We start from the raw sequence: 68,383 nt of genomic DNA, 5'->3' as shown, positions 1-68,383 counted from the left end.
AATGTGAATGCTGTACATTGTACTGGGTACAAGAGGGAATGGTTATCTCAATGCATATTTTGTTCTGTTTAAAGGAAGCATCCTGTTCAGCATCAGGAACAGACGGCAGACCATGAGAAACACCCGAAAGGTCAGTTTGTTTAACTCGTTTCATAGACTAGATAAAGGCAGATTGATATCCTGCTCTCTGTGTTACTGAATTTTCACATTGTGTCTGTGCATGTGTTTGCATGTGTTTGTGTGTGTGTGTGTGTGTGTGTGTGTGCGCGCACATCTATACAGTATATGTATGCACGCGTGTGCATGTTTTCTGTGTATGTGTGTGTGAAAGTGTGTGTGTGAGTGCACACATGTAAATCTGTCCGCATGTTTTCTGTGTGTGTGTGCGTTTACGTGTGCATATACGCATGTATGCACGACGCACGTGTGTGTATGTTTTCTGTGTGTGTGCGTGTACGTGCGCATATACGCATGTATGCACGTGTGTGTATGTTTTCTGTGTGTGTGTTTGCGTGTGTGTTAACGTGTGCGTTTTAACGTCTGCCCTCCCTCCCAGACGTCCATCTCGGCGAGCTGCACGCGGCCGACGTCACCTCCCACAGCCTGAGCCTGCGCTGGGCCGCCTCCGGCCAGCCCGGCCACGCCCACTACGAGGTCATCGCGGTGCGTCTGCACGACCACACGCCCGTGCTGCGCAAGAACGTCACCCAGGCCCACGTCACCCTCCAGCACCTGGAGCCCACGCAGTCCTACCACGTGGCCGTCACCGCCCGCTCCGCCAAGGGAGAGGTCTTAGGAATGCACAAGGGCATCTTCACCACCAGTGAGTGCAGATTATTAGACGATCACGGTATTTTGTCTGTGTGTTCGCCGCGTTGTGTATAAGCGGTGGGACAGTGTTTTATGCAAGTTAAAAGAAGCCAAACCATATTGATACCATATTGACTGCCCCCCGTTATATATAAACCTGGTAGCTGAAGAAATGTTGCAACCTCAATGTATAAGCTGTGGCTAATAGTTTGGAAATTACGGTACAGTAGATGAACTTTATTGTCCCAGATGGGACATTTGTCTTGGGCATACAGTGTTACATACAGCTGCATACAACAGCAGTCAGTAGACATAGTAACCAGTGCCTCAATCTCTGAGCAGAGAAACACACAGACCACACTGTATATTGCACATTTCCCCAGACAAGGAGTTGTCAATGAGGAGGCACAGCTGTATCTGCACATACACTCTCACTCACTCACTATACTAATGAGAATTAAATGGCCATGCATTCTTATCTAATGCATCAATTTGCTTGTGATCGCTTGTTTCCAGCTGGCTAATGACTGATGGATCTGTCTCTTTTTTTTCTTTCTTTTTTTTTTTACCGCAGAAGGGGTAGAGCCAAAAATTACAACAGGGGTTCATCTAACGGCCCCTTTAAGTAAGCCAGAAGTTGGTAAGTTGTATGACTTTTAACAATCTACTGCGGGTTCACTTTCAAGTTGAAGTTGAAGTGAGATTTAATAGGGCTGATGATGTCAGGGAGCACAGTCACCTTTTCAGAGTTGGAAACTGTATATGTTGCTACTGAAGGGAAAACAAACATTCTTGAGCCTACTTTTCCTGCCCTGGTGAAAAGCTTGATTATTGGTGGCTTGTCTTCAAACTTAGCTTAGCCATTACTGACGTGATAACCATGGAGGTATTATTGGTGAACAAGCACACATACACACACACACACACACACACACACACCTAGGCCTACCTATTCTCTCTCTCTCTCTCCTCCCTCACTTTCTCTTGCACACACACACATACATGAACATTTTAACGGAGGCTTACTCAGTAGCCAGCTACACAGACTAATTGAGGTTTTGCACTGTGACTCAATTAAAGGTGGCTTGTTCCCAAGCTTTCCTTGGCCATTGCTAAAGAAATATCCATGCAGGTGTTATTGGCGATTGCCCTGTTACACACTGTGTTTTCTTTGGGTTGCGTCGCTTTTGATTTCAGAAAAACCTCATTTGGTCATGTTTTTCTGATCAGGGAAACTGCAGATGAGTGTAGTAGACACTGTTGTATTTCAGCCCACGATTCCTCCGAATACCAGGTCCTTATATGTGCCCTCTGAGTATAAACGTGCTGTTCTGAAGAGCTGTTTGCGCAGTTGAGTTACTGAGAAATATAAAAGTCTCTCCCATGACCCAGTTCATTGCTGCAGAAACAGTGGGAGTTAGTAGTCAACTTAAATGTCAAGCAAATGAAGAAAAGGTCCTATGATGAAACATCTGACCCACTCCATTCCCAAGGATATAACTACTTGATAAAACATAAACGCTGAGGGGGCTTTTGAAGGAGCAGCACAGCGTACTTTACACAGAAACGCCCCCCAAACCCCCCCCCCCCTCCAACGCACACACACACACACACCTCCCAGTGGGCATGTTAGTCAGTGCAGAGTGACTGAAAGCAGCTGGGATGAGCAGCTACATTACACACTAGTGAGAATCATGAACTGAACAAGCTATCTCACGCACACACACGCACACACACACACACACACACACACACATACACACACACACACACACACCATCACACTCGCTCCAAATCTGTTAAAACCACCACACCACACACTGTTTAAACGGTCACACCACACACTGTTTACACCGTCACATCGTACGCTGTTGCTGTAGTCTCTCATGCGGGCCAGTGTGTATTTGAGTTTGACCCCAGGGGGACGCGGAGGAGCGAGGGCTGTGTGGTCGGGTTTGACAGAAGAAATGGGAAATGTCACGCAGAGTGCGAATGTGCTCGCTGAGGTTGAAATCAAATTATTGGATTTAGCAGTCATCTGTAAGGAAGCTGATTGAGATGAGCGCACAGTGAATCATTTTCAAACTGTTTTGCTTGGAAGCATGTTAGATAGTCAGTAGTTCAGAAAAGGTTTTAAAATGAAGCAGAAAGTAAAGATTCAGAGTTTGCTTATTTTTGCAACATGAGATTGAAGTGTGAGTAACATCTCCAAGAGCAGTCAGTGGACTGACTGACAGCGTTGACGATGACAGAATTTCAACAAGATGCCTCTTTCTGTTTGATCTTGCAGAGCCTGAGAAAGACACAGTCTCATCAAAATCCAAGATAAGCCCTGTTCCTGGTAAATCCTTATAGTCTACTTTTGTGTTTCAAGTCATGCATTGCAGGCCTTAGATCTGCTGATAATTCATTTTCTTGCTACAGGAATAAGAAAGGCCACAAAGGGGGGAAATAAGCAGATATTCACAGTAATTAGCCAAGTTTCCCCATGCTTATGTAATGTGTCAGACTGCTTTAGTTGCTTGAAAACAGCCTCTATGGGCACAGTGATGTTACTGTAATTTGACATAAACTCCCCAAAACCCGAGCCGTCCCGTTATGCACGAGAAATTCAAAATGAAAAGATTTGCGTTCCATGGAAAACACAGCGTTAAGGTTACATTCAATTTTAACTGTATTTGATTTGTGAACAAAGACCTCTTTTATGGTCCCCTGAAAACTATTAAGGTCTGGACAGAATGAAAACCCTCTGGCACCCGTTACCCTCTGAAACTGGCAGAAGTTTGCATATACTGTATGTTTATAATAGATTGATGAAAGGGGCTATTCTTTTAGAAATTGGCAGTGATTGAGAGAGAAAAAGGGGGCATATGCGTTCTTCATGTGGTTAAACATAGATCAGCGTTATGATGCTGATAGTGGATTTATGCTGTTGTGCATCATCTAGAAATGCGTTCCAGTCTGCATGCAAAACTTGACCATGGGTGAAATTCAGTCAAATTAAATGTTGCATGCTGGCGCGAGCGTGCGTGCGTGCGTGCGTGCATACGTGTGTGTGTGTGGTCTTATGTACAGTATACTGTATATGTTGGTGTTCTGATGTCTCCCTCGTATTTTCCCACCCCCACCCTAGTGGACATCTGCAAGCTGCCCAAAGAGGAGGGCACCTGTGTGAAGTTTGTGCTGAAGTGGTACTACGACACCCTCAGCAAGAGCTGCAGCCGCTTCTGGTACGGAGGCTGCGCTGGTAACGCCAACCGCTTCGAGACCAAAGACGAGTGTGAGAGGACGTGTGGGAAAGCAGGTATGGTACACACGCTCCTACTCGACAGGGAACTCTGCACGTAATGATCTGGGGTGCTAGGAACTTCTCAGGAGCGTTCTTAGAATGTTCTTAGAACGCTCCTAAGAAGTTCTTAGCACTTGCGAGCTTCTTAACAACTCTGGGAAACCCAGCCCTGGTCTTGCTGTGTGTGTGCGTGTAGCCGTGCACTGTGAAAGTATCAATGGGCTGGGGTTTGTGTGACTGGTGGATAGTCAACTGACAGATCACCATGCATGTTCAACCAGCCAACTAACTAGTGAACATGCTCCATGCATTGCTGTGACCCAAGTCAGACTTCCTTACAAAAATGTAAAAAACTTGCACTGCAGTTTGCCAACAACATTGCCAAAACACATGAGTTTGCATGCTAGCAAGCCTTTTTTTGTCAGTGCCAGCTTTGCTGTTGTTGGTACTTGTAATGATTTCACGTGCCTTTTAGTAGTTAGACTATTCGTTTTCAACCAAAAGTGCTCTCTGCTGTAAGTAATTTAACTGAGTTGTTGCAGACTAAAAAGGCAGCTGTTTCCGCTTGTACTTCTTGGAATAGATGTTAAGTGTCACGCACTAGGTAATGGAAGTTGAGTTACAAGTATCATATTCTTGGCTATCCCAATATTACTGAATTGTTAGTATCTATGAAGTTGAACGTCTCCCGCTGTTACTGATGTCAATCATCACAACATGATGTACAGTACAAACTGAAAATCTTGTGGATTGATTGATTGCAATGCCTGAAATACTTGTATCTTTGTCAGTGTGAGAACCTTAAGAGCTTTTCTGTCACCTTCACAGCACCAGCTAGTCAGAGAGTGGCAGTCGCGGCCGTAAGAACTTAGGGGACCACTCAGCTCTTAACCTCAAACCGACAGCAGGAGGAGAAAGACACGACACCAAGACGCTGTGCCAACGTGAAGGTGCCTGCACTGGATTCTGCCAAAGGATAAAATCCAAAGAAATCTTGAAGTATTTTTTTTTTTTAAGTTTTATTATGGTGTTTAGTTTTTATTGTTTTTCAATGCCATCTTGTAATGTTCCAGGACAAGAACAACAAAGCTTTTTTTTTATTTTTTAAAAATGATTGTTTCATTTGTAAGGTCGTTAATTTTGAAGAATAAAAAAAGATATTCACCTTATATGAATGTCTTGGTCTAAGAGTAACAGGAAATTTTGCACAGTTCTTAAGATGTCACAGCTCTGTATTCACTCTGCAAGCCATCTTGCCCACATCAGTGTCTGTTGTGAGTGAGATGTCAAACACAAATGATCCCCTTAAGGACAGTATTCTCCTAGCTAGCAAAATAGTCACGACCACTTTCATCATCACAGCTGTATCTCTTATCTGTTGTTGTTTTTGCATATCAAAGCTACAGTATCACCTCTTGTTGACAAACAGAGTTGTTTTTGTATAACCAAAAAAAAAGCACCTCTCGAGCCAGTGGCTCGAACATAAAAGTCAGGTCTCAAATTATGAAATGTATGAAATGCCCCTTCCGCTGTTTTTGTTTTTGGTGCTAGTTTCCATGTCACTGTGCATTTTCTTGGGGAAAAGGGGAATAAAGAAATAAATTAGACTTTATACAAAACCAAAAGAGGCCTCCAGTATCATTATTGTTTTGTTGAGTTTCATCTTGCGGTCTATCTCTCTCTCTCTCTCTCTCTCTGAGAAAAAGACAAGAAGGGAAGTCGTTGTGTGTGTATTTTTAGTTATTTTTTGCAGTGGTCTTAAAAAACACCAAAAAAAGCGAGAAAAAAAAAATAACGGAAAATGAAAATCCTGCAAAGGAGTCGCTGCAGCTGTGTGAGAGCTATGACTCACTCCGCGAGGAATGTCCAAGAAAGACATCGTCTGCCCACTCGGCCTGGAGTTTATTACCCAGAGCAACGAGAGGAAAGGGGAGTGAAAGTGAGGGGAGAGGAGTGAGCAACGGCAAGAAGTAGACGAGTGGATAGAATGAATTAGGACTAACGGACAGAACGCATTTAAGGGAGGACGAATGTGATCAAGGAGGACATCAGTTAAAAATCCAGTCTGCTTGGACGAGTGTTGCTAGCTGTATATTTTTGGCTCCAGTGATCCAGTTGTGGCAGCAAGACAATATGTCAAGAGTTAAGACACGAGGCTGACAAGTGAATTGTTTATACAAGAGAGCAACAGTCATAGAGGAGGTCCCAAACAATTTCCTAATGTGTTACGTGGCCAGTATTCACACATGCATTTCAATTTCAACACTTAAGAAAAACTTAATTTAACAGTCAGTAAGGTCAGTAATAACTACGGAGACTGCCAAAACTTTTTTTCCCCCCATTATGTTTACTTCTCTTCACTCAGCTCTGTGCTGATTCTAATTTCAAAAGCATTCCCTACTGTTGATGCAGAAAAAGGGAAAACAACAGCCTGTGCCAAATAGGAGGCCCTCTCTTGGCTGTGAATGCCTTACTAAAGGCCCATTAGGTTTTACTGGTGATATGATTGTTGGTAGCATAAATAAGGATTTGCTGGTGACTACAATCCTGATTCCTGACTATAAGGAATACGAGCAATAAACTGTAGACTAAAAGAAGCTGCAAGAACAGCGGAACAAATCACCCAAACTTTCCTGAGGTTTGCTCACCTATACCTAATGTACAGTACATACCATGGGCAGGTTTCATGTAAAGAAGCATTGTAGGAAGTTAAGTAGCCATTTCTATCTTCAACATGTGCATATAGCAAACCTTGAATCTGGGACAAGGCACAAGATATGCACAATAATATTATTTGATTTGATCAGTGTTGATTGGCAGTGTGGATAACATGTCCTTCAGTGAGGTTGTGTGAGGCTACATCAGGTAAATATCCCCATACCAACACAGCCAAGTTGCCAACTCGTTAAAATTGCAACAAAGCAGTTTGCTCTCCTTCTCTCAGAGTGCAGGTAATGCTTCCAGATGCCTCAACAGGGATGAAGACAGCGAGCCAGGCCCTGATTCACTCTACGCTCTACCTCTACAACGAAAGCCAGGTGTGACATATAGTAGCCTCAGAATGACAAAAAAAAAATCAGTTTGTTGAAAACTCAATTACATTCCACAATACGACCAAGTTGATATTTTATCAGACTGGACTTATTTATTTAAACTAATGTAATTTATTTACTATGACTTCCCTGCTGAGCTAGATAAATATTTGTTTGAAGTAGAGGGTTTTCGGTCGCCATCTTGGCCGTGGCCTTGGAGTTGGCTGTTTTATGTTACACGGGTGTTCTCTGAGCTCTTGTTATCAACACGGGGTCAAATAACATAATTTATGTGGGAATGTCAAAGCCAGGTCAAACTTCAGAGAGGACGAGTGTCTAGCTATGGAATCTGAGTCTTTAAGATGGAGAGGGATGCTAATAAGAAACATTGGGGAAACTCTGAAAAATGACACCAGCATGTTTGAAAGCACTTGAACAGTGTGTTTTGTTGTGTAACTTTCTTTAGATGTGGGAATATTCTAACACAGAACTATCGATGACAGTATGGTATTTCGTATGATATTATCATGTTATTACAATGACTGTGATTTACTGTCATTGTCTTCATTGACATCCACCCTCATATGCCTGGAGGGTGATCATATGCCTATGATGTGGTCGTAACTTAGTGCCTCCTCCCTCAGTAGGCTGCTGTGTGTGCTTCAGAGAGAAGCATGTGTACACTGCAACTTAATTGGATCGGATCTGTTGTGTTGACTCAGATTTTGATTACAGTTTACTTTTGCCAGGGTCAACCTCCAGGGTTAAGCGATACTGGAGCGTGTGAGTAACTATTTACCTCTCCCTCTTAAAATTAAGCACAGCCTTATTTTTCAATTAGTTGTGGAAAAAAAGTGTGACGTGTTTAAAAAGAGAATTAATTAGGCAGTGGAAAGTTTTGCTTCTTCTTTTTCACCTTTTTCCCACCATTTATGGTGCATTTAACACATTTGGTCACACTGGTGTGAGAGGCAACTTCACCATGATCAGAGATTGTTAACAACACATTCAGTTATTTACAAATCCTGTGGCAATGTGACATTACCCGACTGCAATGACTGCAGTTAGCCTCTCCGAAGAGAGTGTGTGTCAGAGTCAGACTGTTTTCTTTCTGAATAGGCAGACGCTCACATGTGCCACCGCAGTAGAAACCTATAGAATATACAAACCCCACATTGTTTTACACATTTCCCCCTGTGAGGGATTGGTGTTTAAAAGACCTTCCTCCCCTCCGCCTTCATAACACACACAGCAGATGTGCAACATCACCAGATCTACTGTGTCCCCTGAGACAGAAATGTAGGAGACTGAAGGGCTGTTCCAAGGGCTGGTGAATCTCTACTCCCTGCTGGACTTTCTGAAGCCAACTACAAGCCTAACAATAAGCAAAAGGCAGTTGTGTGCACACAATGAACACTAAGCAAAAAAAGAAAAGAAATAAATCAATCTCATGTGCTAAATGTCATGAGGAGTAAGAGATAAACAGTTTCCAATTCCAGTTTCCAGCAATGTCAAGGTATTGGAGTGATTTAAGCTAACAAGAGCTGAACTACTGTATGACTGAAAGAAAAGATATGTCTGGTTTAAAAATGAAATCTTCACATGAATCATGATGAGTTCAGGCCACTCTAGACTTTTTTTTCTTTTAAACCATCTCTGCTTCAAACAGTTCTGCAGCCTCCTGCTCATGACCTCTGGGAGGTCAAAGGTCATGCTAGTTAACCCTGGGAGAGAAATGAGGATCCGTCTGTTATCTTCATGCTGTTGCACTGGTACCACATTCCCACAATTAGAGCATCTGCTTCAGAAAGACCTGCAACCTTTTGGCCGTAACCTCAGAGAGATGGCAAGTCAAATAAATGAGGATCCATCTGCTATCGTCATGCTCTTGTACCGGTACCAAAATGTAACAAAAAGAGCTTCAAACTTGTACAAATTGTGCAATGTTGTCACTAGAGAACCGTATAAACAATTGTTTTTTTTTTGTTTTTTTTAAAGTGTCAGTATTTGTAAGTGTTGAAGTTAGGAGGCAGAAGCAAGTTTCCATTACTTGAACACACATGTAGTAACTTCACTATCATAAACAAAACCATGCAATTCTCTAACAAGACAGCCAAACATTATAAGGGGAGATGGTATTTTCCTCTCCCTTTAATTGGAGTTTTGCACTCATCAGGCCACTGCCTTCACCAAGGGTTCTCATTGGGGAGGAATTTTCTGAGTCGGTCGCACCATATTGTTTGAATCAAAGCGTCGTCGTCCTCCAACATCTGTACTGGTTAATTACGACTTCAAAGATCGTCTCAAGCCCACAGCATCAATCACACGGCCTAGGCAAGCAGCTCCTTTTGGAGGCTCCAATAAAATCTTCTCTGATTTATACTTAAAGCTGGGGGGATGGCCACCTCCTCTCCCCCCTCAACTCTGCAGTTCACAGCCTCTGTCTGAGCCACTGAGTCATAAGCCTGCATGGAAACATTTAGTTCTCCGGAGCGAAGGAGTGCAGAGACGTGGATGAGTACCGCTTTGTTTAAACTGACTGACTCTCCCCAATTTTGCACTCTCCTCAGACAGACGAATGGTACACACACATGCATGCATGCATAATTGTTTCCCAAAATTTGCACTGCTTAACATTTTGGCAGCGTTCACAAATGGCTCTTTATGAGAACACCAAGGGGGTAGATGTCAAAGTTTTAAATAAGAGATGAGTAATGGACTGTCGTCCCTCGGACACTAACAAGGAGGCCTACAGTCGATGAAGACATCAATACTGAGCTCTGGGAAGCAAGACATGGCACTCCGTGTCTGAAAGCTTTGGGATGAGGAAACAATGTTGAGAGGAAATTGTGAGGTTTCCATTGTTACTTTGTCCTGCTATGCAGAAAGCAATATACTTCACTATATCCTGTAACATTCCACATTCGTTTCACTGGACGAATGGCTCCAACAAACAGTGCCTGCTCTGCATCAGACATGGTCGCTAGTTAAGGCTGGTGTCAAACGTGGCGAGATGTATTTTAACCCCATACACGTGTAAGCCAAGACTAAAGGGGCCGGAGAGCGACGGGGGCCTCTGGTGGATGAAATCTTTCAGGAGAGACACACACATGGCCAACAGATGGCCAAGCGTTGCCGTATCTGTGACCTCAGTGAGTTCGAACAGCTGGCTTAACTATGTGATGTCAGACATGCCCTGTGGACCCTGTTTCAGTCACCACATGAAGGTGCAATGATGACAAAAAAAAAAAAACCTGTCAAAGGTGCACAGAGCGTTTTCACTATGCCCACAGGGTTAACACTCTGTTTCAAATGATCTCTCGTCAAGTGTTTACCTCAAGGTGGACAAGTCATCTGTATTTATGCAGTCTTTGATTGGATAAGCCACTTGGGGCTGGACATGTTGTACACTAATTCAACCAACCACTTCCACATTGAGTATACACTACAAACAGATAGCATTCAAGATAGCTAGTCAAGAAAAGGTAATAATTTACCCTCCCTCACTGTAAACATTGAAAAGTGCCTTGAATGTAAACAAATGTAACAGCAAACATGAAACTTGAACATCTCCAATGTCCAGGAATCACAAAACATGATACACCCCCCACGCAAATGTATAGACAGCATAGCTGTTTTAACAAAGGGTAAAAGACGGATTGGTATGGTTTTAGGCATAACAAACTGGTATTGTGCCATCCATGCTAAGAACGGGATGAAAGACTCAATACCTTTTGCAACTAGCTGTCATGATGAGTGCATTGGGACCAGCAAAAAGTGTGACTGAAAAGAGAATGGCGATTGCATTGCAGTCTGCCTCTTAGTGTATAAAAATGACTTTGTCATGTGTTTTAACAATGTTCGAATTCTCATTGATGGAACAGTCTGTCTACCTGCCTGCCTCTCCTAATTTCTGTGAATCAAATGTGGGAAGACAATCATTTAAACATGCAGTTTAAATAAAACAAGAGCACAATTTAAAACATGCACAGCGTTTCATATCAACAAACAACACACGTTTTAGTAAAATGAGTGTATGTACTGTATTAGTAATAAAGTAAAGAGTAAAGTTCTCTCAATACACACAAAAAAAAACCCCTCACAATCACATCTCCTGGGCTCCAAAAAACCTTAAGTTTGAGGGAAATTTTTACTTAATGAGCTCCTTTCGAACAAGCCCCTAAAATGCACAGTCAATGTCTTATCCTCTCCCTCTATACTTTACATGTTTACATTCCTGACTGCAGCTGATACCCCTTAAAACGAGACAGGCATGAAATATCCCTCAGGCATGTGCTGCCCACATGACAAGCCCCAAGTGGCCGCAGTTCCTGTGGCTGTCCAGCGTATATTTCATACACATTCCCGATTTCCTCGGACTCCGGGATGCTCAGCCTTTTCGAAATGAAGGGTCTCTCCACCGGAATGTTGAGGGAGGGCACTGTGACAAATATGTATATGGAATATTCGCTGCCATGTGAGGATGAGTGTTTTGTTTGCCTCTTTGAAATGGACTTGCTGGCACCCCCTTGCTTGCAGTATCACAGGATGGGGTCTGTGACCATAATAAAAGGCCCATTTCCAAGCTTAACTGGCTTTGAAATTATATATTTCCATGAGTCATTGGGAGTCATGTAAACCTGCAAATGTAGAGTACAGTAGATGCACAGCAAAATTAACCCTGTGGAAAAGAAAAACTTCCAAAACGCAGGTTCAATGCTGGTGATCCACCTGTGTTCAAATAACAAACCAAATTTTGAAACAGATGGAATGGCTACAGGTTTGGAAACAGTAGCTGGAGAAGTCACTATGGTCTATACAATGCTTAGTCTGCAGATGAATGAGCATCAATGTGTTAAAGTATCACACAGTGTTTTTAACTAGCCCACTGAGTTGAGTAAGGATTGATACTATGTGATACAGTATAGTCAAGGTCATATTGGGCCTCCCTGTCTAACCCCACAAAAGTTTGGTACTGTTTTTTCCCTGAATGTTTCTGAAGTAACCACACACCTTCTCCATGGCGTAGGATCTTGAGCAAATAAAAATACCTCTGCCAGCAACAGCATTGTAAAGTCCTCAGACTTGGCCCAGCCTACTTCCACCCATCGCAGTGCATCACCGCCCTCCATCTGTCTCAAGTTCATTCTGCAGGGCACGGAGGTTTGGTGTGGGCGGGACAGGACAGCACCCACTTTTGACAGACAGTAGCTTTGTGTCATCACAAACAAAGGGAAGAATTGCTTATTAAGTGAGAGAATGTGCTGGCCTGGACAAAAACCATTGTGCTACTTCACCACTGAGTATTAACCCAATTACTGACTCCTCAAGATCGTCAGGGATAGTTGGGTTGGGTCAGAGATAAGAGATTTCGTTTCTCGTAAACCAGCATACATCTGGCTGAGTTGGAATGTTGCTACGTGACGCCCTATGTGTTCCTTCAGGTTGGGCCTCTCAAGAGTACAAACACCAGTAGAGAACCCAGGGCCTAGCATTGCCAACCGCCCAAGTGACAGTTAACAAATCGCCGTCTGACAAACTAAATGACTTTCCACAAGCGCTCGTGTTTAAACCCACACTTTTGGGTCTCTGTAAACTGAAGTGACTGCTGAGGTAAGCTCAAAAGACACAATTATCCAAAGCAAACAATCCAGTCCCCCCATGAGGATGGAGGGAGGCCCGCGGGCCTGGTACTGTAAACAGGGCAGTATACACACAGCCTTTAGAGCCGGAGGCTCGGTTTTCGCCTCTGTTTAACTACGCTAAACTCATTTCCTATGACCCATTCTTTTCATTGCGAAAAGACAGAGGAGACATTTGGTCTGCACGTTTTTTAAAGCCGGGGCCCAGATGTTAGGGGTGGCCAACACTCAGAGAAAAGATGCATTCTGTCCCCCTCTGTTGTTGTTGTTTTTTTTGTTTTTTTTTGCTTTTGTGATGTCCGAGTTACCTCATTTGTCCTTTTCACTGTCTCCAAAGATCAAAGGGAGCTCAAAGTGTGCTCCTCTTTTGATGATTGGGATGAATTTCACATGACTCAGTCATGGTCTGGCTCTGGCAGATGGCATACAGATAACATTGTGCTGCATGCAGCCTTGGAGAAGCTAGCCAGAAAGAACTGCTTTATAATGCTAATGTCAGTGAATGAAACTAATAGAAACTATGAACTACTCTCACCAAGATTGAGAGGGGGTGCGATTTGCTATGAAAATACAGATTAAATGTGTTCCAAACACACACACACACACACATACATACACACTGGGCTAAAGGCAGATTACCTTGAAACTCACTGATTCTTCGAGAGCCTTCATGTGGAAGCCGCATGCTAGTGGTTCAAGAAAAACATGAGCAATCCGGCTAAGATGCAGCAAAAACAACAATGGGTCAGAGAGAGAGAGCGAGAGAGAGAGAGAGAGAGAGAGAGAGAGAGAGAGAGAGAGAAAGAGAGACCACACACAAAACACTGATATTCTAAAATTAGAGAGAGCAGGAAAGTTGAAATCTGCAATAAGCCATGGAATTGTTGAGTGAAGAACAATGAAGCAGTGGACCCAGAAGTTCCTGTTTCAACCAGACCCCGGGTACGTCATTACTGATACATGTTTGTGCCAAGAATGACACTTTTGCAATACACAGAATGACACTTTTGTGCATCTGGAGCTAAACAAAGAGAACAAACCATTTATAATCTCTACCATTTTAGTCCATCATCTATTACATAAACATCCCTTCAGACCAACCTTGTTAAAGTGAATAGCCGGAGCAGCGATCTGTATCTCACAAGCTTTAATCAGAAACTGTTCAGAGAGATTCAACACAGCTGTAGACCACACAAATAATGGTGCCTAACAACTGCCAAAACACAGAGCAGTTTGATGTTCAGATGCATTTTATGGGAAACAAAGTTACCCTTCATCAATGCTGTTACGATAGCATTAAACATCACAACAGTTTACGACATCCTTCTGCGTCGCCTTGACCTTCCACATCATGAAGACAGCAAACAAAAGATAAAAATTGAAAAAAAAAAAAAAAGAAAAAAAAACAGGTCCTAGTATAGACCAAGCTGGGGTGAATATCTGAAGGGGGGGGGGACACTGCAGACTGGGCTGTGTATTGAACCATGGCGTGTGGACATCAAAGTGGATGGCAGAGTCCGAGATGTCCTTCTGGGCCAGATTGGGGAGAGAGAAGATGACTCTCGCAGTGTCATCTGTGAGGTGGCCAAGGCGTAGGGAGAGGAGGAGGAGGAGGAGGAGCAGGAGGGGAGGCCGTTTATCAGTTCTCAAGGAAAGCCACGTAGTCAGTGAGTCTGGCCAGCTGCTGTTCGTTTGGAACCAGAGAGACAGGGGGCGGATCTGTAGGAGAGAGAGAGAGAGAGAGAGAGAGAGAGAGAGAAGTGCATGAGAATCTGATGGAGCCACACACTGTACAAAGCCAAGAAAGTGTCAAAACAGACAAAAGCAAAGCTGATTGTGGGAAACTGGTGACGTGACAATGATGTAAACAGCAGGGGCTTTACAATGCAACTTCTTCTACCATGCCCTCTACTCTCTGCACACAGCTAGCGGAGATGCACACCAGCAGGAAGGGTCTCAGTCAGGCAACGTCCAGAGTGCAAGACTGAGCGTGCAAGACTGAGCGTGCAAGACTGAGTGTGCAAGACTGAGCGTGCAAGACTGAGCGTGCAAGACTGATAGTTCAACACTGATGTAGTAATTCAACACTAAAAGTTCAGCACCAATAGTTCAACACTGATAGTTCAACACTAATAGTTCAACACTGATACAGTAGTTCAACACTAAAAGTTCAGCACCGATAGTTCAGCACTGAAAGTTCAACACTGAGAGTTCAACACTGGTAGTTCAGCACTGAGACTGCAGCACTGAGACTGCAGCTCTGAGAGGCCGGGGTTTTCTGGGCCAGAGCTGTATGGTTGGACACGACTGAGAGGGAAATCCTCAGGGGAGGCTTCGGCGGATCCAGCCTTGTAGACAGAAGTCTGTGAGGACCGAGCTACTGAGTCTGCTGAGGTTGCACTAGACAGAGCCTCTACTTCCACAAAGCGTTGCGAGACTGTGCATGGGAAGGGCCTGTACGCTGATATGATATTGGATGGATCAGTTTCCGTATTGTTGTGTATCTGGCTACCTTCTCGAAGTGCATGCTTTTAAATAGTACGTATTACCTAAAGACAAATGTGACATGTGTTTACATGGGAAATGTTTAGAAGTGGAGCGGCAGCGGACGAGAGAGAGAGAGAGAGAGAGAGTGTGTGTGAGAGAAAGCAGAGCTGCAGAAATATGACGGAGCAGGAGAGGGGGCTCCGCGGGGGGAGAGAACAGGGAAAATGTGGCCCATAATTCCCGGCGGTGAACACAATTCCTTCCATGTGAGTGTTACGAAACGGAGTGGGGGCGGGAGGCCCAGGGACAGGCTGCGGGATACAAGCTCTCCACGGCAAACGCACAAGTGTGGCGAGGGTGACGGGGGGGGGGGGGGGGGTTTGGATGGAGAGAGAGAGAGAGAGAGAGAGAGAGAGAGAGAGAGAGAGTGAGAAAGAGTAAAAGAAAAGAAGAGAAACAGTGTCCCCTACCTGGCTTCTGCGGCATCACCATCCGTGTGTTGGGGTCTGCCTGCCAGCCTTGGCTGACCACTCCTACGCATAAAAGGGGGGAGCAGAGAGGAGGGTAGAGAGTGGGAGGGGAGAGGAGAGAGAGTGGGGAGGAGGGGAGAGAGGGGAGAGAGTGGGAGGGGAGAGAGAGAGTGGGAGGGGAGGGGAGAGAGAGTGGGAGGGGAGGAGGGGAGAGAGTGGGAGGGGAGGGGAGAGAGTGGGAGGGGAGGGGAGAGAGGGGAGGAGAGGAGGGGAGGAGAGGAGGGGAGAGAGTGGGAGGGGAGGGGAGAGAGAGAGTGGGAGTCGGAGTTGGAGTTGGAGAGGGATGGGGAGTAGAGAGAGGGAAAAAAGTTCAGCAGAGGTTTAATAGCTGTGCGGTTGCACCCGCTCCCACATTTCACATCAAACGCTCGCTGGCCGTAGCCTAGTAACAGAAAAATTCTTTGCCTGCCAATGAGACTTAGGAAAGGCATGACTGTGGGCGGGGAAGGGCACGCAGAAAAGGTAAATGGAGGGAAAAAGAAGTGAAGACACAGCAAAATGAGCAGCACAGAAAGAAAGGTCAAAGAAACCTGGCAAGGAGGCATTATAAAATGTGAAAAGGACTGAATAATATCCTACAGTACAGTAGGGATTTTTTTTTAACTGCAAAAGTATCAAATAAAATAGAAATAATAAGAAACACCACTGAAATGTTCTGTTAATACACACTCAACACAACGTTTGAATCAAAAATGAACTGAAAACACAGCGAAATGAACAGCACAGAAGAAAGGTCAGAGAGCCTGGCAAGAGGGATTCATTAAAAATGTGAAAAAGACTGAATAACATCATACAGTAGGGAATTTTCAACGGCAAATGTATCAAATAAAATAGAAATAGCATGAAACAGCACTGACATGATCTGTCAAAGGATCAGTTCGGAATTTTGGACATACAGTAGTAGGGCCTCATTTCCAACTTAGCCGGTGTGACATAGGTCAGTGGAGCGCAAGTCAACGGTTTCTTAAAGGGATAGTTCGGGTTTTAAGACACGAAGTTATATGGGTTCCCCGTCAGCAACGTTGTGCATCAGCACTGACTTAGCCCGCAACAGCGTCCTGTGAGCCGAGATCCAGCCGGTTTTTGATGCTGAAGAAAGTAGTCCGGCAAGTTTCTGGGGTCACGAAAGTAAAGTGTTTTTCTTCTCAAAACCATATGCGTTCAAAAGAGTGATATATTTGCACCACAAAAACGTTGTCCAGGAAAAATTCAAACCTCGTTATCACTTACTTATTTTTCGCGATTCCTATCACTGCGCGCTACTGACAGCTGGACAACGTTTTTGTGGTGCAAATATATCACTCTGTTGAACGCATATGGTTTTGAGAAGAAAAACACTTGAACCCCAGAAACTTGCTGAAGAAAATAGTCCGGCATCAAAAACGATCAAAAACCGGCTGGATCTCGGCTCACAGGACGCTGTCGGGGGGTAAGTCAGTGCTGATGCACAACGTTGCTGACAGGGAACCCATATAACTTCGTGTCTTAAAACCCGAACTATCCCTTTAAGCCTGCCACAAAAAAAAACGCTCCACAGAACATCCTTTAATGTGTTAATGTTAATAATAATGCACGTAAAAGTTCAGAAGAAAAGTATCATTGGATTTCAAAGAATGAGAGCACTAAGCAGAGCATTAGACTGCTGACTAACAGCACAGTGACCCACCTTTCACAGCGTCCTCCACAGAGTACCCCACAAACGCAGCAAAGTCTTCCGCCATGATGGAGGTGTAAGCCTGAGCTACGAGCCCATAGGCTCTCCTGCGGGTGGACTCTGGAACACACACACACACACACACACACACACACACACACACACACACACACACACACACACACACACACACACACACACACACACACACACACACACACACACACACACACACACACACATATCATCAGGATGGCAAGTATATCAAACTTCAGCAGGAGTGATATATCAAACTTCAACAGGAGTGATTACGTTTGTAAGCAAAAAGGCAAAAATGGATTAAAATTAATCGGCTGATGAATGATTGTTAATTTACTGTTCTGGGAGGTTTACTTTTCCCAAACACTGATACAATGCAGGCAGAGAAGAATCACAGCTGTGATGACTATAATGAACAAGACTGACTACGACAGCTGGTAATTCCATTGTGTACAGCCAATGATGGTGATAAGCCTGAGAACAATTGTCAGACAGACAACAACAGAGCCACCAGGTGGCGCCAAATACATTCTTTCACCAGAAACAGCTGCCTATCAGGGTCCGGACAAGAACCAGGAGTCATATGAAACAGTTCACGTCAGAAAATGAACGAGAGAGGGAAGCTAGGAGAGAGGGAAGGAGAGGGAGGAAGAGAGAGAGATCAAGTGAAGCAAAGGAATAATATAATGTTTCCCTTAAATGAATTAGCTGAAACGAATATACTTCCAGCAAATCTGAAAACATTTTATGTGGTCACTGAAAAAACACTGGGCTACAATTTAAACTGTATTCCACTTAAAAAGTTCACTGGCAGCATGACAGAACACGGATTTAGCTGGCTTCACACACATCTGGAGGATCACACTGTGAAGAAACATCAGCTCGTTGATTATCTGTTGACAGACAAATCTTATGGCTGGATGGAGGACCTTCCAGAAGGACCTTCCAGTTTCCACAAGAAAAGCTGTAGGTCAAAGTAAAATAACTAAATAAACACCTTAAAAATATTGTAGATTTCATAACTCAACACTAGCTACAGTATTTCATTTGCACCTGAATGTGAAATCCTTGCACCAAAATGTGTCAATGGGGTTCGGGGTCGTGGCCGTCCAAAAATAAAGGGCAGTCAGTGAGTATTGGAAGAGAAACAAATTTGTGGAAGTCAATGAACAACTGACTAGTTGAGCGGAGGTGATCCAATCTAAATCGTTACGGTCCAGCTGTAAACTTTATTGCCCTGATATTCAAATAATCAGAATCGTTCTCACAATATTCACAGACATGGACGAGGAGTTGGAATGCAGCACCAAATTCACATTTTGTGTTATTTGGAGGCTCGGTCGTATATATCCGTCTACAACAAAAAGACTTCATAGAAGATCTTAAAACCTATCGGTTGTTAAGGTCAGGACCTGGCCAGTCATTGCTGCCAGAGAAAACAAAACCTGGTCATGTAATGCAACATTTCCATTACAACACATGTGGGGTATGTGTGCTTTGGCCTGTATGTAAAGATCACTTAACGCACATAACAATTCCCACTCTACAGAGACATTGTGCTGTTACGTATGTGTCGTTCCCACCAGTAGAGTGTCTTCTAATGACCATCACAAGATGTTTTGAACCGTTTAAGTTTTACAGCATGGCAACATCCAGTGTTTACAAACACCACTTTGGTTGCAACACCGGTAGAGCAACGGTGTGCGTGTGTGTATGCGTGTGTGTGTGTGTTGGGGTGGTGGGGGTGGGGGGCTATAACAAGCATGAAGGTTACGGACAGCTGCAACGACAGAAAAAGCCGTTTGACTCACCCCCCTACATGCTGTCCCAACCGGTCCTCTGGCTTTGTTTTACATTAGGACGTTCTTTTGTCTCGTCACTTCTAGTGTCCTTAAACGCTGATGTCCTATTCCATTTATAAGCAAACTGAACGTGAGTAATGAGGAAGGAAAAGATGCATCATAACTGTTGCCCATACAGTACTGGGTAGTGGGTACACTTTCCTAAACTAAAAAAACTGAAACTTCTCTGTGGGCACATTGTAGTTTGTTTTTTGTCTGTTTTTTCTTTCCTTAGTGTTTTTAATACTCAATAAAAATAAAACCATGTCCTAGAAAACTCTTTGGTAACGCAATTCGAGTCTATTTCCGTGGCGATCACGTTTACTGACATGGTATACTAACACAACACCTTCCCTTTTGGCCTCCTATAAAGGACCGTGAGTTGCTGAGCCCGGCACAAGTGAAGGGGGAGGGGGTGGCAATAGGACCCCAGCAGGCCCTCATGGCTATCTATTCTCAGCGCTCCTCTCAGCCTCTTGACATTTAAAAATAGCCGTCCCTTCTCACCAGCCATGGGCGGCATTCAAGTCAGGACTGGGTCATAGTTTAGTGAGAAAGTCAGTTGGAAAGTAAAGGCGCTGTTCTGGAGGAGTTCTGGTCTGTACTGTACGTGTCTGTGTCCTGAAAAGTCAAAACGTCTGTTGATTGTTGTTCGGAATCAGCAATTTGAAATCATTTGTTTTTGTTTTGTCAATGTTTTAATGGCCAGTTAGAAATGAATGACATTCAAAATGGCAAATGGATTCACGTGCCTGAGCACTTTACTAGACATTCTACATTCAAATCACAGCTAACTGCTGTGGCAGAACAAAAATCACAGACTCCAATATTAACAGAGGATATCCGACTCATTAATCAGACTCATGGAGTGAAAGTGATGAGAGAACAATACAAAAATCTTTCTTAAAAAAGTACATTTCGGCTACCGTACATTTCGTATAAAAATACTGTCCAAGGCACCTTTGCAATTCAAGTTGTTGGTGTTGGCGACACTCCACTCCACATTCAGTTCAAAATTCACTTAGACAAACCTAAACTCCTAAAAACCAACGTTCAAAAGTCCTCGAGTTCGCATTCACTCCTCTTCCTCCCCTTCGGCGTCCTCAAACTCGTCGTCGTCCACCCCAAAGTCCATCTTGCCCAGCAGCACCTCCACCTGCTCCGTGTTGATCGTGAAGTGGTCCATCCGCTCGAAGCCCGGCTCGGGCCGCTCCTCGGCCAGCGAGCTCTTGGCCGCGTCCTTGGTCTGCGTGATGAGGCCCTTGGAGGCCTGCAGGAACTCGGCGGCGCCGCTCTGCTCCAGCGCGCGCACCGCCGTGTCGGTCAGCTCCGAGCCCGCCTGCAGCCGGTCGCCGTAGCGGCCGGCCAGCCCGCGCAGCACCGACACCTTGTCGTCCTGCTCCTTGCCGACGCGGTCGAGCAGCGTGGCCTTGCGGTCCTCCAGCACGGCGTAGAGGCCGTCGAAGCGCTCGCCCAGGCTCTGCTTGGCGCGCTGCGCGTTCTCCTGCACGGCCGTGCACGCCTCCTCCATCTGGTTCAGCAGCGCCTGCAGCCGCCCGTTGCCCGCCACCAGCGCGTCGATGGCGTTGCTCAGCTCGGCCTTCTGCGCCTGGTAGACGCTGGCCAGCGGCGACACCTCGCAGTCCTTGTGCGCGCCGAACACCTTGCACATGGAGCAGGTGGGCACCTGGCAGGTGATGCAGTAGATGTTGATCTTCTCGTCCTCGTGCTCCTGGCACATGGGCTCCTTGCCCGCCTTGGGCTTGACGGGCGCCTCGGGGGCGCTGCTCTCGCCGCCGCTGCCGCCGCCGCTGCCCTCCTGCTGCTGCTTGTACAGGTCGATGATGTTCTCCACCAGCAGGTTGCGCTGGAGCCCGTGCACGCCGTGGCGGTCCAGCACCACCTCGAAGCGGCACGTGGGGCAGCGGAAGACGCCGCCCGAGAAGCGGTAGGGGTTGCGCGAGTCGTACAGGTCGCTGGCGCAGCCGCGGCACAGGTTGTGCTGGCACGGCAGGATCACCACGGGCTTGGTGAACATGTCCAGGCAGATCGGGCAGCTCAGCTGCTTCTCCAGGCTCTCCATCGAGTTAGGGGACCCCATCAGTGAGCCGGCTCGTTGGATATCCATGTCAACAAGGATCTGACCTTGTCAAAAGTCGTGCTAAAGGGGGGGGGGCGAACAAGGTTCGGATATATGTTTGCAAACGGTTGGACAACTTGTCAATAACAAAAAAAACTAAAAAAAACAAGCTCCTTCACACAAATGAGCTTTACGTATGAGAAGTAAACAAAGAAGAGCAGGAACTTACGTTTTTGCTCCACTAGCTCTATAGCAGCTCGCCCAGTCTCATGAAGTGCATTTGTTCTACTGAGGGCACGGTGGCCCTGACTTTTTATACCACCCCACTGGCAGCCACCGACACTTGAGCCAGCCATCCAATCCAGTCACACATTCCTCCCTGCTTGTTTTTGAGTCTGTTTTCGGAGAACGTGCCCCACCCCCCCCCCCCCCCCCCACGCCCCCCCCGCCCCCCCCACTCCCTCTCCTTCTCCCACCTGACACTTTATAAAAGCCCCTGCTGGGCTATGAGTCGTGTCACGCTTCGCAGTGGCCAGCCCCCGCTCTGGTCGCCTGTCTGCCGCAGTGGCAGTCCAGTCACCCGGCCAGGGGGAGGCAAGGGTGGGGGGGGGGGGGGAGCACGGGTTTGGGGTATCAGACGACTGATAAACACAGCACATGTGATGTGTTGCAGGACAGCTCACAAAGAACAACCGTGTGCCCTGCTTCAGGGGGTCGGGGGGAGTACACAACTAGTCACTGCCTCCGGAAAAAAAACATGATTTAGCTTGTTAGATTTTGTTTACCCCTTCACCTGTTTATAGAATGGAAAAGGAGTACGACATGTGGCTTTCCACTCGCCTAGTTTATTTAGAGGCCAAATTCTCTTCTGACTAAATGTCATCAACTTACTATGGGACATACATGATACTGTATGTTTCAAGTCGGAGGTAACATCACATTTTCCTTCTGATTTTGAGATTTTGGAAATAGCAATGTGCAACAACTAATGAAAAGAGACAGAATTGTTCTACTTAATGTGCGTGTGTTGTTCCTTCCTACTTTATCAGGTCTTGTAATAATTTTACTAAGGAGTTTTTTGTATCTTAAAATAATGTTTACAAAATCATTTCAGCGGTTCATCAACTCGTAACAGGGTGAACGGCACTTCTACTTTCACTTCGCGGCCCTCTATCGGCTATAACAGCACTCTATGTAACTTTACCAGATAGGGTAGCGTATCTGTAGTTCAATGAAATGAGACAAAAGAAACTACCGATGTGGCTTGCTTCGATGTCGATGCTTAGTAAAATCATGCAACATTCTCTACCTTGTCTGTGGACATTGTAATTTGCTGGATAAACAAATAGCGTGTGTGCGACAGAGGAAAAGTGCTTTAGTGTTGCTTTAATGTGAGTGTGTTGTTCCTACTTTATCAGCTCTTTTAATCATTTTACTACTGACTCGTGAAGAAAACATAGACAAATATTTTAACTGAGACAGAACACCCAAGACAAGATTTACACACAAATCACCACACTGAGTCATTCCGCCCATCTGACTGTAATCACAATTTGGGCTTCTTTGAGGGGAAACAGCTGCTAGGCAGGTGGTCTAAATGACCCAAAAGGCAAGACTATAACACATCTCTATAACATCACTTCACTGGCCCAAAGGTGAATTCATCATGTCTGTCAACTGCACTAACACAACTTCATTCCATGAGCAAGATGACCAGTTCACGAAGACAGTGCATTTCTGAGAAACAATGGCCATAAGGGATACTTGTTTGGTCGGCACCATAACAACTTCACATCTGCAATAACTGTAATTCATCATTCTCACCACTCAGTCTCATTCTCTCTCTGTAAGTAATGAGGTGCAGTTGGACTTCCAATAACCAACTGCTAGTAAACTTCAAACCTAAAATTCTCATTTCCATTTGTATCCAAGAGAGGCTTTAGAAAGCCCACACAATCGTAGCTACAGTTATCAGACCTACAGTTTGTACATGTCATGTATTATGCCTCTTCAGGCTCTTTCATTTCAACTCTCTCATTTACTTCTAGTTGTACCCAGAGAATCAGAAATCAATATTATTTTCCCAGTCTAAAATACCTTGGGCCAAACAAAGATTTACAATTACATGCGTTTGCAATCATGAATACAGCTATCAACTGAATGACAGTCCGACTCCCAAGCATGTTGAATTCTTTAGCTCTGCTTTTCAATGGAGGGAAAAACTGACAAACACAGAGGTATGCGCTAGCTAGGCCTAAGTCCAGGCCTGAAGGATCTGCCAAGAATCTTAAAACGCTCTGCAAGTACAATCAGAAAAAAACAGCACTAACAAAATGGGGCTGGTGCTGCCTTCAACCCAAGGACAAGGCAGTGGTGTGAAAGAAATCACACCCTCCTCCTCGTTCAAACCCCCAAACACCAGAAGAAACGGAAACAGGGGACCGACCACAGTGACTCCCAGCAGACCCCCAAAAACAGGCAAGCAGGCAGGAAACCCCCGTTGTACCTTGCAGCGCCTCCATTATGGGCCCGATGCTCTCAGACCACTGGAATGCGGCGATGGCCGTGTAGATCCCCGGGAAGTCTCTCTGCCAGATGTGCTGACCCACTGTCCACACCGCGGCCAGCTCGGGGTTCGCCTGCAAATCCAATCACAGCGGAGAGAGTACCAATGTAAAGTCCAGCTGGGAAGTGAGCGATTAAAGCGGAGTGAGGCCCTTGGCAGGAACAAGCCAAGTGTCTTCCCCCAAACTACAGTACCTCTTTATCATAAGAAAGAATCACCTTCACGTCATCCTGAGTGTATTTACTATTTTCCATTAAGACATTTTGCTAAAGAAATTATGAATGGCAGGGATGCTTGTTATTACCAGCAGGACATCAGTATTAGCAGATTATTTCTTAAGAATGGCATCATCGGTATCGGCAGATATGACAAATTCGGCAGATATTCCTGGCAGATAAATCGGAGAGACTATAATCAGCAGAAGCTATTATGATTCAGAGAAAGCAGCATCTGTCCAGATACGATGAAATCTACATTTCTAATGAAAATGTAATCTGCATCTGCAGAAAGCCAACATTGTGCATCCCTAAATGATGGTCTACAGCTATGTACATATCAGCAATAGGTTTTCATTCATTTAATTTTCAACCACCAGTGATGGTTTGTAAAGTTGGCAACATATACAAAATAAAATCACATCACTCATTCTCTCTGTCATCATCTCTCAGTCAATCAGCATCTAAAATAATAAAATGTAATGTCTACCATTTTAAATGTGCAAAGGTCTCCAAAATGAATATCTTATGGTGCGCAGACATATGTGATACATTCACCATCTACACACCAGACATTTACGCCCAATCAAATTAAAACAAACCATAAAACTAAAGTAACTTCAGACAATGTGTCTCAGCAACTCCAGAAATAACTATATGTTGACATACTAATCCATCCACAATACATGTTCAACTACAACCTCTGTTAGAATTAAAAATAATTTTGTCCGTAACGAATAGCCTAAGCCTAGTGCTTTATGAGACATAAGGCGTTTTTTCACCAAGAACGAACCTGGTGTTGAACTGGTGCCGTTCAGAATTCTTTGAACCGTGGTGCTATCTAGTGAACCAGCCTGCATTTACACCAGTTCTGAACAGAACCAAGGATGTGTCATCAACAATGGGTGGTGCATGCAAAATCAAAAGTTAATGAGATGCATAAACGGGAGAATGATATGACCAGTTGTCCCATAAAAACGGCAGAAACTAGCTGTTTAAAATGCTAGTTAACGTCTGCAGTGTAATGCTAGTTGAATCGTTTTGTTTACTCATGGCAACAGTTGATATGGACGGAAAACTCATGCTTTTAGCCTTCTTCCCTCTGAAAGACGCAATGACACGCCCACTCCGGTTCGCAGGAAAAACCAACTATTTTTTGGTTCAACTTCCGAACCAAGGTGCCACGTTCCGAACCGGCTTTTGTTTGGTGAAAACGGTTCAAATGTTGGTTCGCGAACGGGAACGGAGCCGGTTCTCTGTCGGTGAAAAAAGGCCTATATAGGGCACTACCTAAGCCTGTCCTTGAGCACCACCATGTGGTGATTGGGGTTGGCTATTGGCAAAATTCAATCATTCCAATTCCAGTTCTACTTATTGATTCCAGTTCCGTTGAGTTCTGTAACTTTATTATCCCAAAGGGAAACTTATTTTGCACACAGGTAAGTTACACAAAATATAGACTCTATATAAATACAACAATACAATACAGATAACTGACAAGCAACATCAGACAACAGGACAGGACAGCAGACAGCACAAGACGAGATGACCACACACCAGCCAAGGTATCTACTGAGAGATGAGCAACATACTGTGTGTGTGTGTGTGTGTGTGTGTGTGTGTGTGTGTGTGTGTGTGTGTGTGTGTGTGTGTGAATTCATCATTACACTGGGGACAAAAGACCTTTTGGTCCTATTACAAAACAGGACTCTTAGCCTTCAGTCTAAAGGGGGGATTTTAAATGTATAATGGAAGGGATGGTTTGTAAAATCTGGTATAGCCATGGCCTTACGGAGGACCTGTCTCCCAGCTACATTGTACTTACTGTTTTGATAGCTTGAGGGATCCTCTTCCAAAGATATCTACCATTGTTCCTGGGAATTAAACAGCATCGATAAGCACAAAATACTAGAAATGAAAACAATAGTTTATACTGGATATGGGGGAAAAATAGTGATGCTTACATGTCGTTGTGCAGCAGATAAAGAGCTAGTAGTTGTGAATAGACTTGTGGGGTGGCAATTCCACCAGGTGCCTGTGAAGAACAGACAGCATCATCATCAGCTGTCACAAGTTTGAATGCAACACGTTTTGTTAACCAACACAACTATTGTACCCAAACAGGTAAGTAAGCAGCTCGACAACACGCTCATATGGACATCCTCCCGCACACAATGGAATAATTCACTGGCTTGGGGGTTTTGCAAGTGATAATCACACATTTTCCAGCAGGAAACTAGACAGGCTAACATAATTAACTTGAGGTATTAGCAAATCGCTTTCTTGACATTCTTGAACCCCTCAGTTGTTAAAAGCAAGCTAAAAAATGCGACAGAAACCTCACTTTAGGCAGTCGCAAATGACGAGACTCTCTAAGACTCCTGACTAGTCATAACTGTTTATGAAGCCACTGACTTGCCATCATCCAGCGCCAAACTAATCTAGCAAGGCAGATATTAACTGACGTAAAGCCAGCCAAATCGGCTTTCTCAGCCAATATGGGCATGACGGCGGTGTACAAGAACCCAGGTTAAATTCATGTTTTCAAGCATATATCATCAGCCAGATAAACTCTATTGTATTCTGGTAATTTTTGTTATTAACTTAATTCGCTAGCTATAGCTAACGTTAGCTTACGTTAACGTTACAATGAATTGTAGCAAATCAAAGCTGTCTCGCGGAAAGCTGTGGTAGCACTGCTCAACTGCCTTGTGGTAGTAACATACCTCTAACTCTTGTGTTTCGCATTGCTCCAGAAGTTTGTCAAAATTTTCAGACATCATGACTGCAGATGGCATTTTCATAACTAAAACAGTGAAATTGCTATCGCCATTGCACTTTGCATTACTTCTTCGAGACTATTTCAAGCGGAGCACATTCCAACAAAGGGGAATATACTGCCCTCTTCTGGATTGGCATGCACATTACATCAAGCTATGGAATCAGGACCATGGAAAGCAGTGGTGATTTCGTTTGGTTATTCCATACATTACATTCTGTTGGCTGCTAGTGACAAAATCAACGGCTGTATTCCGTGCGACGTTTTAATATGTAGGAGAGAACAGAGCCTGTCTCCATTGTCTCGTTATTTCATGTACAGCAGCAAGTATTGATTTGTGGTGGAACTTGGGGCAACCTTGCTCCTGCAACCCCTGAGCCCTCACGTCTAATATGGGACCCCCCGCCTCTTGTGGGTAGAAGCATGGTTAGTGATATGGTGTTACAGTAAGTTAATAGGGTATAATATCGCTGGCCCATGAGACAGCCTGTGATTAATGAAACGTTAATATGAACGCAGCACATGTTGTTGATGTTCTCAGTGGATAGCCTAGTAACTTTTGATGCACAGAGATGTTTACTGCAATAGAAGAGGATGTTGCCAGGCATGATAGTAGCCGTGCTGTTGAGGTCCTGTCGGTTTGTGTTACGGTCACATTAAGTCTTATTCTTCAGTTCTGATGTTCTGTAAATGAGTTAGGGCATTTGACTAAAAGTGTGTGTGCATGAGTGGGTGTGTGCGTGTATGCAGTTTGGGGGGCTTTGAGATGTTGGAGTGGTGCTTCCTATCGGTCTAGAATATTCGGTCATATTAAGGCCTTACAGACAAACATCTTCGTACCTCTGTAATCCATACCCCATCAAATCCACCCTATGACACAAAGTCTGCTAACTTGAGATGAAAACGGCAGGCACAGCAAATCGATTAAGTCCCTTTGCTGACGTCAGTCTGGGTCACGTGTTGATCCGCACAGTGTCTGGCAGCTGGGTCTGTGGTCTAGGGACGTGATTGTGGATTTTAATCAACACTTTGATTAAATCGTGACATGCCGTTATTGGGCTCAGGCAGTACATGGAGGATCTGTAAATGCTGGTATCAATTCAGCTCTGAGATTACTCGGCTTACTTTGAAAAGGTAGGCTAATTAGATTATTTCATAGTATAAATTGTAACCTAATAAGCGCCAATATCTTGCGCTCACTAAATACATGTTTCTTTTCTCAGTTGTTGTATTGGAGAGTGTTAGCCTGCCTTTCATTAGTCGGTTACATTATGATTGATAGGCTATATCTTAATCAAGCACGTCAGTAAAATGTCAGTGTGTCTTTTACATTGTTTTTAATTCCCATATTGCATTTCAATCTGCTTATAATGTGTACTTTTGCGATATATTATACCTACTCAGATGACAGAGGCTGTAGCCTACCTCCCACCTATTGCCTGCTACATTTCACTTGCATAACTAAATAACGAAAGCCACTGTGTCGATGTCTGGTTTTTTTTTTATCCGAACGTACATTGACTAGGCTATGTCTCCTGGAAAAGAGAACATTTCGACTGTATTTTCAATTTTGTTGTCTCTCAGGTGAAGGTCTTCGCACCATCTGAGGACTCGTTAAATTCATACTAGGGTATCGTTCTGTTGTCATCATCATAGCTTTCATTCCTACTACTGGCCGCTGTGAAGAGGCTCAGTTGTGATCAAGGTTCTAGGTGACATACTAGAATTCTTTATACAACACACCATGGAAAATAATGTTCTCTGTAAGGGTCATGATGATGGTATCTTAGCAACTGTGCAAGGATGTAGTAGTCCACAGCTGGGATCAGATCAGTTCATTTACAAGTTTTGCATGTCTATTCTGTGTGTGTTCATGTGTGTGTGAGAGAGAGAAAGTGTGTGTGTGTGTGTGTGTGTATGTGTGTGTGTGTGTGTGTGTGTGTGTGTGTGTGTGTGTTTGTGTGTGTGTGTGTGTGTGTGTGTGTGTGTGTGTGTGTGTGTGTGTGTGTGTGTGTGTGTGTGTGTGTAAGTGTGTGTGTAAGTGTGTGTGTGTGTAAGTGTGTGTGTGTGTAAGTGTGTGTGAAGCTTGTGCATGGTCAGCTCATCTTTGATAGCCTATTTCTTCAAAAGGAAACTCCTGTTTTATTCATCAAAATACCTAGCATTTCCCAAAGCTCTTCAAACTTCTTCCTTTGTAATAATAACATTTGATGTTGAATAGGGAGGCTGTGGAATTTGTTTTGTCTGGCGATATGCAATTAAGACTAGAGTTTATTAGCCTGAAAGTTTTGCTCTCTCGTCATCATTTCAGCTCAGGTCTATAGCTACAATGCTGGCTGAAATATTACTCTGGATCACCACGCATGTGTATCTTATGGTCTGCAAGTGAAAGCTTGCGTGTCCTTCGATAGAAAATGACTATCAGCGAGTGAGCGCATTGTCTGGTTGCCATGGAGCTGATGACCTGGTTGTCTCGGAAGAATACGAGGATGTGATAGGAATTTGAAAGCTTTTTGATCCTTCTGACTCCTTCTGACGTTCCTCCTTTTCAGTGGTGCTAAATGATACACAATGTCAAAACAAAACCAAACATCCTATGCCCCTTCCTGATATTTATAGTACAACTATACTTAAGTGATATCTGATATTGGGTTATATTTACTGTTTATATTTGTATTTATGAGACACCAAACCAAATATTATTTACAGCACAAACTTGCATGAGGTTGGCCTATCAAGGTGTGAAAAGCAAAACTTTACAAGGTGCTGTTTGTACAGACCTGGCTAGAGAAAGTGCACTTTGTACCTGATGCCTCTCCTCATGTAAGGTTTATGGTTTAATGATTTCATCCTCAGGTTTGCTTTTGAAGCCCTGTCTATTTATTCTTCTGTGGTTTGATTTGTTTGTTTTGCTGAATTACCCTGTCCTTCCTGAAGATATTCCTCTGTCTTTTCACAAACTATGGCTTTATGAATATATTTTCTGTAATAAATCTCTTGTTTTTCTGTTGACTTGATTTATGATTTTTTTTTTGTACTTTTACACCAATGAACCACGGACTGTTCAATTGCTTACAATTTGCCTGGAAGTTGGCCTCCTTCAGTTGAAAAGTCACATTTGTCTACTATGAATACATCTTATGCGTGTGCTGGAAAGAAAACCTAATATCATTCATCTCTGCAATCATTTGTGTTAAATGTGGTCATGCACAAGCAGATCAGTAACCATCCAGTGCAGCACACTTGAGAACACAGTGTAACACATGGTGGTTACCTAGCAATGCCTATCTTGATGATATTGTGCTGGGATTTCCCTCCGATAGATTTCAGCAAAAGCAAACATTAACTGACCACTGATGTGCTTTTACTGTTGTGGCAGAACATGCATTGATTCAACGTCTGTGAGAAAGAGCTTGGGCCACATGCCGGATTTTTCTAATCAATTAAAAAGATCGGTTATATTATCCGGTTGTATTATCTGCAGGTTAATGTAACACTTCTATCATGTATTACATTATATTGTATTTGACTTGTATTTCATGTTTCCAAACGGTGTCATCTTGTCATTCGTACAGGGTCGTCAGTGCTTGATTGTCTGGGAAGGAACTCAGGGCACGTCTACGATCTTGTGTTCTTCTGCTGGGGAGAATTAGACCACAGTATTCCCCCTTCCCTCCCGGTGCAGAACAGCCATGTGTAACCATGGCAACTGCAGCATCCTGCGAGTGAGTGAGTAGCCTTTGAATTGCACCGTTTGAAATAGTGATGCTGCATGTGATTGGAAGTGTTAGTGTTAGTATGTGTGCTCATGTCTGAGTTTGAGAAGCCCCTTTTTACCCGACCTCATGTGTTACAATGAAAGTGCGTCTCGATTGAAATTGACCTTTGACTGGTCCTCATTTCTGTGGCTGTCAAAGCTGAGTGCACAGCTAATCTTCTGGAGGTGTGCTTAACAGCTTATGGTAATTCTCTGTTCCCCAGTGACGTCACTGCCACCAAACGTGTGATGAGTGCCATTTTGGATTTCTCTACACTCCTCACCTCGACTTGAGCAGATGCCCAAAGAATCACTCACTGGGTCCACGCGTGTGTTCTCTCTCTTCCAGACTGATCCATTTAAGTCTAGTTGAGGAGGAGTGACTGACAAGTAGAGCCTTGCAAAAATACACACACACACACACACACACATACACATACACACAGAAACACCCCCCCCCCCCCCCCACACACACACACACACACACACATACACTCTCACACACACCCTTATATTCTCACACACAAACACAACTACTGACACACACACACACACACACACACACGTACGCACACACACACTGACGCACAAGAAAGGATGAAGCGTGCGTCTTTGCACCTGGCCTGACGTCTGACCCTGTAAGCGTTGCCATGGCGGCGTGCAACATGAGCACGCTGGAGGGCTGCGCCCGGCTGGAGCCGCTGGAGATGGAGCTGCCGGACGCGGCCGCGGTGCCGCCGGACGAGGACGTCGACGAGGCGGCGGCCGGCCTGATGCCCGTCTCCCTGCGGGTCACGCTGGCGGCCATCATGATCTTCATGATCACCATCGGCTTCCTGGGCAACGCCATCGTCTGCCTGATCGTCTACCAGAAGCCGGCCATGCGCTCGGCCATCAACCTGCTGCTGGCCACGCTGGCCTTCTCGGACATCATGCTGTCGCTGCTGTGCATGCCCTTCACCGCCGTCACCGTGGCGACCACCGACTGGCGCTTCGGCGGCGGCTTCTGCCGCACGTCCGTCATGCTCTACTGGCTCTTCGTGCTGGAGGGCGTGTCCATCCTGCTCATCATCAGCGTGGACCGCTTCCTCATCATCGTGCAGCGGCAGGACAGGCTGACGCCGCACCGCGCCAAGGTGCTCATCGCCGCCTCCTGGGCGCTGTCGCTGTGCGTGGCGCTGCCCTCGGTGGCGGGCTGGCGGGCCGGCCGCGGGCCGGCGCCCGAGGAGGCGGAGGCGGCGCGCGCGCCCCAGTGCATCCTGGGATACAGCGAGTCGCTGGCCGACCGCGGCTACACGGTGCTGCTGGCCGTGGCCGTCTTCTTCGTGCCGTTCGGCGTCATGCTCTACTCGTACCTGTGCATCCTCAACACCGTGCGCCGCAACGCCACGCGCATCCACAACCACGCCAGCGGCAGCGACGGAGGCGTCGGCGGCGTGGTCGGCGGCATCGGCACCGCCGCCGGCCCGGGGCCGGGCCTGACCCACTCCACCAGCAAGCTGGGCCTCACGGGCCTGCAGCGGCCGCCGCAGCTCAGCGTGGACATGAGCTTCAAGACGCGCGCCTTCACCACCATCCTCATCCTCTTCATCGGCTTCTCGGTGTGCTGGCTGCCGCACACGGTGGTCAGCCTGCTGGCCGTCTTCAGCCGCCGCTTCTACGTCAGCGCCGCCTTCTACCCGGTGAGCGTGGGCGCGCTCTGGCTCAGCTACCTGAAGGCCGTCTTCAACCCCGTCATCTACTGCTGGAGGATCCGCAAGTTCCGCGAGGCCTGCCTGGAGTTCATGCCCAAGACGTGCCGCTTCTGCCCCAAGGTGCCCGGCGGCCGGAGCCGGCGGAGGATACGGCCGAGCAACATCTACATCTGCAGCAGCGAGAGCCAATCAGCTGTATGAGGACCAATACACAATTTCCTGCTCCTATATACTGTATATATATACAAAGGAAAAGAGGAAGGGCTACAATATTTGAGTATTTTACTGTGCTTGTGACGATGGTGGTAAGGTTTAGGTCACTCGGTGTCAAAGTGAGGACTGTGTTGCTATGTGATGGTATGATGTCACGTTTTTACGGCACTCGCATTAATTCTGTAATAGCTCAGTCCTTTTGATCATCAGGGTCATCTTTGCTGGAGAGATATTCTCCATTAAATTGTCTTTCCATACTATTATGCCATACTTTTTTATGCAATGTGTTTTGTTTGACCGGTGGTCAAGTTATGAGAGACACATGACATTCCCTTCGGTGTCATTCCTCTGTGTAGTTTTTCCCAGGCCATGTGTACATGTGCAACCAGTGGTGTTTGTAAATGGACGTTTAAACAGATGTTTTCTTTACTTCAATTGAGACAAGAGCAAACGAACCACAGACGATTTAAAAACAAATCTGGTTCCTCTCACCCACTTCTTCACCTTCAGTCCAGTCGAAATGTCAAAGTCCAGATGGAGGCGTGAGCCAGCCTCTTTCTCTATGGGACTCCTCGTCATTAAATGTCATTTTGAGTTCGTATTTCTATGCCATGATTAAATGATTGATGTTCTTTGCTTTAACAAAGAATTAATTAACACAAGAATATATCTTGCACATATGTATTTATGTATCATGTTTTTGACAACCAAGGGAAACACAAACAAGGTTTATAATGCAGAATGTTAATATCACAATGAAATGTACAACCCCAAATCAAAAAAATGTTGGGATGTTGTGTAAAATGCAAATAAAACCAGAATGTGATAATCGGCAAATTGTGTAAACCCATGTTTAGCTGCAAAAAAGACAAAGACAACATTAAATGTTGAAAATGTGACTACATCATGGAAAATAGTGTATATGATATCAACAACATATTTTAAAATTCTGGCATCATGATTGACTATAAAAAAGTGCATCACAGACAGGTAGGGTCTCCATCATTCTGTGTTCTGTGTGGGCAAATAATGAAACAATATAATTATAATGTTTCTTAACGCAAAATCGCAAAGTAATTTGGGATTTTGTCACCTACATTACACATTATTGTTAAAATAGTCAGAGAATCCAGAGAGATCTTTGCAAACAAGCGTAGCATAGACATAGCGGAGAAACAACTTGAATGGCTGTGGTCTATTGGACCTCAGATGCCACTGCATTCCAGACTCTAGACCTGTTTCTGTAAAGAAGATCATTGTATGGACTCAGGAATTTTTATTTAGACATAATACAGAAATGTCACCATCTTAACTGGGCTTAGGCTCATTAAAAATGGAGGTACTGTAAAGTGGAAAAGGTTTCAGTGGGTAGACCAATCAAAATTTGCCATTCTTTTTGGAAATCAGGGATCCCTCCGGGTTAAAAAGAAGAGAGACTATCCAACTTATCCAACTTGTTATAATGCTCAGTGCCTTTAACCCAGAATCTATACGGTGTGGAGGTGTGCTAGTACATCTTACACGGCTGGGAAGGCACAATCAATTCTGAATAGAATGATGTACACAGGCTCTGAACAATATACTGTATATTGGCATCCAGATCATGTCTTTTTCAGGGAAGACCTTGAATATTTCAGGAAAATAATGCCAGAAATTAATTCTGCACATATTTAGCCTTAGAGGATTTCAGGTGCTAAAACGGCCTGTCTGCAGTCCAGACCTGTCATATTGGATGCATCGTAGAATGGAAAATGTGATTAAGAATAGGTGAGCTGCTGAAATCCTACTTTAGGCAGGAAGGGGACAACATTTCATTCTCAAAAACTCGTTGTTGAATGTTGTTACATGAAGAGGTCTAATAACACGGTGGTAAACGTATCCCCATGCCAACTTTTTTTAAAACATGTTGTTGGCATCAAATTCAAAATGAAGATTTATTTTCCATGAAATAATCTAATTTGTAATTCGTCTGTGTCCTTTTTGCAGCTATGGGTTCACGAGATTTGTAGATTCTCACATTTTGCTTTTATTTGTATTCTACACAACATCCCAAATGTTTCTGATTTGGTGTTGTACATCAGAGCAATATAACCATTACTTACACCAATGTATCTTGTCTTTTAAGGAAATGTTTTTGTCCTAAATTCTGACAGAAGAAAATAATACATTTGTTTGTGTAATAACTGAGACATAGTATTTTGTGTAATAGTCCATTTTGTGCAGCTCAATTGAAATCCTATTAGAACAGCATTGTAGCCTTCACAGTGAAATATATTTAGCAGCGATTGACATCTTTCATTGTTGTACATTTTACTCAAGAGTTTGAATTTTCCCTTTGACACTCTTACATAATCATCCCACCCACACTGTTTCAGTCCTAGGAAGCACGTAATACCTTGCATTCATAGGTAAATATCATTATTGAATACATGAGAAGAGAGGGGACCTCTGCTACTTGATTACTGATTGAGGTATTTTTTAGCCAAATTATGATTATGAATTATAAATTGACAGTTTGTAAGACATGAAGTCTTCCCAGATGATTTTACGCAAATTCACAGCTGACAAACAGCAATGAAAGAATCCTAAATCCTAAATTTGAAGACCTGATTGACATTGGTTTATCTTGGATTATCATCTGAACTAGTTGTTAGTGTACATTTGTGACACATTCTAATCAAGACAACTCAAGGTTGTACCACTAGGTGGCGACGTGTACCAGTTTTACTCCACCTCTCCCTGTCTTTCCCTCCACGGAGGACCATTAGTTACACATCACAGTCCAGCTCACCATGGCTCCCTCTAAGCCCTATTCCAGCTCATTATCTGCAGATCATGGTCCTACAATTACAGTATTGTGCTGGGCAGGGTATCCACTGCTAATTAACTCCCTGGGGCTGTGTTATGGGCCAATGATTCTGTGTCTCCACAGCATTTTCTTCACAATCTCGGGCATAAGCACTTGGTACTCGCAACACAGGCCACCCAGTTCACAGCTTTTTAGATGTTGTTTCAAATCATTTTTAGAGGGAACAAGAAAGAGTTGGTGAGAAACTAGTGAATATAACTGTGCGATGAACCGCAAATGCTGGGTATCCCCCAGGAACAAGTGAAATTATCAATATTATGCCACAGTGTTTTCATCAACAAACAAGACTTTATTTTGCTTAATCGACACTGGCATTGCTTCATATGAACAGATTACCAACCAAGTCAACGGAATGCAATAAACCAGGTTGGTTAATGAACTGTACAATTCAATTACTTTATATTCACACAAATCTTAAATATGTATGTAAATTTTAGATATTTGCCATTTAAATACAATAAATATTCACCTTAAATTATACACCTCTCAAATAAATAATTAAGGGCATCACAAATTAATGGCAGAAATATACAGAATAAAAACATGGTGTTGAGAGGTCAAAAAGTCAATTCATTGCTCCAAAACACTGAACCACAAAGGGTGTTATCGGGGCCATTGTAAATTATGCTTGAGAGAAACAGTATGGGCAGCAGCACTGTGCCTACCACTGGCATCGGCTTGATGGACAGGTGCAGTCATTGTGCCCCCCCTCTGTTCCATTTCCTCACTTCCTGCTTCCCTGAGCGTTATCATTCCACGCTAAAGACTTCCTCTTGGCCATCTCCATCCAGGATGGCTGGCTCCCGTCGGAACTAGGCTGCTGGGGTGAGGCCGAGGAGACCAGTGTCCTCTTCAGTGGCCTGTCCTCTTTATCTGCAGCTCTAGCGACTACCAAGTCTGTGGAAGCAACGAAATTCACTGAAATTCGCAATCCACTTTGCGTGCTTACAAACATATCACAGGGTATAAACAGATAGGAACTGAAGCACACAGAATTATGCATAAAATTAGAACGATAAAAACTACGTAAAAGAAATGCTTATTTTCAAAATGTTTGTGTCAATACCTGCGTCAGTCTTTGAGTCTCTGCTGAGCAGTCCAGGTCTAACTGATGTCAAAGACTCAGGTGACGATTGAGCCCCTGAGGTGGCTTTCGATACTTCAAACTACAAAAAGACAAGCATCTGAGCCATTACCAAACCACACCAAACAAGATACCAAAACTGTAAGCATATTATGTTCATGTACAAACAGACATGGCATGCTTTTTAACTATCTAGTTGTCCAATGTGCTTAAATAAATATTTAGCTTCATTCTTTTGGCTGCTCATATTAAAAACATGGAGAACATTTAATATCGGTCCATTACAGTACAGCATAATACAATGATACTAGATCTATTACTCCATTCTATAACCACATGCGCAACTGGGTCTAAAGCAGAGACAGCCGGCTAAATAGGTCGCGGGTGTATTTTTATCAGGGACAGAAGCGTGAGCTACCTTGGTGCCTGCAGAGGCTCCTTTGTCTCCCCATTTCTCCAGGAAGGCGCCCTTGCTGCCCAACCCTGACGCTCGAGGCCCCAGACCTTCTGGTGCTGCTGTTGCTGCTATAGTAGCCCCACTGCCGCTGCCTGGGGCAGTTTGGGGCAAATCACTCCTCTTCTTCAGTGAGTAACGTCCACCATCACTGCCACCTTGTGAGACAGACGGTGCAGCTGGCTGGCTCTGCTGCTTTAGATAGGATGGTGGCTTTGGGCTGGACGAAAGATGTGAGTTAGTGGTGGGCTGTGATGGGTGAGGGATGGACTGGTTGGAGGAGAGAGGTGGGGACGGTTGTGTTTTATTCAGGAGTGCGGAGGGTGGTATTGATTGTGTGGTGGTCTGCTGAGACTGAGCCAGTTTATTTAGTTGTGTTGACACAATGCTAGGCTGTGTGGGTTTGGGTTGTGCTTCTCGGAGCGATGTCCCTCTTACAATGGGGGGTGTTGCAGGTGACTGGCTTGAAATGGTGGTTGCTGGTTTGGAATTAGATTCTGCAGAGGGTGGTATTGACTGTACAGTGGTCTGCTGAGACTGAGCCAGTTTACTCAGCTGTGTTGACACAATGCTAGGCTGTGCGGGTTTGGGTTGTGCTTCTCGGAGCGATGTCCCTCTTACAATGGAGGGAGTTGCAGGTGACTGGATTGAACTGGTAGTTGCCGCTTTGGAATTGGATTCTGCAGAGGGTGGTATTGACTGTACAGTGATCTGCTGAGACTGAGCCAGTTTACTCCGTTGTGTTGACACAATGCTAGGCTGTGCGGGTTTGGGTTGTGCTTCTCGGAGCGATGTCCCTCTTACAATGGAGGGAGTTGCAGGTGACTGGATTGAACTGGTAGTTTCCGCTTTGGAATTGGATTCTGCAGAGGGTGGTATTGACTGTACAGTGATCTGCTGAGACTGAGCCAGTTTACTCCGTTGTGTTGACACAATGCTAGGCTGTGTGGGTTTGGGTTGTGCTTCTCGGAGCGATGTTCCTCTTATAATGGAGGTAGTTGCAGCTGACTGGCTTGAACTGGTGGGTGCTGGTTTGGAATTAAATTTGAACAGAGCAGTTGTTGATGACGGGCTTGTTTCTGTAGGTGATGTATCTGGTGGCGCAGTCTGTTTGGGCGTTCTGCTCGGCTGGGCAGATGGCTTTTCTCCGTTGGTAACCTGGGCTGCTCTTGGAGCAGGTGGTAACACAGGGGGCGGGGTTTCAGTTGTAGGCGTGGTTCTTGTGGCGGTCTGGGTTCCAGGGAACTCCGGGGACTTGCTGGTGAAGAGCTGCTGGATGGTTTTCGTCTTCTCCATGGCCATGCTCATCCAGGACACCTCAGAGGAAGCTGCCTCTGGCTCCTTAGCAGACGGGGCTGACGAGTCTACATCATTCGATTGTGGAGGTGCAGCCTCCTTTGAGGGAAAGGGTGCAGGCGGTGTCTTCTTAGTGGGTGAGGACGCAGACTTCCTCTTGACCGAGGGCGAGGGTGCAGGATCTCCCTCCGTGGTAGGAGAAGGTATGAACTCCTTTTTGGTCGGAGGTGCCCCTGGCAGCATGGGTCCTTCAGGGAACTCTGGGAGTTTGCTGGTGATGAGCTGCTGAATGGTGCGGGTCTTCTCCATGGCCATGCTCATCCATGAGAAGTCAGAGCTGGCAGCTTCTGGCTCTTTCACAGGTGTAGGTGATGCATCATCTGGCTGAGATGGACCAGCCTCCTCTGAAGATGAAGCTGCAGACACTACTTCCGATGATGGAGAAGGCATGGACGCATTCTTGGGGGGATGCACAACTGTTGATTGGCTTGCTTCACCTGTGGGTAATATTAGGAATTATAATTAGATTTGTAATAAATATCAATCGACAATTTAACACTGACAATCTCAACCTGCCATCAAACAAATAAGATAACATGTACTAAGATGACCACTGCATCTAGTATCTAGGACCCCAGGGCAAGCTGGGCCTTAGTCATAAACCCAAGGGCGGAATTGGACACTAAATATTACTGGGAGCCCACTCAAGACGGGAGGAGAAAATTTAGGGCTGCTTAAAACATGTTGCGGTCGCTCATCTAAAATCTTCAGTAGTCTGCAACCATCTGTACGCATCTTATAAATGCATGTCAGGTCATCTTAATTGTTACCACGTTATTACTGGAGCTGTAGGGAGGGGCCACGGGGAGTGAAAGTGAGTGGCTGCAATCGCAGAGTCAATTCTCACTCCTCTACGGCAGCGTCATTGCCATGGAACTCATCCTCTGTCGCATATTACATTTTTAAAACAATTCTCCTTGAAAGTCTCTATAGACTGACAGCAATTCTACTAGAGATTGTACAAGAGGTACTGGTAAAAGACAGCTGTTTGAATAAAACAACGACAATTGAAATAATGTCCTGTTTGGACCTACGGTATGCTAGTAACATAACCCTTTCTATTTGACCAGCACAGATTTTGATAGGCCTAATGATTAACTTTCAGTGTATTTTATTGTCTACATTGGTCTACATTTAACAAACTTCAAGAGGTTAGGCTAGTTTACAATCAGCAGCCAACTGATTTGCTGTAACCGAGCTATTGCACGTCATATTCTATGCCAAGCGAGCTAACCATTGTAGTATTAGAACAAGAACAAAAAACAACACTACGTATGTATTTTGTACTTCTTCTGTTGGCTTGCCAGGACTTTGTTCGGCGCACTTTTGAACACTTGCTGAGTGAACTCTCACGTTTTATTGAACGGCGTTGACTTCACAGCTGATTATGTGAAGACAATCAGCTGGTGTTAGACAGAGCGGCACAAGGTCAACCTGAGAAAAGATTTACAAGGCCTTGCCTATCAGTACGATAACAGACGGATTGGGCAATTAGGTGTTTATGATAGGCGGAGAGAACAGTCAAATTGGCTCATCTGCCTCACCTGATGGCAACAGCACGTGTAATTTTTTCCCCTTTCCTGCATTAGGAGGCTTTTAGATAGTAAAAAGCAGGGAAAGAGCAATTAGGAGGAGTGAACCCATGACCCCCACTGCTCTGGGTGTGTATGTGTGTTCCTAGGGTGTGTGCATGCTCTTAGTGAACTCACTCCAAGTGTGTATGTGTGTTCCTAGGGTGTGTGCATGCTTCTAGTGAACTCACAGTTCCTAGTGTGTACTTGTCTATGTGTGTGTGCTAGTGTGTGTGTGTGTGTGTACTAGTGTTGCGCAGGCCGGATTATGACCCGCGGACATCCACAGGTTGACCTGCGGGTGGTGGGCGTGCGCAGGCGAGACTTCCAGGTAATGTCGCTGGTTGCGGGTGGGTCCGCACAAACTCGCTAGATAGCAATGCTCTTGGCTAACATATTCACGTGCATGTGCGGTAGGCTAAAATGAGATTTCCCTCTTCAGTTCACCTCTACTTCTCCATCTCTGTATCAAATGCACATGCACACCAGAGTTGATGGGATACAAAAATACCCCATTGGAGGGGACAAAGCCTGTCCTTTTCTAATTATCCAGATGATTGCCTAAATTGGCTTCTATGAAACAAGTGATTGCCAAATAAGCAAAACATTAACCATAAACAAAGACGAAAGAAATCAAACTCACCTTCCTGCCTAATGGACCTAGATCTTAACTTGCTTCCAGCCCTGTCAGTAGATGGGAGTGATGTGATGTTCTGCCCAGCTGGCATGGCTGTCCCGGGATCGGAACATGGAGAAGCAGCAGGCTTGGTCAGAGACCCTGCCCTGCCGGCCTTCGGACCAGCCTGGGAGCCATATTGTGTTGTGTTAAGCGTGCTAACATCAGCACTATGCCGTTTAACGCTGACCTCTGACTGACCGGAGTCAAGTCTGTATTTCATAGACAGTGAGGTGGAGCGCAACTTCACTCCAAAGGCGTTCTTCTCTCCTTCTCCCTTTGTCGGCTCCTCCTCTCTATGTTCTCTCAGGTCCTCGTGGGCCTCCTCAGCCTCCTCCACGGCGCCCTGGCCCTCCTCCTCGGTGGCCTCCTCTCCGATCTCATGGGGAGTCAAGGACTCCTCCAGATCTGAACCACTGCTGTTCCCCTGTTGCAATGGTTTGGGTTCCAAATTCCTACCAAAGGGCATCTCAGCGGGGAGAGTAGGAGGTAGTTCTTCAGCTTTCATGTCACCCTTTTGGACAACACGTTGAGAACTGTAAGCTTGGTGTGGAAAGTTTGGTCTTGTCAAGTCTTTCTTAGCTCCTGTTTCTTCAGAGGTATCGGTGAAGCTCCCCCTTTTAGGTTGATCTTTATTGTGTGCAGAGGAAATAGTAAAACGTGGCGATGCAGACGGTGTTAGTTGGCTAGTAACCATATTCTCCACAACTTTGTCTGGTTTATCCATCTGCCTGGTTGATACTTTGGCTGTTTGTGGCAACATCCCACTCTCTCCTTCTCCTTTGACTGGAGCTTTCTCATTTTTGCTGAAAGACCTCATTCGAGTGGCCTCCAAGGGCAAGCCTTCTGAGGGTCCAACTGCCAGCACTGGCTGAACTTTTGGACGAAGCTCAGTCTGAGGATTTAAACTCATATTCTCCTTTTTGTCCGCAGTTTCATCACTAGCAGGATTGTCCTGGGGAACAGCAGTTGATGGGGCACTAGCTGGGGCAGGTTTTAGAGGATAAATACCAAGATTTTCTCCAACTTGTCTGGTGCCACTCGCACTCCTTAGCCTTGGAGAGGCAGGGGGCTTTGTTCCAACAGTCTCAAGGGCCATTTGATTGTTTTGGGGATCAGCTGCTGGACATACAACAGGAGCTGCCTCTGTTCTAGAACTGAGAACAGAAGCCACAGGAGGTTCTTGTGACTCCTTTGTGACAGGCGCCTGGGAATGAAAGGTGGACTTTGTGATAACAGTGTCAGTCACGACTGGACGTGGCTGGACTAGAGGTCGCATGGGAGAGGGAGGAGGCTCCTTCAGAGATCTGTGACTGGAGGTAAGTAGATGGTTCTCATCAGGGCGAGGAGGAGGGCTCTCCCGTGTCTGTAGTACCTGGGTGGAATGGGATCGAAAACGGATGGGCTCCTTAGAGACCCCAAGACCTTTCTCATCTTCATCGCTAGGTTTGGGATGCTCCATGTTGCTCATGCTTTCAGATCGAGCTCGAGAATCTGGCTGCTGTAAAGGAAAAAGGAAAACCACACAGTCACAAACACAGTTGATATATTACATAAATTTGAGAACCTTAAAAGAGGGACAGAGACGTGTAAAACTGGTCCCATACAAGACAAGGAATTAACAAGCGCTTCTTAAAATCATTTGGCGGAGAGTTTCTTGGTCTTCCATCTCACCGATGTCAGCTTCCTGACTTTAGCGCTGGCTCTCTGGTTCCTGGGCTTCACGGACATACGGTGACGTGCAGCGGAATTGTCCAGGCAGGGAGTGAATTGTGGAGGGGTGTTGAAATCGATCCCGTGATCTGAGGGAGTGGTGATGACGGGCACCGTTGGGCTGCTGGGCTACAGGGGGATGTTTGAGAGCACAAGGTTAGTTTGAGAGCACACTGTGAGAAAGACAAAACCGATGTAAAAGCAGGTGAACGAAAATGATCAGGATGAAACTGTCTAATGAAAACATGTGTTGCAATACAAAGGCATGCTTCTTATTCGTTATACTTATCTTTGCAAGGAACACACATATTTTGTGTTGAATATGAGCACTAAAGAAACACAAAGTGGGGCTGTTATTCTTAGTTGAAGGGGGGACCTACACACCTCACTAAAAAGCCTTGTTTCATAATGTGATTCACATTGTTTAAATGAGAAAGGCTCCTTGTGAGCAGAAAACATTTTTATTTGCTCTTCTGTGGCACAGAACATAAGAAATGAGGACAGGTTGCAGAAACTGGGATAGGTAGCAACTCAAGGTCTGACAGATTAGTTTGTGAGTTGGTACACATGGGGATTTGAGGTTTTCAAGACTAATTTAAGCAACTGTACAAGACTACCACTGCAGACCTGAATACCTTGGAGTTGTGTTGCAAGAGTCAGAGGGTTGACACTGTGCTATATGTGTCCAAATGTAGGCCCAGCCCAATAACAACTTTCCTGAACCATTTCTCAAAGTTGTGCTGAGTTCTGAAATAATGCTTATGCTGCATGCATTCTTGGGACTGTTGCAAGCATGGTATTTTATTTTCCTGTTGCTTCTTGCAGGTATAGCGTCTAGTTTCTGTTTAAGTGAAACATTACCTTATTGCTTTTTCCAAGCAATTGTAAAGAGTGGCTATTGTAGCTGAGTACCTTGTGCGGTGCTCTCTGAGGTAAAACCTCAGTGAGTACGATTTCAGGAGGGCTTTGCGGGAGCCCGTCGTCTTCTGAGCTACCCCCGGTGTCCTCGGGTCTCTTAATGGACATCACGTGAGGGGGCTGACCGAGTCGTAGGTTCTGCTGTTGTAGTTTCATCTGTCACACCACGGGAAAGACACTTACAGTAGCTTTCATTTCTGTGTCTGATTTTGCGTGTACATTGTGTGAAGAACTCACCTGCAAGGTTTTGACACGACTGGGCACGTTTTCTTGAGACAGACCTTGTGGTGGTTCAGCTGACGACAGACACTGCTCAGCGAGGAAGATGCTTTCGTGTGACAATGCACGAGACCCCAAGTTGCTGCTGGAAAAATGGGAAGCCAATTAAAACACATGGAGCAGCAAGGAATGCTTATTTCCTTCACTTTTTATGAAATGCACATAAATCTTAGCGCATGTCATGTTCACAAAAGATAGATATACTGTACATAATGACTGTTCATAGGTTCCCTTTAAATGACCAAATATGGAAATATTTTGATAACAGATATGACAGCTCAAGTGTAAACTATTACAGCTTGATGTGACATCATCCCAACATCAAACCATTCACGGGGGCAGATAACACATCGGATTTAGATAAGACCAGGAAAGGCCGAACAAAACTTCTACAGAGCACATGCTACTTGCACATGCTCGGCTCAGATAGGAGGCAGGCAAAACAGCTGTCGGAGTGGTATGGAGAGGTCACCTGAAACTGTCCTCTAGGTCCAGCTCCTCATCCTTCCCCTGGGAGACGTCAGTGGCGGACTGGCTCATTTTACGCCGTCCTCCACCTCCTTTCCTCTTGCCAAAGAGTCGGATCTTCAGAGATTTCAGCCTAGATTTCTTCTTTCCTGTGATGTTGATCAGTACATTATTTGAGTAGTTCATGACACACATAGTCACGGGTATCAGAGGGTGGTGGCATAGGTGATGAAAGTCTCCAAACCTGTGATATCGTCACTGCTGCCCTCGAGATCCCCTGACGATGACTCCATTTCTGGATTTTCTTAGATTCTGCTGCAAAGAGAAACATGTAACAAATCAAAATCTGATCTGTTAATACAACATCCTTGACTGTATGGTGAGGCTGATATTTTTTTACTTTACTGCAAGTCACATTAGCATTGGTTAGGCTCATACATTATGGTTAAATCAACTATAACATTGAAATGCAAATCTCTGCAGGACACACAAACAATACTTAAACATCCTGCCCAAAACACTCGAGCATTTCATATCAGCCCAAAGAGCAAATGACAGAACATGTGTCCTTGAGCATGTGACTGATCTCATATAACAAGTTAGCACCTTCTGAATATGGAACTGACAAGAAGCAAAAATATGGATCAATTTATGTCTCAGTTAACCTTCTAGACCAGTGAAAACTACAGATGCTTTTAGAACACATAAACATGCACACTAGAAATGCATTTGCTCACTGACACGCAAGATTAACCACTATGTTTGCCTTTTCATGTTTTGGTTGGAGACACCTGGTTTGACACACCTTCCTCGTTAGTACTGATACTAAACCCTTTTACTGTGAGCAGGTTTCATGCTCATTGGCTGTGCTCAGATAAGTAAAACATGGCAGTGAAGACTATATGCAAAGTCCATCTGACATGCATAAGATTTCAAGTGGCTTGTTTTCACATGCAAAGAGACGTACTGCTCTTCTTTCTACTATCTCGTTGTTTCCACAGAGAAGGGAACACAACATGAGAAATCTCAACACGCACCAACAGATATTTCCATTGCCGTCAGTCAAAACAAAGCACTGCTAGTATGGTTATGCAAGTAAAGTAGCAACATTATAGAAGAGAGACATATCAGACAGACGGCATGTGAATGTTCAGCATGAGTTTTGATTAACATATGGACAAAGTCTCTGAAAAACTGCCAGGTTGAGACTGAAATTCAGCTGAAATTTGGCACGGTCAGGTCTATTTTCAACTTCTCAGCACATATACAATGTGTTACCGTTATATAGCAGTAAACACCCAAGAGCAAAAAAGTGGAGATTATCCAGACCCCTAATAACACAGAATAGAGTTCCCTGTAAGATTTCACAGAGTCCTAATCCCACAACAACAGCTTAATCACGAAGTTGCAGCACATCGGAGGTATTAAAACGACTCAGACGGCACAAACAATCGCATATCTACAAATATATTATAAATGGCTAATACGGATGCAGGTAGGCTACATGAACAGTAACTTGCAGTCAAAACATAAACACCACAATGTCATTATTTAAAAAAATAATCATTAAAACAATTTTGAAAAAGCAAACTGGGAGATGAGGTGACTCAAACCTCTGAGCAAAATATACAAACAATGCCTTCCAAGGGTAACACTGAGCTAGGAGAATGATTCAATTCAAATTTCACATTTCACTTACCGTCTGTTAACAAAAAATTCTCTGTAATCCTTCTCTCCTTCTCTTTAGTGTGAATATGCTGAAGCTGCTCTCTCTTTGCAGCACAACCTGTGCCCACAACCTCAAGTGCACGCTTTCATCACCGAATAGGGCCAAAGAGTAAGGTACAAGAGAGTGAGCATGACAGAGAGAGAGAGAGAGAAAGAGAGAGAGAGAGAAAGAGAGAGGCTGACAGACAGACAGACAGACAGACAGAATTTCAAGTGTACGCAAATGAGACTGACAGAATGCAGCGGCTGAAGGGGAAAGTAAGAGCAAGACAAGGTTACCACTTGACGACTGGTGTTGGCAGATGGAATCAGGAAATCACATACAAATTCCACACACACACTGACTCTCACTCTCTCACTCTCTCTCTCTCTCTCTCTCTCGCTCGCTCGCTTGCTCTCACACACACACACACACACACACACATTACTAGCACACAGTGGCCCACAGATTTAAGCTCCTTATGAAACGCTAAACTGATTTGGAGCCCAGGAATGAGAGGAGAAACAGAAAAAAAGGAAATGCTGCGAGAGACACGCATTATACATGATGGCATCGCATGCACGCACGCGCGCGCGCACACACACACACACACACACACACACACACACTCTCTCTCTCTCTCTCTCTCTCACACACACACACACACACACACTCCCTCTCTCTCACACACACACACACACACTGTCTCTCTCTCTCACACACACACACACACACACACACACACACTCTCTCTCTCTCTCTCTCACACACACACACACACACACACACACACACACACACACACACACCCACTCTCTCTCTCACACACACACACACACACACACTATCATTCAGCGCAATCACCAGTGACAACCACCAGATATAAGAGAGTGAGACAGAGACAGAGAGTGAGGGAGAGATAGAGAGAGAGTGAGATGGAGAGAAAGAAACAGAGAGAGAGAGAGAGAGAGAGAAATGAAGTACGGATATATGATAATTAAGAGCCCTCTGCTGACAAAACAACATGTGTTGCTATGAAACAAGGCACCACCATTCAGAGAACATTTTTGACAGATATTTCAAACGTCCAAGTCTTGCACTTAAATCCATTAGTATAATATTCCCTCTAGGACTGCTGGCCTATTTCATAGAATTAACATGAAAGTCTGAATTGTTTGTGTGTTTATGCGAGGGGATGAAGCAAAGCTGTAAACCTGAGATTGGTTATGGTGGGCATTTGCATGGATGGGTCAACGGTTGGGATTTTTGCATGCACAGCACAGTGTAAGATTGGCATATGAAGATAAGAGTTACCAAGCCCCATTTCACTCAATCTAAAGTAAATTAAATAACAGTTGCTGACTTCAGCCTATTAGGCTTATTATTTTAAAAATTGTGTTTTTATTAACTGGAATTGCATTAATTACTTGAGCCATATCAGCATGTCAACCCTGTTTTTTTGTAAAGGTGGAAAAAAAAATATATATATTATCATTCCCATCTGAATGGCCGCTGTATCACTGGAATGCCCTATTCAAGGACGCTAGCCAGTGATGCCAACAGGAGCTGAATTTAAGCCAAGCGCCCACTGGACAATCTGTCTCCTGAACCACTAACACCCCCACCCGCTGTTGTGATGTAACATGATACAATGTGGGCATGAGGTAGATACCCTATACCCAAGGCCTCCGAAAGTGCCTAAATTACTATCATTCATATATTATGTTGACATGTGGTGCTTCTGTACAAGGTCACATCAGGTTACAAAGACATCTTTAATCTGCGGTAGCAAGGTGCCAAAAGCAATGTGCCTTAGTAGATTTCACATTGACACTAATTACCAAAGCCAGTGGAAAAGGTGAGGTTATTCAAAGATTATCCAGAGCCAGGTCATTTCTGAAGTCTTTGACACTAGACCAATTATTTCTTTCACAAAACTACTCCAAATGTTATGCTTCATAGATTACACAAGCAACATTTATTTTCACTGCTTATCAATGAAATATGAATAGTAATAGTGGTTATATTACCTACATACATACGGATATAAAATGTTAGTTTGAGGAACATGATCATGGCTCTGGATGTAGGTAGGCCTCACATGAAGTGCTCGGTTATTTCTGATTAATTTTCCCTTGTGTTTTGGATGACCTAGAACAGCAAGCCACTCTTTGTCTCTATATCCTTCTCTCTCTCTCTCTCTCTCTCTCGCTCTCTCTCTCTCTAGTTCATCCTACAGAACAGAGAGCAGCTTTGCCCCAGATATACAAATCTGGGCTGGGATCAAGGGATGCTTACAAATCCTACTTTTCTATATTGCCTGTGCCGAAGGTCAATGGAAACATCTGGGAAACGCCATACATCCAAATAGTTTGAAAATATTCTTACTGCCATAATGTTATATGACACTGTCTCTGTCAATCTTGTCGATATAGGCTATGGCAGGCATATTTACTTATGCAAATGTAACACCCCTTCACTTTTGGAGTGGGAGTGAGAGTTAAGCACATCGAATCATCGCATCATTAAGCCGTTTGACTGCTTCTATGTAGACATCAAATGTAATACTTTTGAACGTAGCCTAGTACTACACTACTTTCTCATAAATTGTATTTAAGAATGCAAAATTACAGCTCAACACGTGTTCTCCGGACACGTGAGTCCACTCTCATGATAACCTACCTTGGCTATACAGCACTCAGTTTTCCCGTTGGTTGCCGTTGCTATTTCAGGCCAGTTTTTGGGATGTCTTTTCTATTTGAAAGCACAAAAATCGAATGGGCAGAGCGTATTGAGATTAAGCAAGATTACAGACTAAATCCTGTCCCACTCGCAGGCCGCTGCAATATTTGACTGAAACAAATGTTAATGTTCCTAGTAAAAAGGACTGACGGACCAGCCATCAGGAGTAAGCTACACTTTTTCTCAGCCTTGACCTCGCCATACTTTCCTAGGTCTAATCCAGCCTACCTACACAATTAATGGGAAAGTGTTTAAGTGTTTGTTATAATATAGGCTACTATTTAAATTGTATTCTGACTGATAAACCATGACAATTTAAAATATACTTTATAACAATACCAATCGTTTATTTAAAAATGACACTACTTACATTTAGTCGGGGTTGCTAAATTGTATTGCTTCTATTCCACTTGAGCGCATTTGTGAATCGGTTGCTCGGCAGGTGTTGGGAGAGCAACATCACAGTGATCTACCACGTCAAGACACGCAGAGCGGGCAAAGAATTAACCCCATAACCACGGGATTCGAAACAAAGTGGTCTGGTCACAATTAAGTTAACTAAGTCAGGTTTAGCACAAGACTTCGTAGGACGATCTTTACATAAAGGAGATATTTTTCTCTTGTCGTCCATATCAACAGACAGATGTCAAAAACTCTTACTTTGACAGGACCACAACACATACAATATGATCAGTCTCTTTCGTGTCTGACCAGCAGATGGTGCTATTCCCCGACAAAGAAAAGGGCCACATGAAAGAGTTGAATAAAAGAAACCTTAGTACCTTACCTACCTCCACCATCAACATATATCAAAAACATTTAAAACGATAAAATGTTGCAACCATTAAGATATTGCATATATGGTCAATACATTAAGACATTATGTGGTGCACATTGGTCCACCATGGCCCATGTGGTCCTTGATATGAGCAGCAAAAAACATTTGGCATCACTTGTAATTTGTTGTCAGTTGTTTTTGTGAGCACTGCAGCTCAGCCAAAACGTAACATGCCGTTACATTAGCGTTGTTATGAGAAGGCACTTAGTCTTTAAAAAATGAGAAAAGTAAGAGAGCACAACGTAGTTATCCAGCTCTAACTTGTCTTTGTGTGCCTTGTGTGAAAAATATCCACAGAGGTCTCGTGACACTCTCTCAAGTCATAATCACAATATCCAACAGAGAATCGACCCTGAAGAAAAGAAATGGGAAATATTAACGATGATGCTGCTGGTAATACCAGGGCCATTTTTAGACAAGAAAAGAGATCAACTTACCTTAGGCTTTTTAAAATAGTCAAGTCCTCGACCAATCTTAATGATCCAGCCATTGTCAAATCTGTAAAAAGTTACCAGATTTACCCTCAAGGTTGTTTATGAAATAGATTTACTATTGAACCAGATGCAAAGCTAAAATACAGTGGTACATTTGTTTGGTCATAAGACTTTAACAGTTGGTTGCATTGATGCTTTTGAAATATGACTAAATCATCTTATTTCAACAAGTATAGCTATTGTCTAAATACTATGTGGGGGGCATGTCGAAAAGTAGCCGTGGACGCACTGTTTGACATATCAGTCAAGTTCATACTGGAGTCCAAATTGAACTGACTCGATTGGGCAGGGAGTTGGTATTGCATGGAGGGGATCAGTGAATGCCATTTCAGTGAGCTTTACCTGATCTCCCGGTCATGGATGGTGGAGGAGTACTGGATGTCTAGGGCTACCCTTTGGCTCTGAAGAGACTCCTTGATTTCACTGAGGGCATTGACCTGCTGAGCAGAGCTGTCTCCCTGCAGAATAATGACATGGGTGATTAGATTTATACATATGGAGATGACCCATTAGATCCAGACAAATCTCACAAAGGATTTCTGTTTCTCCTGTTTCAAAAACAGCACTGGATAAATATTGTTGGAGGTATAACTAATGGCCCTCGAGAGAACAAATCATTGTGGCCATCGTGTGAATGAGTTGATCACCCACATCATCTTGGGAGGTCAGAAGGTGGATTTTCTTGACTTTGCATGGGGCCTTCAACAGCATTTCACAGAAACGCAGGAAGTTGTAGAGCTACAGTGAAAGGAGAGAACAGATTATATATGAACCTCAGATCAATAGATGAATGACAACCAAAATCATAAAACATAAAGGATATCATCTGAATTCCCAGGTTGTTTAAGTTTGATAATTTCCTCACCTGATGAATATGGCGTATATAAGGGTCCTCCACCCAAACTTCTGTCAGGCCCTCATTGATGTATGGCTTGAAGAGGACTTCATAGCTAAATCCTGTGTCACTGTCTGATATCTTGATCTGTTCATGATATTTTCCCTCTGATGATAAAAAAAAAACATTGTGCAATATTTTCCCCCCATCATATATATATACATAATAAAAAACATTGTGATTAACATTAACTGTCACAACTGAATACTAAACAGGAGTGTTGTTCACATAATACTCTCGTCATTGACTTACCCTCTTTCGCTTTATTAAGATGTTCTTTAATCTGTTCAGCTCTATCCATATACTTCTTGATTTTCTCCCTGTAATGCACTTTCTTGGAATCATCCTTCACAGCTGTGAGAAAGACACATGAGAGAATTGTTATGCAATTTAATATGGGTATATTAGATATGCTTAGAGATAGACATTTTGTAGGTAGGACAGGTTGATATGGCACCTTTAAGGACATCCATGAGCAGTTGAATCCCTTCCTGGTAGCACACCAGAGACTCCTGAAAGCGTGAAGTCTGGTCCAACTCCACGGCCCTCTTCAGAACAGAGACGGCCGAGGTCTCCATCCCAGGTAAGTGGTTGATTGACATGATGAAGTTGCAGAAACTACCTTAATACGTTGTCAGACCGTTTATTTGAGTTTCTTACATTAAACACGTTTTCATTTTTCTTCTGAGTGCTGTAATTTCCGTCTCTTCTTCTTACATGGAAATAGGCTACTATGGTCTTAACTTATCATAACGTTATAACATTATCACAATAAATGATGAGGTGTCTGAAAAGACCTAATTATGGACCTCATTATGCTTGTCAAAAATGTTGGTTAAGATAACACCAGAGATATTATCTAACATTTAAATGCAGTAAACTTCGACAGCACACTCACAGCCGCAAACGACCAACACTTCCTCGTTAAATGAAGTGTTTCAATCAAAACAATCCTCCTAAGAACATGAAATGTAGCTGTCTTGCTTTCCCTTTTTCCTGAGGGAAGAGTTTGACATTATGTCATTTCAGATTAAAGTTAACGTTAAATTTACAACTAATGAGATAGATAGAAATACATACAATTTAATTATATGTTTAATGTATAATAATAATTCAAGTTTTTAAGCGGAAAAGAAAGATTAGGCAACGTTTCTTACGTACAGGTTTATAGGACGTACTTCCGGTTACATACCGAAGCTGTCCCATGTTTTCTAATGTGACATAAAACCGTAGCTCATGGCCTTTTCTGAGCTTCCATATAAATTACAATTTACTTTCGAATGCGATCTATGTAATATGTCTTGCATGTCTTTAGACAGCAACATTGCGAACGGCAAAGTCCCATGTGCTTGAGAAGATTATTGTTAACTACCGCTAACTAACAATAACCTTGATGTTGTCTCTGCTTTAACGTTAGCTCGCAAGGATTTTTCTTATCCAGTTCACCAGTGTTGCCAACTCGCAAAGGTCGCGATGTCCGGTTTATATCGTGCTTTTCAGAAGTCTTCTTCTGCTGTTATTAAGGTATGTTGAATGTGTGTATGGTTTTGAAATCATGCCGTTTAACCTTTTTTGTCAATCCCTCTAGCCTTGTACTAGCCTTGATAATACATTCCATCAAAAATATGATTAACCCCTCCCAAGCTTGTATGGCTGTACTTGACAACTGCTGGTTCGAAAAGTGGTTTCATGAATGCATGAGCACACAAAAGTAAAATTTGACGTAGCTGTACATATATATGAACGCAATACAACAACTGGAAGTTGATGCTGATGTAGTTGTAGTAGCCATAGATATTATAAAGCTGTTTAGTATCTGTAGTATTAGCTCCAATAAGTGTTTGTCTTCTGCAGGATTTGAGGTGACCTCGTTGTATTGCCTGGAGTTTGTTTGGACTGTCTTTGATGAGAGGAAATTCTCCTAGAAAGTTGTGTGCTGTCAATGCGGAGTTGCATCTCAGTTTGTTTCTAGAAAGATTGATAGATAGATATATAGATACTTTATTGATCCCCAAGGGGAAATTCAAAGTCCCAGTAGTTTAAGACACCACACACAACATACACTACAACATCAACGGGATGATAAAATAACAAATCCACATGATTAAAAAGAACAGTAAAATATACTAAAGATACTGCTAAAACATGGATACACATGAATGTAGTAAGTATGTTTAAGCATGAGGCGCTTACAATGATGGGGCAAGGACTGACCCTGTGCTTCAGTACTGCAGGTGTGTGTCATGGTGGTAGTGCAAATAAGTCCAACAGTGCAGGGTGAAATCCTGTACAGTATAATCGTACAGTATAATCTATATAAGGTGATGGGTATATCTCTGTTTTTGTATCATTATTGTTTAGAGTATGACAGAAGCAAGTCAGCTCCCCTGGTACTGTCCCTCTCGCAGCCATTTCAGAAGATCTCGTGTTCCCAGTGAGGTATGTACTAGCTTCAATGCATGATTTCTAGGATGAATGCCTGTTGCACCATATTCCTGTATGTAAACAAACACCTCCTGTTTTTGAAGTTATATGAAGAGAGATCAAAAGAACATGAGAAATATGGTGGTGACCCAGAGCAACCCCACAAACTGCACATTGTCACGCGGGTGAGGACCACAGTGGGACGGCCATACTGGGAAAAGAAGGTGGTGAAGAGCTTGGGACTAGAGAAGGTGCTCATCTCAAGTGTTTGAAAATGTTAATACTTGTGTTGATGTATCATTTAGATGACGTACGTCATTACAATATGATACCATTTCAAATTACTTTGCTACATTTTGTTGTCATATGCAGGGTCACTCGCCTCGTGTCCATAAGAATATACCCTCAGTGAATAATCAGCTGAAAATAATAAAACATCTAGTGAGGTGAGTGTACGCACAGATTTTGTGAAGCTTTCACTATACGTGTTGTCTCATGCACTTATCAAACTAAATGTTCTTTCAGGATGACATACCTACCTACCTACCGTTTTTCATGATTATTATGATTCTTAATAGGATTCAGCCATTGAAACTACCTTACGGTCTTCCTGCTGAAGAAGATATGGCTGACACTTACCTCAACAGCAAAGGAGAACTGATAGTACAGAAACTGCTGAAGCCGGTGGAGCCCAAAGCCATTGAATCCTAATTCCTCCCACCCTACTCACGTCAAACCTCTATGATATATGATTTGTTAAATAAAAATAATCATTCAAACTTGATGGAATGCTTGAGTTACTCATCACACCTACTGCATACTGTTAGTTTGGGGACTGGTGTGACAATGTGTGATGAACTTTAGAAAAAAGAACAGGATAGTAAACCTTTAACATTGTTTATTAGGATAAAGTACTACTTTAACAGAATTTCATTCACAGACAGTGACTAAGAAAAGGTTGTTTCTGGAAAGCTGTGCTAGCTTCCTTGGCACTTGATAAATTCTTTCCTAGCCAGAATGTGAAAAAACCCCAGAGCACCAGTGTCAAATGCTGTCCATTTAAATTGGACTTTTCACAATTGTAGTATGTTAGCAAATGGAAGACAGAGTGTCACTTGATACTAAAAAGGGGCCTATCTTGGCAAGGTCTCTGCGTGTGTGTGTGTGTGTGTGTTTTCAACCTCATTTTGGTCTCATCAGTGAGCTGCTGACGGCGGTAGATAATCCATTAACTGAAAACACCAGGAGCTAGGGAGCACTTTTGAAAATATGACAAATTTATGAAGGCTTATTTATTCAAAAGAATATGTTGAAGTGCAACTACGCAATTTTCTATATATTTATAATACAGAAAATGGCCGGGTTTCCCAAAATTGTTAAGAAGCTCTTAAGTGCTAAGAACTTCTTAGGAGCGTTGTAAGAATGTTCTAAGAACGCTCCTAAGAAGTTCTTAGGACTTAAGAGCTTCTTAACGATTTTGGGAAACCCGGCCAATGTCAGTTGTCTGTTTGAAAATCTATTATTGGTCAATTATGTGACCATTGGCAATTGTACTGAAACAGGTCTTGATCTACATGTTAAGTTTTGAGGCCGGTAAGCTATCATACTTGGAGCTGGTGTCTGTAAAGTAGCAATGTCAACTCTTATGAAAATGATTTGTTTTCCATTTAATCTTAGACAATTGGAAGAAAACATTCCAAAATAAAGTAAATCAAAATTAGGCACATTGATGTCCAAAAAAAGAAAAATACATGATGGCTACTAGTTAAAGTTACATAAACACACAGGGTAAAAACAGACTAGGGTTTATTTGTTTGTACATCATTAAATACTAACTTAACAGAGGAGATCCCTTAGAAGACTAAAAGGAAAACGGAAATGTAGAAGATGTGCACCCAGCAAGGTTGAGGACTTTATGAAGGAAGCCCTGAGATTGAACACAAGCGTCAGAGTCCTCTAGTCATCGTCAGACTCGGAGTCTGAATCGTAACCTTTCCCTCTGATGGTCTTCTTCTCTACCTTGGTGAACTTTGACCCTGACTTTGCCGCTGATGTGGGAGGCTCCAAAAGGTTTCCACTAAAGGACAGAAGATGGTAGAGGAACATGGCATCAGACTTAGAAACATAATTAACACTCTGAGACACTGATGAAGGCCTGATGCCCGAACACATTTGTTTGTAACCCCTGTCGCTACTAAAATAAATATTAAAAAGGAACAAATTGTTTTGGAGTGCAACTTGTTTTTGACAAAAAAACACTCACTTGTAGCTGATGATGTCCGAACAGCCCAGCCTCCACTCTAGCATCTCTGTGGAGAACTCGTCTGTGTTGCCCAGATCGGAGAAGCCCACAACGTAGTCCTTAGTTTTTCCATCTTTCACCAGAGCCAGTGTGGGAATGACCTTAATCCTCAGCCTCTCTGTCAGGAAGGGCGCCTTCTCAACATTCAGTTTGATGAACTTTGTCTCCAAATGCTTCTTTGCCAGGATACTTAAGTGTTTGTCCAATATTTTGCACCTTTAATAACGCAAAACATGCATTTTTGTCAGTTTCTTACAAATCCTATTCCTCTTTCTGTGGTACTTGGTGCAGACTATGAGTACTTCAAAACTCTTCTGTCAACATTTGTACAATGGCAGGTACTCCATTCATATTTGCATTGCATATTGCAAATAATGCAATCCCCATACACATGTCTTTCTATTCACCACATTCTCATTTACAATACCGTAGACCGGTGTGTATAATGTGTTATTTGCATATGTCTTTTTATGTCTTTTATCAGGTTTTATATCAAGGAATAATCTTTTTTATTTCATTAATGTCAGGGATCCCAGTAGAAATATATTAATATTTTTGTGTGTAAGTGGGATTGTCTGGAATCTACTCCAGACATTTAGGCTGGTTGAACCTGGACTAAAGATTTTACTGGGGCACTGTAAACGGAATTGTTTGACTATCCGATGGATGGGATGTTGCTAGGCTGTAGCCATAATGTTAGCCTAGCCTGCTGCCTCAGAACTTATGGGCTGCTGTGGGCTTGTCTTCAGTTTTGTAATAGCCTGAAATGCCCGAATAATTAGAGGCTAAGCCAGGATTTGATGCAACTTAGTGACGACATTTCAGAAAACAATTTCAACTACTTGAAACTTTTACAATGTGCAAGTAGGCAATGTTTGGCAATTGGGCTTTATCATGTGAAGATTTTGTAGCCGCACTAAAAATCGTTGCATGGATCAACCAGGTACAACGAGAGAAAGAAAAAAACACTGTAGTGCTCTGTTCTTAAAGGGATATTCCGCCATTTTTGGAAATACGCTCATTTTCCACCTCCCCTCGAGCAAAACAATCGATATTTACCTTGTTCCCGTTCATCCAGCCATTCTGTGAGTCTGGCGATACAACTTTTAGCTTCAGCCTAGCATAGATCACTGAATCGGATTAGACCATTAGCTTCTCGCCTGCTAGCTTCATGTTTAAAAGTGACTAAGATTTCTGATAATTTTCCCATTTAAAACGTGTCTCCTCTCAAGTTAGAAAGTGCAATAAGACCAACTGAAAATGAAACCTGGCGTTTTTCTAGGCTGATTTGACATGGAACTACACTCTCATCTGGCGTAATAATCAAGGCAACTTGCAAACGTACCATAGGCGCAGTGATATCGTACGCAGCATCTGAAAATAGTCCCCATAGACATCAAGCAGTAGTAGTGCCAGTAGCTACAAGTTGCCTTGATTATTACGCCAGATGAGAATGTAGTTCCATGTCAAATCAGCCTAGAAAAACGGCAGGTTTCATTTTCTGTTGGTCTTATTACACTTTCTAACTTGAGAGGACACACGTTTTAAATGGGAAAATTACCAGAAATATTAGTCACTTTTAAACATGAAGCTAGCAGGCGAGAAGCTAATGGTCTAATCCGATTCAATGATCTATGCTAGGCTGAAGCTAAAAGTTGTATCGCCAGACTCACAGAATGGCTGGATGAACGGGAACAAGGTAAATATCGATTGTTTTGCTCGAGGGAAGGTGGAAAATGAGCGTATTTCCACAAATGGCGGAATATCCCTTTAAAGCAAAGAGAAACACCAGGGTAAACATCTAGGTCCACTGACGTATAACTGTAATGGTTACTTGACTTCAGTCTGTTCAGGTGTAACATACCTGAAAGTTGAGTCCCTGTAGAAATGGCAGACCACACTCTTACTGTCCTTCACTTCAGGGAAAAAGTCTTTCTCACTTGGGATCTCTCTGTATTCTCCATGTCCTTTAGAGATCCATTCCTAAGCGAGAAGCATGGGATAATGTTACTGCACAACAATGCAACAATGTGGGACAAGACCTAATGTGGTGCAGATGTCATGATCATTGTCAGATTTTAAACATTAATTTCCTATATTTATTGTTTACATTTTCCATACAATATTTATCGTCCAGTTTTAAGATTATGTGTCTTACCTGCTTCTGTTTCTGAGCTTTCTTGAGAGCATCCATCCTTCTCACTTTCAACAGCTCCAATTCATCCTCGTCCATCCGGTCTAGTTTCCCCAACTCCGCATCCAGCTGTTCTTCCACCATCCGCGCCGACTGGAGCATTTGGTGCTCCAGCGCCTTCGCAACGATATCCATCGACTGACTGGCCATTCTTTCTGTACACAATCAACCTAAAGGTATCACAGACACAGAGTAGATCATTACTGTATGTTGATGCTGGCTTTAAGGGGGTGTCGGTTGTTTCTTCCGCTGCTTCCTGTGTCCATGGTAACTATGGCTAATGCTAGTAGCCTACTATTAGCCCCCTCCTAACTATCGATACTACACCCAACTCTCAAACACCTATCAATAAAACCAACAACGTTAATGTTATATGACATGGGAAAGTAATAACGTGACCGCGAGCGTTAGGATAATGTGCTGAAATTAAGAACGGGTCCAAAAACAAACCATCCCAGTAACTTACAGCTGGAAAACGATGTGTTGAAACGAATAATGTTATCGATATAGCTTCTAACAAAGGGATAAAGACCATGCATACAGTAGTGATAGCTTGTTAGTGGCACTAAACGTCAGTTTGCGGCCAGCCAACGAGGTTAGCTAGTTAGCAGTGGTTAACTAACGTTAGCTGTAAGGTTTCTTGGCGGTAAACAGCTATTCATTAACGTCACATAGTCCGTTCACGGATACAAGATACAGACAAGCTAAATGAGACAGCCAGAGGAAACATTATCCTCATCGAAATGTTGACAATCTTTGTTACAAGAAAACGGCATACCTAAGTTAGCCGCTAGCTAGCCAGCCAGCTCAAAATGGCTTAATAACAGTAGCAAACAATAGCAAACTAACGTTATTACCGACACTGTGTTGCACTGGCATTGATTCAGTCATTATAATTAGATGAGCGAATTCAGGTTATACAATATGGGCCACAAACCGGTAATTGTTAATAAGACAGATGTAGATGTTCTGACTTAATTCATAGTTGGCTAGTGCTACTTACCGAGATCCCGTTCCACTGCAGGCAAGCACCACTCGCGCGGCACAGAGAATACAGTCTACATAGGGCGGGGCGGCGTCAGCGCAGGTTACGCAATACGCCCTGAACACAAACGTGCTAAAACATTAGAGAGATGCTCTTGTTTCATTGTTTCATTGTTTTATTTTTTTGTATTTACAGGTTTATAGCATTTGTTTATTTGCATTAGGCTGATAATTGATATTGCATTGACATTATTGTTTATTATTGCTATTGTCCTTAATGTAGTCTTTCTAACATTTAAAACTGGTCACTGTTCATTTTAACCATTGTATTGTTTGTATTTGTATGTCATTTTGAACAGAATCGTCTGCCAAATCCAATAACCATAAACATAACCAGAATAAACATAACCAGAATGTAGGCTTACAGAACCCGCTATTTTCATATAGGCCTACAGCCTAGTAGGCTACTTTGCTCTTAATAGCCGTCTAGAAGACATTAGGCCTATGAACTGGCACCTGATTACATACTGTAATGAATTCTTACCTCCCACCACTGCCTGTATTTTGGAATGATATAGAGGGCATCCTTCCAGAAAGACACAGCATGTTGCATGAGCATTCAATTTGACATTCAAGTGCCAGACTTTGCATTCTACATCAGGTTACAAGGTCTGTGTACAAGGTTTTCTTGCAGACATTTGAGTTGTTTCTGTGTGAAGTATAGAAATGTGGGTATTTTGAAAAAAGGTTACAGGATTGTAGCTCAAAAAGAGAGTTACAGTTGCTGAAGCAAAATATGTTACAACCATACCCAGTCTCCCCTATAGCTACTTTTTGTTGTACTGCTCAGAAATACACTGATGTATAGCCTATTTGACTTACCTACTCATGAGTATACAATGATTTAGGCTATATCTAGCCTATACTTTATACATATGTATGCAAGTTTATTATTATAAACTGAAAGTGAGCAAATTTAGTCTAAATAAGTATTAAAACACCACTAAACTTACAACATAAAGTACATTTGGGAATTATACTTCAACTGCACTTAGGCTAAAAGTACTTGATAAAATGAACTTTAAGTAGCCTTCTTCTTGGTAAGGTATGCTTATCCCAATGTACCCATCCCAGCCTAGACAGCACATGTCGGTAGGATTTTTGTGTTTTTGTATGTTAAGGTGCGAGGCAAACTGGGCAAAGATGACAATTTATTTGTCTTTTTCTAAACTCTTATCTGTAGCCTGATATTGTATTAGAACATCAAAGTGTCTTGAACATATTATTAGCAATACAGTGGGGCTCCGAATAATGCAATACAGGCTCCAAACATGTCATGTTGACTGCAAGGGTATGCGTAGCATGTTACATATGTGCCACAAAACTGTCTGAAGAGAACTTAAACTGTGCATTTTGACAACATCTGATACCATGAATGATTCCCATACTGTAAGGAACTGGGGAAAAACATGGAACTGGAACAACCGCCCATTGCGATCTTCTGAGGAGCGTATGTTATGTCGACAAACCATTCATGCTAGGTCAAACTGTAGATCCTATTCTTCAGTGGTTCCGTGTTGGTGGAATGAGTTGCCCAGTGCTCTCCGTTCCAGCAACAGTTTTGGATCTTTCAAGAGGGGTCTTAAGGCATATTTGTTTAATATGCACTTAGTCTTTTGAGCGTTTGTTATGTGTTATGGTTTGTATAATAGTATTGTTTTATTATAATTTGTCCATTGTTAGAATTTGACATTTATTCTGCTATTGTCCTTAAATTTAGCCATACCATACTATAGTTATTGTTATTATATAATTAACTGAGTGACTTATTTGATTACAATTCTCATTTCATTGTTTTATTTCTCATTAGGTTAGTGCTTAATTGATTGTTTATTGATAATATTGCTATTCTCCCTTTTTGTAATTGTTCACTGTTATTTAATTTGTATTGTTATTTATTTGTATGTCGCTTTGGACAAAGGCGTCTGCTAAATAACCATAACCATAACCATAACCAACTGTTCACAAGTGTGATTTGCAATTTCACCACATGATGGCACTGTTGCAACGTATAGCTTAGTATAGCTCAAGACCACCAATAGGTCTATTGATGTATTAGTATGCTTTGATTGAATCATTCGAAAACCTATTGTATATTATGTAACATGGACTTCACAACAAGTAAACATTGTAGAACTTCACACACATTTAAAGCAACGTTTATTAACGCCGTGAATTTGTATAACATGCTACTAAACATTTTTACTGCGCAATATCACTAATACTTACGGTAAGTCACTTATTTCAAAGATTTTGTAGGTTTTAATAATTTCCTGCTGACTAATTTATTTGTACTTTCAAATAGTCAGATTAGAATGGCGAAAATCGGAATGTTTCATTTATAACATTTAAATAATTTGTTATGGGCAAGTTCCGTCCCAATTTGAGACTTGACCTTGCTGGTGGTAGCAGTAAGCTGCTCTTGGCGAGACAGACAGCCTGACTGACTGACCTGACGTAGAAGTTGCCCGTGTTAGCACGCTTAACTTCTCCAAGAACTGCTGCCCGCAGCTCTCACTCCAGAATGTTTGCAATACGATCTGTTGTCACCAAATCGTATCCTTTCTGGGTAAAACCGCAAGTTGCAGGCGCGGGGTTTATTCACACGACCACCAACTTGTCTGGAGCTAAAGTTGCTGTTGTAAGTACGTTACAGCTAGCTAAACTCAGGCATGTCAATATCGAAGACATACATGAACAGAGCTGGTCGGCTAATAGCTACCTGTTTGCTGTTAAATGTAGGTAATGTTACCCCCAATTGTATAGCCTCATACCGAAAATGCACACTCTGGCCTGCTACATAATTTTATTTCAGTTGCAACTCTTGCACGTCATTGTGGTTTCTCATTAGTAGCGCCATATTTTGGCGTTATTATCAACATAATAGGAACCTCAAAGTCCATGGTTCACTTGCGTCCTTAAATGTTTCAGTGAAAATGTCCAGTGATATATCGCTAGTCAGACTAGCAAGTAATTGTCAGACACTTGCTGTAAAATGACTACTGACTGCTGTGTCGTCTGAAAAGCAGTTGCTAGCTGTGTGAAATGAGTGAGTCGTGTGTGGGGTTAATGAATATTTTAATATTTTGGCAGGTGCTCTCAGGATGTGGCGTGTATGATGGCACGGAGATCCACGAGGCATCAGCGTGAGTGTTGTTGTCCCTCAGGCCTGATATACCCAACTGAACTTGTCCTTCGTTGTTTTCAATTTAGCTCAGCCCTTACTCTTAAGTCTGGCAGAGCTATAGTGATGTCCATCATGTCTGTGGAAGCTATATTGAGCTGCTTCATATTTGTGTTTGTGTGATGTGCAGAATCCTGGTGCACCTGAGCAGAGGAGGGGCTGAGGTGCAGATGTATGCGCCAGATGTGCCGCAGATGCACGTCATTGACCATGGCAAAGGCCAGCCCATGGAGAACCAGTCCAGGTAGGAGTAGGTATCCATGGGTTTCATCTGGGCATTTTCCACAGGAGTATACAATCAAGCACCTAGATTATTAATGCAGACTGCATGGTGCTTGATAAATGCACCTGTGGAAAGGGACCTGATGAAACCCATGAATTGCACTCTGATTGGCAGATAATTCAGGTGGGCTGTTTGCTCCTCTTATGAACAGTAGCCGTTTGACTTGGACTAGTAGGCTTAATCAAGAACATTGCTATGTCAGGCAAGCCTGCCATTTAACATGGAGTGTGTGACTTCTCTTACACTGTTGTGTGTTTTGGTGAATAAGGAATGTGCTGTCAGAGTCGGCGCGCATTGCCCGTGGTAATATAGTCGACGTAGCCAAACTGAGTGCCAGTAACCATGACGCTGTCATTTTCCCGGGAGGCTTCGGGGCAGCCAAGAATTTGTAAGTACTGTAGTGACCGTAGAGTACCTTGTACTGTTTCCTTCTCAATGCTACCTGAATATGAAATTGCTGAAATTGGCCGTGTAATATCTTTATTTCAAGTTTTTTCCTTATTCCCCTCCTTTGTATCTGAGTTAAAGGGGAACTATGCAGGGTTTTTTTTAGCTTAATTTACCTTAACTGAACAGCTTTGGAGTCATTTGAATGGTTATACTGAATGTCTTTTTTTTTTTAGTTGAATGGTGGCTGTTTCGCTTCCACCTAGCGTCTGTGAGCGGAAAAACCACCCTTGCAACTTTAGACTAGCGGGCCGGTGCACTGACAAACCGAAAGTCTTGCAGCCTAGTGATCATGCTTATGAAAAGGCTGACTGACTGTTTGAGGAGTGTTGTTAAATATACACTCTTAAGCTGAAAGGGAAGCTCTGCGGAGAAACCTGCGAGCATAAAATGAGAAAGCAGTGAAGAAATCGCCAAACCTGCGTTGTTTCTCTTCAAAGCACTTTTAACTTGATTGGCAGGTCCACGTTTGCTGTGGATGGGACAGACTGCAAAGTGAACGGTGAAGTGGAGCGTGTTTTGAAAGACTTCCACAAAGCTGGAAAACCTATTGGGTGAGCGTACGGGTGAACGGGTTTACTCCGTTGGTTGCTTTTCCAGTTCAGACACACGTAGTGCTCACTTGAATTTATCATCCAAGTACATTGTATGGAAATTGTACTTTGAGTAGTATATTTTCTTATCTTTCTTCTTTCGTCCTTCTTTTGCCATTGAGTTGATGGTGAGTCCTGCCTCTGTGGTTGCCAGGTTGTGCTGCATCTCCCCTGTGTTGGCAGCCAAGGTTCTCCCCGGAGTGGAGGTGACCGTGGGTCACGAGGAAGAGGAGGGAGGGAAGTGGCCCTATGCGGGCACTGCTCAAGCCATCAAAGCCCTGGGTGCCAAGCACTGCGTCAAGGATGTCACCATATCCTTCCAAGAGCTTTATGTGCCTTGAGTAATTCACCTCATTCCACGCGTAAAACAGGTAACACGTACATATTTGCCCACTTTGTGCCCAAACTCCTCATTGAGCAGTAGGCTACATCCATTGCGATACATTGAGATAGCAGAGTTCTATCAAGATGACTGGCATCATATGTTATAGGTCATCCTAGAATTAAGAATGTTTATTAAGATTTTGGTGACTAAGACATTCCCGTAATGCACCTTTCCTATCTGAAGTTAGGAGAAAATGTTTTAATGACTTTCTAAACATAGTTGCCATGGTTACTAAAAAGATAAGATAGGATTTGCGAGTCAGCCACCACCACATATCATCTGTACAAAAATATACATACAGAATGTAGAAATACACAGAAAAAGCTCTGACTTATTCTACCATGGCCATTTTAGAAATGTATTTTCTTTCGCCTTATGCTCAATCTTCCATCAAGAGATGGTATGTACACGTCAGATGTTTTCTTGCACTTCGCCACTCAAGGCTATTTACCTCTATGGAGTGGGTAGATGATATGCGGTGGTGGCTTCCCATATCGTATGGACATATATTTTAGAGATGGACTGGCCATTCTCAGCAGAGTATGTCAATACATAATTGTCATAATCTGATTCTGTACTGCCCAAAATGCTAAAATCCAAACACTTATTGTGCAGAAGCAACAAATTACAAAGGCAGACTAATTAAATATATTGTTTCTGTTGGGCATAGAGCTTTGTGAGGGTTACGTCTTGTCTCTTACTTTTGGTGTGAGAGGCATTTGAAATTCTCATATTGCTTGCAATAGAATTCCTTGAATGTGCACTGCGGAGATCTAAGCTTTCCTGTGTGTGTGTGTGTGTGTGTGTGTGTGTGTGTGTGTGTGTGTGTGTGTGTGTGTGTGTGTGTGTGTGTGTGTGTGTGTGTGTGTGTGTGTGTGTGTGTGTGTGTGTGTGTGTGTGTGTGTGTGTGTGTGTGTAAGGGTGTAAACTCAGTGTGTGTGTGTGTGTGTGTGTGTGTGAATTGACTGAAACGTCAACATAGGCTCTGGATGTTTCAAAATATGAATCATATTAATCATCTATATAACCCCACAGAGCACCTTGAACACAATTGAAGATCATTACATAATCTAGTTGGGACAATAGGCATTTAATCATGGCATTCAATCACATTCACAATAGGCATTCAATCACATATAATACATAATTATTTGCTGTGAAAGTATTGTAAATATTTAAATACAAATTAATCATTGAATAATCAGCATTAGTGACGAGTTAAAAAAAACTTGTTTATTGTTATTTTCACTGTTCAAATAATGGCAATACAATATATAATATAAAATATGACCTAATATGCTGAGGAAATAAATTAAAAAGTGCTTCGGGAAGAAGTTTTTTTCACATACAAGGCATTTCAGGCCACAGTTATAACCTATTGGACACAACGGAAATAAATTAACACTCCCCTCAATGTCAACAGTATTCCTTTGCATTGATGTGGTACCTTAGACGACCTCCAGTGGACAAACTCCGGTGATATGCAAATTCCTTGCTGCAGACATTGCAGAGGACTTTATTATAATCAACACTTTATTTTGATCAACACCATCAGGCTGTTTTTTTTTTAAGTATATGTTCCAATCAATGATCTAGGCAGCACATTCTTTTTTTTCTCTCTCTCTCTCCTTCATTTTACAATCTAATGGTTACTGACTAGACTCTGGATCAAAGGTCATACGGAATCAATTAATCTGTGTTGTTGTTTTTTAATCAGTTACAGTATTTTTTCTCAAATTAATCAATCAAAATGAATCCGCTATTTTAACAGCCATTATTTGTACATGATTTTGTGGATGCACGTGTGTTGGACATCACTTGATGTTGATACGGTTGTATTCGGCCTTAACCTTACTGCCTCACGAGGCGCATGTTGACCGGAAAAACAAAGTGGTGACCTCACCAGCCTACATGTGCGAGACGAAGCTGCACCTGATCTTTGATGGAATTGGAGCCATGGTGAAGGACGTCCTGAAGCTCAGTGGGAAGTGATGTCAACGCTGAGCAACTGGTGTCTTCCACCTGCGACATATTTGGTATCTTAGGCCAAAATATTTTCATGCCAGTTCCTCCTTGACGAGGGTCAAATTTATACAACTAGTGAATCTAGTTAAATCATGGCAGTATAATACCTTGGCTGTAGATGCTTGAGAAACACTTTATTGCAAACAGGATTTTATCATCACTTTATGGTTTGTTGTGGCAAGGATATCCCCTTGACATTCATTAAAAACTCATTTAATTCTGGTGATGCCCTTTGTTTCTGAATGTGCTGTTACAACTCCATTTCTCTAGCTGTGGTGAATCATATTTCACAAGCTGTATTATTACAACAAAACCCATGTTTTTTGGCCCTAGAAGCTGAACAATGTTAAGAATTAGTACAGTGAGGATGCAGCATGTTTCTCATTTGTCAGTATTTCCATAGTGAGATGGATCACTAGTGGCAGTGTATTTTATTGCCAATAGGGGGCAGTAATGGACTTTGTTGGACTCAGTTGACCAGTCTACTTTCCCTTTGGTGTTAAGTAATTTTAAGAAAGAAGTTTTAAAAGTCACTTTCAAATCAAATGCTAGTGGTCTAGGCCAGTGTTTCTTAACTGGTTTTGCTTTGTAACCCACAATTTCCCATGTCCATTAAATTGTGACCCATATTTTTTTTTTTATCGATCAAGCCAGTGGATACAGTGAGCTTCATGATAAGATACGCAAAGTGCCTGTAGGCCTACTTGTTTGGAGCATGCTGATGTTTGGCATCACCTTTCAAATTACTCGACAGGTTAGTCTTTGACAAGGGTTTCTATGTGATATTTTCTCTCATGTGCCAGCAATTCAGTGAACACACACCGTGGGGGTTCTGTCCCTTTTTGTCTCAATAAATTAATCCATAGCTTACTTCAAATATTCAGGGCCATAGCCTACTTGCATGATGTCTAACACAACCTGTCACATAAACATTGTCTATGTCCATAAAGTCTTATTAAAATAAAAGTTGAATATTAGATCTGGTAAGGTAGCATTTTAAATGTTTTTTTTTTTTTTTTTTAATGCACAAGCTCCGCGACCCACCCAGAATGGTTTCACAACATTTGGGTTCCGACCCACCAGTTCACAGATACACTGGTCTAGGCTACACTCTATTGTGCTTTAAACAATTAGTTTACCCTGCACCTGTGGTTTTCTTCAGGGTATTTCAGATATTGTCATAGTGCAATGTTGAATATGCAGTGCTGTATATAAGGTTAATGAATATCTTGCCACCTACACAAGAAAACCTGTTTAAAGCAGATTATATTATGTTAATTGATACATAAATGCCTCAAGCAGACACTGAGATTATAATGACCTATAACTATTATCTGTCAAGTTTTCTGCATTCTAAATGAAAAATACAAGAGGGCAAAGGATGCTGTTTTAATTTCTGTGACACTTAAATTTGAGACGCAAACTGCGTCTAATCTAATCTAGTATAGATTAAATCAGACTAGCTACTGTTTTCCAAATGAGATTAGATACGGCTTCCAACAAATCCAGCGTTAACTGTCGCTTGTTCGTGGTTCTAACAGTTGTTCTTCACCCACTCCTTAATGAAGGCCAGGGGCCTGTACTACGAAGCGGGGTTACTGGCTTAGCTGGGTAACTTCGAGAGTATGTTGATCACGTGTGGTGTAACTTCCCGGTTAACCCGTACTACGAAAGATGGGTAGGTTTTAACCGAAGTATGCTGCCATGGCAATTTACGCTGCATCTCAAACCTGCTCCGAGCAGGTTATGATCTTGGTCAACCCGAGGTTTGCGGTTAACCACACCCCACAATGTCGACGTAGGCTACTTGGAAGATACATTATTGGAGCGCAAATTGTAAGCGCCTCTCTTCGCAAGGCGAGGGTTTTTAAAGACCGCCAGAATCTTTCTCCATATAATATTCTCTATGAAAATAGCCTATATACATTCTCAGCTGAGGGAATTCGTTGCATTTGTCAGCTGATCGAGGCAAAGTGGAGGCTATAAGCATTGGCAATATAACATATTTTCATAATTAAGAAATGTTAATGCAAGCTATAACTAGGCCTATAAACCTTCTGAATGTTTTTGAGTTTCATTTTCACCTGTTGCCAGCGGCACTGCCGTTGCATCTGAAATGTTCACAGGATAGGCATACACTAAATCAGTCAATGGGGCTAAACATTCAATTATCCTTTATTAATAGTTATTAATATACATGGCATGAATTGTTTTGCATCTGTAGGACTCTTATGAACTCAAAATGTATTTATTCCAACACATTTCAGACATTCCGCAAGCTATTAATCCTCCGTAACACATATTACTTTTGGCCTTCCTTTGGCCTTTAGAAGGCTTAATGATCTAATTTTCAACTAAATACGTGCTTTGTTTGCTGCCGACGTATTTGATGTATCGTAAAGTGGGTTTTAATTCCTCGCAACTTTTTATAATCATTGCGCATTGCTTATCCGTAAAATAACGTGATCGCGTCATCATTAAAAGTGATGATTTGCGCTGCAACCCGCCCATTTTATGTGAACGCGCACCAACTCCGATGAGGTTAACTCCAGTTCAACAAATCAACTTCTTACTCAGCGTCGTAGTACCGATTAACACCAATGAAGATAATCAGGTTTTGTCAACCCCGGTTTAGCAAAGTAACCCTGGGTTACATCTGGGTAGGTTGAGCTCCCTTTGTAGTACAGGCCCCTGGTCTGTGTTTTGCGTAACCTTTGCTGGGGGATAATGAGGCGTGGAGACTCATGACATAATGACTCCCAACCGTGAAATGGTAGTCGTGTAGGACATTAGTGTGGATGCAGCATAG

General features: G+C 43.1%; 9 protein-coding genes across 12 annotated transcripts in view; 4 read left to right on the top strand and 5 right to left on the bottom strand.

Annotated features, from left to right (window-relative positions):
• The window catches only part of LOC134078640 (collagen alpha-3(VI) chain-like), a 122,321-nt gene extending 116,597 nt beyond the window's left edge, over positions 1-5,724 (top strand). For both annotated transcript variants that reach the window (XM_062534715.1, XM_062534714.1), the window contains 6 exons: positions 75-130; positions 557-823; positions 1,385-1,450; positions 3,101-3,151; positions 3,944-4,114; positions 4,928-5,724. In XM_062534715.1, the coding sequence (XP_062390699.1) occupies positions 75-130; positions 557-823; positions 1,385-1,450; positions 3,101-3,151; positions 3,944-4,114; positions 4,928-4,971 (655 nt within the window). In that variant the 3' untranslated portion in view covers positions 4,972-5,724. The remainder of the gene's footprint in view (positions 1-74; positions 131-556; positions 824-1,384; positions 1,451-3,100; positions 3,152-3,943; positions 4,115-4,927) is intronic.
• An 8,181-nt stretch (positions 5,725-13,905) lies between these two features.
• Positions 13,906-27,050, bottom strand: cops8 (COP9 signalosome subunit 8). 2 transcript variants are annotated; one of them, XM_062534712.1, is made up of 7 exons: positions 26,912-27,050; positions 26,150-26,220; positions 26,011-26,059; positions 23,911-24,052; positions 17,457-17,564; positions 15,731-15,793; positions 13,906-14,492 (listed from the first exon to the last, which is right to left on the bottom strand). In XM_062534712.1, the coding sequence occupies exons 1-7, from the start codon at positions 26,987-26,989 to the stop codon at positions 14,413-14,415; spliced, it is 591 nt and encodes a 196-aa protein (XP_062390696.1). In that variant the 5' UTR covers positions 26,990-27,050; the 3' UTR covers positions 13,906-14,412. The 2 variants fall into 2 exon arrangements, with proteins under 2 accessions (XP_062390696.1, XP_062390697.1); XM_062534713.1 differs by having other exon boundaries at positions 23,911-24,043.
• Positions 19,988-21,748, bottom strand: trim63b (tripartite motif containing 63b). The gene is made up of 2 exons (XM_062534711.1): positions 21,634-21,748; positions 19,988-21,485 (listed from the first exon to the last, which is right to left on the bottom strand). Exon 2 carries the CDS (start codon positions 21,450-21,452, stop codon positions 20,400-20,402), a length of 1,053 nt encoding a protein of 350 aa, XP_062390695.1. The 5' UTR covers positions 21,453-21,485; positions 21,634-21,748; the 3' UTR covers positions 19,988-20,399.
• A 4,321-nt stretch (positions 27,051-31,371) lies between the features above and the next one.
• Positions 31,372-33,111, top strand: gpr45 (G protein-coupled receptor 45). The gene has a single exon (XM_062535071.1). The coding sequence runs from the start codon at positions 31,372-31,374 to the stop codon at positions 32,614-32,616; it is 1,245 nt and encodes a 414-aa protein (XP_062391055.1). The 3' UTR covers positions 32,617-33,111.
• A 2,695-nt stretch (positions 33,112-35,806) lies between these two features.
• Positions 35,807-44,365, bottom strand: cracdla (cracd like a). The gene is made up of 9 exons (XM_062535070.1): positions 44,261-44,365; positions 44,021-44,165; positions 43,507-43,633; positions 43,264-43,425; positions 42,313-42,480; positions 40,606-42,139; positions 37,000-38,828; positions 36,564-36,663; positions 35,807-36,394 (listed from the first exon to the last, which is right to left on the bottom strand). The coding sequence occupies exons 1-9, from the start codon at positions 44,307-44,309 to the stop codon at positions 36,222-36,224; spliced, it is 4,287 nt and encodes a 1,428-aa protein (XP_062391054.1). The 5' UTR covers positions 44,310-44,365; the 3' UTR covers positions 35,807-36,221.
• Positions 44,366-48,895: 4,530 nt separating this feature from the next.
• On the bottom strand, positions 48,896-51,641 carry mitd1 (MIT, microtubule interacting and transport, domain containing 1). Its single transcript, XM_062534710.1, has 7 exons — positions 51,151-51,641; positions 50,946-51,047; positions 50,664-50,800; positions 50,450-50,536; positions 50,141-50,256; positions 49,742-49,802; positions 48,896-49,656 (listed from the first exon to the last, which is right to left on the bottom strand). The coding sequence occupies exons 1-7, from the start codon at positions 51,293-51,295 to the stop codon at positions 49,561-49,563; spliced, it is 744 nt and encodes a 247-aa protein (XP_062390694.1). The 5' UTR covers positions 51,296-51,641; the 3' UTR covers positions 48,896-49,560.
• Positions 51,642-51,872: 231 nt separating this feature from the next.
• Positions 51,873-53,896, top strand: mrpl30 (mitochondrial ribosomal protein L30). Its single transcript, XM_062534708.1, has 5 exons — positions 51,873-52,217; positions 53,055-53,132; positions 53,222-53,368; positions 53,490-53,563; positions 53,696-53,896. The coding sequence occupies exons 1-5, from the start codon at positions 52,167-52,169 to the stop codon at positions 53,826-53,828; spliced, it is 483 nt and encodes a 160-aa protein (XP_062390692.1). The 5' UTR covers positions 51,873-52,166; the 3' UTR covers positions 53,829-53,896.
• A 102-nt stretch (positions 53,897-53,998) lies between these two features.
• Positions 53,999-58,684, bottom strand: txndc9 (thioredoxin domain containing 9). Its single transcript, XM_062534707.1, has 5 exons — positions 58,617-58,684; positions 57,578-57,783; positions 57,284-57,402; positions 55,381-55,635; positions 53,999-55,194 (listed from the first exon to the last, which is right to left on the bottom strand). The coding sequence occupies exons 2-5, from the start codon at positions 57,761-57,763 to the stop codon at positions 55,074-55,076; spliced, it is 681 nt and encodes a 226-aa protein (XP_062390691.1). The 5' UTR covers positions 57,764-57,783; positions 58,617-58,684; the 3' UTR covers positions 53,999-55,073.
• Positions 58,685-61,081: 2,397 nt separating this feature from the next.
• Positions 61,082-65,796, top strand: gatd3 (glutamine amidotransferase class 1 domain containing 3). Of its 2 annotated transcripts, none has more exons than XM_062534706.1 (7): positions 61,082-61,298; positions 61,751-61,803; positions 61,972-62,085; positions 62,393-62,512; positions 63,033-63,125; positions 63,319-63,475; positions 65,413-65,796. In XM_062534706.1, exons 1-7 carry the CDS (start codon positions 61,182-61,184, stop codon positions 65,539-65,541), a joined length of 783 nt encoding a protein of 260 aa, XP_062390690.1. In that variant the 5' UTR covers positions 61,082-61,181; the 3' UTR covers positions 65,542-65,796. The 2 variants fall into 2 exon arrangements, with proteins under 2 accessions (XP_062390690.1, XP_062390689.1); XM_062534705.1 differs by lacking the exon at positions 65,413-65,796 and adding an exon at positions 64,973-64,986 and having other exon boundaries at positions 63,319-63,535.
• The last annotated feature ends 2,587 nt before the right edge of the window (positions 65,797-68,383 follow it).

The sequence above is a fragment of the Sardina pilchardus genome, chromosome 4, assembly GCF_963854185.1.
Source record: "Sardina pilchardus chromosome 4, fSarPil1.1, whole genome shotgun sequence".
Taxonomy (NCBI): Eukaryota; Metazoa; Chordata; class Actinopteri; order Clupeiformes; family Clupeidae; genus Sardina; species Sardina pilchardus.
The sequence above is the reverse complement of the archived record's forward strand: the minus strand, read 5'-3'. Positions and strand labels throughout refer to the sequence as shown.

Excerpts from the sequence above, each read along its gene's own strand:
- gatd3 (XM_062534706.1), top strand. The coding sequence starts at position 61,182 with ATGTTTGCAATACGATCTGTTGTCACCAAATCGTATCCTTTCTGGGTA. Across the intron at positions 61,804-61,971 it reads GAGATCCACGAGGCATCAGC|AATCCTGGTGCACCTGAGCA; the intron begins GTGAGTGTTGTT and ends TGTGATGTGCAG. Across the intron at positions 62,086-62,392 it reads CCCATGGAGAACCAGTCCAG|GAATGTGCTGTCAGAGTCGG; the intron begins GTAGGAGTAGGT and ends TTGGTGAATAAG.
- cracdla (XM_062535070.1), bottom strand. The coding sequence starts at position 44,309 with ATGGAGTCATCGTCAGGGGATCTCGAGGGCAGCAGTGACGATATCACA. Across the intron at positions 43,634-44,020 it reads GACCTAGAGGACAGTTTCAG|CAGCAACTTGGGGTCTCGTG; the intron begins GTGACCTCTCCA and ends CCATTTTTCCAG. Across the intron at positions 43,426-43,506 it reads GTCGTGTCAAAACCTTGCAG|ATGAAACTACAACAGCAGAA; the intron begins GTGAGTTCTTCA and ends GTGGTGTGACAG.
- cops8 (XM_062534712.1), bottom strand. The coding sequence starts at position 26,989 with ATGAAAATGCCATCTGCAGTCATGATGTCTGAAAATTTTGACAAACTT. Across the intron at positions 26,221-26,911 it reads GCGAAACACAAGAGTTAGAG|GCACCTGGTGGAATTGCCAC; the intron begins GTATGTTACTAC and ends TGTTCTTCACAG. Across the intron at positions 26,060-26,149 it reads TATCTGCTGCACAACGACAT|GAACAATGGTAGATATCTTT; the intron begins GTAAGCATCACT and ends TTTAATTCCCAG.
- txndc9 (XM_062534707.1), bottom strand. The coding sequence starts at position 57,763 with ATGGCCAGTCAGTCGATGGATATCGTTGCGAAGGCGCTGGAGCACCAA. Across the intron at positions 57,403-57,577 it reads AAGCTCAGAAACAGAAGCAG|GAATGGATCTCTAAAGGACA; the intron begins GTAAGACACATA and ends CTTCTCGCTTAG. Across the intron at positions 55,195-55,380 it reads TCGGACATCATCAGCTACAA|TGGAAACCTTTTGGAGCCTC; the intron begins GTGAGTGTTTTT and ends TCTGTCCTTTAG.
- trim63b (XM_062534711.1), bottom strand. The coding sequence starts at position 21,452 with ATGGATATCCAACGAGCCGGCTCACTGATGGGGTCCCCTAACTCGATG.
- gpr45 (XM_062535071.1), top strand. The coding sequence starts at position 31,372 with ATGGCGGCGTGCAACATGAGCACGCTGGAGGGCTGCGCCCGGCTGGAG.
- mitd1 (XM_062534710.1), bottom strand. The coding sequence starts at position 51,295 with ATGTCAATCAACCACTTACCTGGGATGGAGACCTCGGCCGTCTCTGTT. Across the intron at positions 51,048-51,150 it reads GCTCATGGATGTCCTTAAAG|CTGTGAAGGATGATTCCAAG; the intron begins GTGCCATATCAA and ends TCTTTCTCACAG. Across the intron at positions 50,257-50,449 it reads TTCTGACCTCCCAAGATGAT|GGAGACAGCTCTGCTCAGCA; the intron begins GTGGGTGATCAA and ends ATTATTCTGCAG.
- mrpl30 (XM_062534708.1), top strand. The coding sequence starts at position 52,167 with ATGTCCGGTTTATATCGTGCTTTTCAGAAGTCTTCTTCTGCTGTTATT. Across the intron at positions 52,218-53,054 it reads CTTCTTCTGCTGTTATTAAG|AGTATGACAGAAGCAAGTCA; the intron begins GTATGTTGAATG and ends ATTATTGTTTAG. Across the intron at positions 53,369-53,489 it reads AGAGCTTGGGACTAGAGAAG|GGTCACTCGCCTCGTGTCCA; the intron begins GTGCTCATCTCA and ends TGTCATATGCAG.